Source organism: Oreochromis niloticus, linkage group LG11, assembly GCF_001858045.2.
Source record: "Oreochromis niloticus isolate F11D_XX linkage group LG11, O_niloticus_UMD_NMBU, whole genome shotgun sequence".
Classification (NCBI taxonomy): Eukaryota; Metazoa; Chordata; class Actinopteri; order Cichliformes; family Cichlidae; genus Oreochromis; species Oreochromis niloticus.
The window spans coordinates 16,888,284-16,948,802 of NC_031976.2; the positions used below are offsets into that span (position 1 = coordinate 16,888,284).

Genomic DNA, 60,519 nt, shown 5'->3' on the forward strand with positions numbered 1-60,519 from the left:
AAAAAAGCACATAAATGTCCTCAGCACAACAATATGGAACACGTGACAAGCCACAGGGTTGGGTGGAGGGTGAGGAGTAATCCGAAGCGAACACAGCAGCCGCCCTGCCCAACGCTACCATTCCAGCAAGGGCTCAGACCCGCCGTGTTCCCCAGCAGGAAACAAGCATTGAAGGCGTTTGGAAAGGGAGGGGGGATGAATGTGTGCATATCAGTGTATGTGTATGTGTGTGCGTGTCCAGAGTTCAGCTGAGACAGTGTCCTTCGCCCTGCCAGGCTAAGTAAACAGTTTTCCAGCCAACCCAGGTGGCCTTGCATAGAATGGGAAGAACAGTCTAAACCAGGGGTCCCCAATCCCAGTCCACAAGGGCCCTGCAGGTTTTAGATGTGTCCTTGATCCATCACAGCTGATTTAAATGGATAAATTACCTTCTCAACATGTCTTGAAGTTCTCCAGAGGCCTGGTAATGAAGTAATCATGTGATTCAGGTGTGTTGACCCAGGGTGAGATCTAAAACCTGCAGGGACACCGGCCCTCGAGGCCTGGGATTGGGGACCACTGGTCTAAACACAGTCCATTATCAGGGTGTTGTTGTTCAGCTCCAGCCTAGAGACCGCAGCTGGCGCCAAAGGGATATCCGCATGAAGTGATGGTGGTTTTTACTGTAGTGCGAACAACTCATATGAATTTCAAAGCTGTTCTAACAGTCCAACACTGGTCTCTCAATCTCCCGTTGGAGAGCCGTGAGCTTCTCCATGATGTTATCAACCTTATGCTCCGTGATGTTGTCATTCTTGTGCTCAAAGAGCCGATTCTGAGAACTCACGACCGCAGTGCGCTTCTCCAAGATGTGATCCAATTTGCGCTCAAAGGTGTTATTCTGAGCGAGCCCCTCCAAGATGTAATCCAGTTTGCACTCAGAGGTCTTATTCTCAGTATTCACAGCAGCCGTAAGCTTCTCCAAGATCTTATCCGTGCTGCACTCAATGAGCCCATTTTGAGAAACTCACGCCTCGTCCCATCGTTTCAATCCCAGCGGGCAGCCTTGTGGGGGTTTGAACAGCCGGTTCCGCTTCCTTAATTCTTCGATAAGCCAGGGCCAAGCCAGCTCCGATCAGCAAGAACCCTGTTATCATGGTTACGAATAGGTAGATATCTTCAGCTCTCAGGCTCACCCAAGCCCAGACTTCTCGTTGAGAAAGGGGTGTCAATTGCATTCAGGGACCAGTTGATCAAATCCATAATTCTCTTTTAGGTTTTAGAGAACAGACTGTGAGAGAGTGTTCCAGGGAAAAGTAATGCAAAAAACACGAGACAAGACAAGGACATAAGAAGCTAAGCAGGGAAGATAAGGGAGAGGAGAGGAGAAAAGTGTGACCGCCTTCGCCGAGAGCCAAACGAGAATTTGTAAAGAAAACAATTTTCACTAGCAGTCAAAAACTAATTTGTACACTTATGTCTACATTTTAATTTTATTAAATATGAACAAAATTATAGCAGAAGTGCTGCCATGAGAGAGAGTACCATTTTGTTTATTTGGTAGTTCAATGAAAGGCTTCAGTTGTCATAGGCTGGGTAAGTGGCTGCGTTTTTTTCCTTGTTTTCACTCGCAGCCCCACCTTTTGGGCAGGGCTCTCATCAACGCAGCTGGTAGGCTCACCTGATGGCAATCCAGGAATTACCAGCCAGCAGGATTTAAGGCCAGCAGCTTCATTTGCTCTCCACCGGTTTGTCTGCTAACCACCATTACTACAGGTCACTCTTGTTCATGCATTTTATGCTTTTTGTGTCTCATCTTGATTCTTTCTGTGTATCATGAACCAAGCAGCCAGGAGCACACAGGCACAAATGTAATCTTCAAAAAATGGGTTTTATTATACCCCAAAAAGGACAAGATGATTATAAAAATTAAAAATGACAAAAATAAACTTTTTTTTAAAACCAAGTGGGCCTATAAAAGAGGTTAACTTAACAAAACTCTACTCAAAAGTTACTTAACAAAATATAACTCAACAAACTGACCTGACCAAATGAGAAACAGCTCCAGTTATATAGCAAATGAATAAACCGTTATATACACCAAAGGTGAAAACTAGAGCGATAACAGCTAACCATCATTCAAGAAGAACCCGATTCTCCCTACATGATCACAATAGATGGTCCAGACCATTTTATTGGCTTCTGCATTTAAACCAGCTCCACCCTCAGCCTCCTCTTTCAGCCAAACCAGGAAGGACTGGAGCAGAGGCCAGGTAACTTAGAAAGAACAGAAATATAATTAATATAACATATACCCATATAAAATAACAAACAATGCAAAACAGAGTCTATGCCACCATTTGATGTATAGCTTAGTGTTGTCATGCATTACAGGTAAACTCAAAATATTAAATTAGTTATGATCACAGAAGCTTTAGAGCATAATGTAAAAATAAGACAAAAAGATCAAATGAATATTACCCAAGTATTTCAATTGTGTGGTTGCATGCAGCCATCACACTGTGCCTCCAGTGTCGCTACGGATCAGTCATACTCGACATTTGCTGTAAGCCTTTATGATCTGAGTTCTGGCCTTTCTGGATATTTGAATTCTGGACACACATTCGGTTTCACTCCACTCACCTGCCTGCCCTCTTGCCTCCGTCACCTTGGATCGTTGGACATTCTCAGGTCAATCATTCAGCTCCGCCCACAGCTGTCAGTGATGCTCACCCAGACGCCTGCAGCTCTCTGCCTGCCTATAAAAAGACCTACAACTGTGTGACCTGTTTTCCTCCCTCCTGTGAGTATTTTAAGCACTTGAGTTCTGTCCTGCACATACATTTCCCTGTGAAACTTTTTGTAAATAAAATCTGTGTTTTGCGTCTCAGTCTGTTCGTGTCTGCTTCTGTCTCTTTGGGTCCACGTTCTCACAGCAGCCCCCAGGCCAACTGTGACATCAGTTAGTTAAGAGTGAGAAAAAAAAAATTGCATTCACGTTTGCAGTTTTGTCTTGTTATACAATATTTGAAATTTAAAAAAACAAACAAACAAAACACTACATTTTTGGAAACGTTTGTGGGTGTTTTCTTGTTTGTTTGGTTTTTTTGTACTACTTACACTACTTACGCCTTGCAGTATTAAGCACTTTGAGGACACTATTGTTGGGATTTGGCACGATATAAATAATATTGGATTGAGTTAATGAACAGAGAACCACTTCTTTTGGCCAGAGGAGGACTGCATGCTGGGAACACAAGGATAGATTACCTTAGAACTCAGGTAAGTAAGGAACACAAGAAGCAACTAAGCTGGACCTGGTTACTACTCTAAAAGGCAGATAATCTAGCAGATAATCTAGAGGAGACTGGATGGTAGAGCTAGTCCATTTGTACTGCTGAGGATGATGAGACCCAGGTGATCTAGTCAGGGAGTGAAAAGGCCCAAACTCGACCCAAAGGGGTGGAGAGCACCTTCCCAACCCATCCTGGCTCAGAGGATGAGAAAAAACACACTTCATTGTTGGGTCATTGCTAATTGCTAAGGAGTTAGGAAAAAGGCGGATAGGGGTAAAGACCCCTACAGAGAAACCCCAACAATCAGACAGCCCTCTATGAACAAGCACTTGTGTAACAGTGGGAAGGAAAAACTCCCTTTGAACAGTAAGGAACCTCTGGCAGAATGAAGCTTGGGGAAGGGAAGGCCATTTGACATGACCAATTGGGGGTGAGTGACTGCTGCCATGCTGTTTTCAGAGAGAAACACCTATGTGAAACCTGAGCTCACACTGGATTTTCTAGCCATTAATCTGCACTTCTGTTACTGGCTGTGTGTTTCTATAAATATCATATAAAGTTATTAGATTTTTTTTAAAACTATTTTACTGCTGGGATCCTGTGTAACTCCTTTCCTCCTGTTGTCAAGGATTTGACCTTAAAGATTTCAATGACAGCAATAAAATTCACTCCAACCATTACTTATCCCAGCTGACCTGTACTCATTTTAAAAATTAATCCTAAATACTGCAGTACAACAAAGGACTTTACTAATGAACACTGATCATAATCTTTAGCTGATATAGCATTCTCCGTTCGTTATCAAAGGAAGCAGTTCAACAAGAAGTAGATTTTATTCCAGCAGTGTTGCAGTGTGGTGAATTTAACAAACTGCATTTGTTAAATTTATAAAAGCTATAAATATATTAGGAGGTTATGGCGTGGAATGGAAAATACAGCTACAATAAACATTTATATGATCTGCTCAACTTTGTTTCTCATCTTAATTGTTTGCATGAATAGTTGTTGGCTACTTCTTTACTTAGTATTTGGAAAATTGGAAAAGCTCTTATAATGGCTGCCACACAGATACTTCCAGCTCTAAGTTGGGAACCTTCCTCAGCAAAATACATAATTGGAAAGCACCCACAGACCAGTGGGAGAAGGGTGCACAATAGTACAGGTCACCTTAACATTGACAGATGTTCTGTCAACACATTACTGCTGTCACTGCTGTTATGCAGTATATTTTTAAGTGACTTTGAAAGCCATGCTGGATATTGTATTGTTTCAAGATGCAGAAGTATACCAATATATATGTGACCAATGGAGTTAGAACCTTTCATATTTATAGAAAGATAAGCAAAAATCTCACTGTACCTCTTCTTATTTGAGGCACATTGAGTGTCTCTGGGGAAATAATATATTAATAATAATAATAACAATAACAGATTACAAAAGAGATGATTCAGAATGATTTGGCTTCACTAAATGATAATATTACATAAGTTTGAAGTAAGAACAAAACTGTCAGCAATTATGTGTGTGTATAAACTCTTGATTTACAGCATAGGTGGTAAAAGTTGCAATTCTGGGCTGATTTTTACTTGACAGGACTGAGGTCTGTTTTTTGTGGAATGTTTACCACAGGGGTCGGCAACCCTAGGCAGAAGGGTTAACTGATGGCACGCACGACCATAGCTGGACTGGCCATCGGGCATACCGGGCATTTACTCGGTGGCCCGATGATTTTTTTTTTTATTGATTTTTTTTGGTGGTGGATTGGCCAGACGCTGGTCGGTGTGTATAACTCAGTTGTTTAGTGTTGGCCATGGCGTAACTTCCACAGATTCAGTAAAATTAACAAGTGGTGGAGACCAGCAGGTGGATGAGGGAAGGGGAGGCAGGAGGAGAGACCCGAGGCAGCCGCCGGTCGGAGCGTCAGGTGAACTAAACTTCAGGTAAGAAGTTATGACCTGCAGTCTATCTGGGTCAGATATAAACCAAGTTTAGGTGCAGTTTATTTTCGTTGTGCTGACTTTTTACAGTCAGTTACAACAACTCGTACTGCGTGCTAGCTAGCATGACGGAATTTATATACTGCTGGGCGGGTGCTATGATTTTATTAATAGTGAACTTTATTTTATTCATAAGGTTAGTTAGTAGAGTTGCCAACCGTTCCGTACAAACGGAATCGTCCCAATGATCAGCTGATCAGCTTTTCTCTCTTGTTTGTTTATCGCTCACTTTGCGCCAGAAAGAGGAAACCGCCGGATGTCGCACTAAACAACAGCAGCACGTTTAAGCTTGGTCAGCTGTTGTTAGAATTTATTTAATATTAATTTCTAGTATCAGCTGATGTTTGCTGGAGCCACAGCTGTAAAGCTGCTGGTCATGATATCGGTTTGTATATCTGGTGAGAGGGAAACATGCAGATGAAACCAGGAGATGTCCTTACTGAATCATCAGAGCTGAACAGGTGATGGAGAAACAGGTTTACCTTTTAGGTGACATGAATGGGTTGAAGGGAAGTTATGAACTGTTTCTGAGAGACAAATAACACCAGGATCCTTTTCTAGCTGGTAACTGTGCAGGGGCGGATCTAGCAAAGTTTTGCCAGGGGGCCAGGTAGGGCATTAACAGGGAAAGGGGGGCACAAAGAAATACTTTCTTATTCTCATTTAAAATGTCTGGCTGTTATTAAATAATTATCTGAAGCTTACAACCAAAGTTTTTATCTGACGTAAAATGAATAGAAATCATACATTTACCAACAAGACAGTGTACATCACTGTCACAACAGCATTTGTTTTCATTGAAAGGCTTTATGGCTTTAATATCTGGGGGGCCGGTCTTTAGTCAAAATGCATCCATAGACTCGAGACACAATGCATTTTTGGGACTTTCAGGTGTATGGACCAATGTTTTATTTCCTGATCAAACCAGAAATCTTTAATGAGCAGCTAGATTTGTCTCGCATTAACTGGCTGAGTTAATGCCAGTTAATGCGACATCGAAGCAGCTGGAATCCACAGCTGTACGTGTTTATGGAGCTGCATTTTCACCTGCTGGACATCACTACCTGACAAGTTTAACTGTCTTCAGAACATTGCAGAGGCCTTATTGACAGTATTTGGCTCTACATATCTGTGTGAGCAGATTTTCTCTCACATGAGTGTCCTCAGGTAGCCGTCTGAATGTTGGACACTCGGAGACCTGTGTCTCTGAGTGGGAGACCAGAGATCACATTAACATGTGTGTCTCTGTATTAACAAACATACCATATTGGCCCAGTTTATTTTTCTTATCACTGTTGTGAGGAGACCATAAATAGCATTTGTATTTTCTGTTGTACAGTTCATTTGCTGTTATGGAGTTCTTGTTATGAATAAAAAGTGTCTTTTTTTTGTTTCAAAATAGCTGATAACGATTCGCTGATAGCTGCCAACATTTGCAAATATAATTCTATAAAGTGTTTCTATATAATGTGTAACTGTTCATATAGAGCGTTATTAAATTTATTGCTAATGCAATCATATGGCACACTGACTTCTGAGGAAACTTTAAATGGCACTCGCCATCAGAAAGGTTGCCTACCCCTGGTTTACCATATAAACAGACTGCATTCATCCAAATCAACTCCTAGTAACAAATTATTAAAGTAATTTTCTGGATGGCATTTTTGAAGTATTCTTACTCCATTTGGGGGATTCCAGATAATTCTTCTAATTATCAGTATCAGGTTATGGTCAGACAATCCAGCAATCAGGTTTAAATACTTTAAATTCTCTCAGGTCTATTACTAAACACAAATCCAAAGTGTGTACTTGCCAAAGTAATAATTCCTCTAGGTCCTTTAATTACTGACATCAGATCAAATTGATCAGTTATCTTTCTTTCTAGCTATACTGTCTCTCCAGTTAATATTAAAATCATATATTATAATAATGTTTTTCTTAGAATTACATTATTTTTTAACATAGTTTCAATTAAATTCTGTTGAATTCATTTTGTTAATTTAGCACCAGATCACAACAACAGTCACTTGTAGTTGTGATCTGGATCCCCAGCAATCAGCCAGCTCAACTACCTTTGAGCAAAGATTTGGCAACAGTAGTTTGCTATTTAATGGTCAGGGACATGGATATCCCCAGACAATAGCAGGTAAATTGTACTGTTTAGCAAGCATGTTCAGGTATTCTGTTTAATAGTTTTAAGCTCCAGCCACACTTGTATAACAAAGAGCAACTATATTACATTATATATTTTGGTGTTTGCTTGTGATGAAAGCCAAGACCTGAAACACACTGGCATGGCTTAAGCCAGAAGAAAACATACTGCAAATACCAGTAAAAACTGCTGGACATAGGTTCATGTGGTCTTATAATGATGGAGCCATGGCAGTTTTTTTCCCAGTAACTTTTAATAATAATAAAAATAATGATGATAAAAATAGAAATATGCCAAATAACTTTGAACATAAATGATTATACTGAATGCTGAATAAACTCAACATGAAGAACAGGAAAAAAAAGTCTTAAATGTGTAGTGATGATTAAGATGGAGCACAGAACAAAACCAAAACGATAATAATTACAGTTTCAATTAAACAAAATACTAACGAAAGCAAGCAAATATGTCTCCTTTTGACAATATAGGTTTTGTGAAACATTTCAATATATAATACTAGAAGTTAACTTGGAATTTCATAGGGCATACATGGTGGATGGACACATTAGGTCTCTCTAAAACCTAATGAGACGTGACATTTTACTTCATTTTATGACAGTCAATACAAAGGTGATTATTAGTTCTCAAGAAAACCAACAACTGGAACGTAATGGAACAGAACGTCTAATAAAACGTGGCTTCCTCTTATCAGGATAAGAAATTGTGTGAATGACATTTTGGAAAGTCTGTAATAGGAACTCCTGTGGTTTATGCAGGTATTCCATAAACCACAGACTCAAAATCAATAAGCTTCACCATTAGCTGGGTTTGTTACAGATTTGAGACTGCAGTTTTCTGGGACATTTGTTTGTTTTTTGTTTTGTGCACTTTATGTTCAATATATGTATTTTGTTATGCCTGAAATGAACAAATAAATAAATAAATAAATAAATCAGACATAAATAAAAAGTTGACATGGGACAGTTGAAGACAAATAACTCTGTGTTTCTTTACTGTGACTGTGTTTCCTGTTAAATTTATGTTATATAATCATAGTTTCAATTGCTCTAACAAAAGAATTGACCAAATATTTTCAGGTCTGCACTGGCAGACCGTGTAGACAGGAGAGAGAGTGGAGACGGAGTAGAACTTTAACAAAAAACAAGCCTTTTACTTTTGGCTGCATAAAATACAAACTCAAAGAAAAGGGAGACATAGAATAAACTAACAAAACCAAAACTGGGATCAACTAAACACTACGTACATGGAACATGAAGGTGAGACACAAAGGGAAACTTACACTATAAATACACAGCAGGATGATCAGGGAAGACATGGCAGCTGGGGAACACACGAGGAACTAAACATAACAGGGAAGTGGAAGCAAAACTGAACACAATGAACACAGGATGAGAGAGTGTCAAAACAAAACAGGAAGCAGGACAAAAACTAAGACACGCAGGCTTTAGACTGTGACCAGGGAAGAAACAGACACGGGGACATAAGTGACTGGGGAGACAGAAAGGGAACATGGATCATGGAGACTAAAGTAACTAAACAAGAAACCTGAAACACAGGGAAGGCACAGTGACAGAAAACTACAGACTAGAAACTATAAATATAACATAAGCAGAAAACAACTAAGAGAACCAGAACAATGAATGACACCAAATCAAAGAATATTAATAAAGCCCCAAAACACACAAACATTGACATTTGACAAATATGGGACAACAAAATTACCAATCATTATCACATTCACTAAAAAAGAACTGTATGTAACGTGATGACACCTTTTCCATTCCTCTAAAATATGCTAAAGTTAATAAGTACTTCAAGTTACTGACATATACTATGTTTTTTCTTTCTTTTAAAAATTTGAATTGATGCTTTGTTATTATAGTGTAAGTACTGGTAATCAATCAAGTTTTTAGATAATTTAAGTTACAAATTAAATTAAGAATAAAGGGGTCTGGTCTTTATGGTGCTTCAATTCCCTCTTAGAGATGAGCACAGCGACCCCTTGGACTAACCCATCCTCTTTTATCAGGTTGTGCTGCATGAAAGTGGTTTCCGTGGGTCATTTTAGTGAATACATGTTGATCTCAAGAAGTGCAGAAAAGACGATGACTCCAAGACCATATATGGCTCTGATGGCTCAGAATGATGTAATTCCTTAATGGTACCTAAGTATCTTGGTATGTCAGCTAGGCAGCTTCCAACCCAGTGTCAGGTGATCTTAGTATCTGGCCTGTATAGTGTCTTGTTCCAAACTTTGGATGTGTATATATTTGTAAATACATCTCGTGGTAATGGGCACATTGCTGAGTGTACATGGGAGCCATATGCTGGTGGTGATGTCTCTTTCAAACTTAACTGCCATTCCACAAGAACCTTGGCTACAATGTAAAAAGATTAACTCTGGGATGAGGGAAACATATGCTCTTTTTGTTGCCAAAAGACACCTAAAGAAAGAGGACTAAACTCTAAGTCAGTACCATGGTAACTAGGACACTAAATGTTTATCTTTAGAATCCTACGATTCCTCATACTGCAGTAGTCTCATTGTACCCAACAGCACAGCCATAGTGTTAATCTTGGAACCCAGAAACCTTGGTTCAACCTCCCTGTCCTATATAATAGTAAATATTTTATAATAAATGTAAATATAAGAAGAGATAAATGTGAGGAGAGGAATTGAGGACATGAAATTTGATTTAGGTTATATTTAAGAATATGCCTATATAAAACTAAAGACTAAATAATTATACAAAGCTGCTGCTTTGTTAAACATAACATCATATCATGTATCTTATACAGTACATTAATAGGAGACAAGCTGTTATGCTAAATAATTACTATAAAATCTAATTATTCACATGGTGTTGTTGTAAATGAACATACAGACCAAACAGGTTATACTCACTAGATAGTGTTTAAAGTGCCACTTTCCACTTAACCAACTCATACTTGTTAAAGGTTAAAAGAACCAGTAAAATGAACCAGAAACAGAAACATATGTAATACTTATTTTGAAATTACTGACTCACTCTTTTTTTTTTCCAGGAAGTGACATTTCACAATCACTTTCAGCTCTGTAATGATGCAAACTTAATGCAAACTTAATGTATGACTTAAGAAACAAACAACATTAGCAATTTCCATTAAATTAGCATTATAAGAGCAGCAAAATGGGTATAATTATTTATTAAACCTTTTTTTATATATTTCAAACAACACAGGTCTAGAAAGATTTTCTCTGGAGTAATATTGTTTCCTTATGGTTCTTTGTGTCATTAACAACCTTACACATCAGCTTTCAAAGCTGAAATGTATTTGTGCTAACTGACTTAGTATAACTCTGAGAGCGTTTCTCCTCTTCCTGGAAGGCAGTCTCCATTGCAGCTAGAATGGATTTGCAGACTTCTTTCTTAAAATCTTTGCCCACAAACACATACAGCAGTGGATTCAGGCAGCTATTGAGAAAGGCCAAATTGGTGGCCAAAGGGATCCCAATGACACCACTTGAAGTGTCCATTTCTTTCGCCAGCACAATTAGATTCATAATGTAAATGGGAGCCCAGCACAGAAAAAATGTGATGATAATGGCAACAATGATCTTAAAGGGGCGACCTGACTTCCTTGCCAGTGTGTGGTTTCTTCTGAGATGATGGATTATTACAGCGTTACAGGAGACAATGACAGAGAATGGGACTCCAAAAAGCACAAGGAAGCGGGCGATGATAATGGGTGGATAATGAAATTGTCGCAGTATATTGGGAGATTCTGCATTATAGTCATCAGAAATAGCGTAGCTGTTTAAGCAGAGAGTTTTGTTTTCATTCTCACACGCTTGCTCTGTGTCCATGTAGCCACTAAGACTGGCGGACCTAAATCTTCACCTCCAAGTCCGTTCACATACAAGAGGAAGGGGAGTGAGTGGGTCAGCGCGCAGGGCACAGAAACTAAGCTGGCTTTGAACACACACCATTTATTTTCCTTAAAAAAGCACAGCCAGAATCACAAATACAAGTTAAAATCCCCCGAATACAATAAAAAGAGTGTTCACAACCCGCTAAAAACCCTGCCGGCAGAAATAACTATACACTAAAAAAACCAAACTAAATGAATGTTTTTTTCATATGCTAAAAACCTCCCCCCAGAGTCCTATATTCCCAGAGTCCAGCCACACGCGGGCAAATGTTGCTTAGCTGAAAGCGGAGAGGAATTTCTCTTCTGGGATGGAAACCACGCCGGCCAGAAGAACAAGGAGGGGGCTCCTGTCGCAGACCTGTCTCCTCCTGACAGCGCGTCGCTGCACAGTCCCGCCCCACTCCACACCTGAACACGGCCTCCCTCGCAGCACCGTCAGATGCTTTAACATCACTCTGGATCCTTTTCTGACATATGACATAGAACCTTGAACATTTAACTGTAACTGTAACTTCTTTCAACCCTCCTTTTGTCTGATCATTTCCTAGTAACATTTAAATTTACGATGATGGTTTACACTTCATAAGGGAATACATTTCATCAAATAGATGTCTTTCTTGGGGTCAGGTGCAGTGTGTGCTCCGCAGTGGCCAGGATGTACATCCTGGTGGACTGAACCCCAGCTACCAAGACTAACAATTGGGAAATGGAATGTCAACTATCTGGTGGGGAAGGAGCCTTAATCCCACTGAGTTGGTGTCCGAAGTTGAGAGGAACCGGTTCTATAGTCGGGCCCACTTCAACGCAGGCTTGGGCTCTGGAACCAGTCTCCTAGAGAGGGGCTGGACTCTGTCTCAGTCTGGAGTTGCCCTTAATAAGAGGCGGCAGGCTGGGGTGGTTATCCTAGTATCCGCTTGGCTTGCTGCCTATACATTGGGGTTTTTCCAAGTGGAAGAGAGCGTTTGTACCCTGCGCCTTCAGGTCTGGGAATGGATCCTGATTGTTGTCTGCGCTTATAGCCCAAATGACCCGGTTCCTAGATGGGGTGCGATTGGGAGGAACAGCTTGCAAGAACTTAACCCGTGTGGTGTTCTGTTACTGAACTTCTGTGCAAACCACAGTTTACCCATAACAAACACCATGTTTGTACATAAGGGCGTCCATAAGTGCACAAGGCACCAGGACACTCTAGGCCACAGGTTGATGATTGAGTTTGTAATCGTATCATCAGATCTGCGGCCGTATGTTCTGGACACTCAGGTGAAGAGGTGCTGAGCTGTCAACTGATAACCACCTGGTGGTGAGTTAAATCAAGTGGCTGGGGAGGATGCTGGAAAGACCTGGTATCCCTGAACATAGAGTGAGAATGCATTGGGAATGCCTGACAGAGGCCCGGTCTGCGAGCTTTTAACTCCCACCTCTGGCAGAGCTGTAAGAGCATTACGAGGGAGACGCGGGACATTGAGTCTGAATGGACCATTTTCAGATACACCCTTTCAAACACAAACAAAAGTAAATGATAACACATATGATGATGAACTTATGACGAAGTGAACTGGAAATCAGGGAGGGACAGATGCTGCTGGGGCGGGATAAACATTGCTCTGGACTTGTTTGGTGCTGCAGGCAGGCACTATCCACGTACAGAGAGAGAAAATGTGGAACTGTTGGCGATGTGTAGCATTGTTCCTGAATTTTGGAACTCACATCTACGCTTAGGTTTTTGTTTATTTGTTTAAGTGAGGAAAATTCCCAGCATCCTTAAAACTACAGACTCTCATTCCTTCAAATTGTAGAGCATTTCACAAGTGGATTATATGGACTAGGTATGTTTAAAATATATAGCATACTTGCAATAAAATTTTTGGCTTTCAAAAAAAACCTCAAAATATTTCATACATAACATAGACAATAACATGCATCTATACAATGTTTCTCAGAGCTATTGTTTTTAATCAGTCATATTTGATGTTGATTGTTAATTCAATCTTTCAAAATTTAGTGAATTTTCAGGTTTATTTCTTTTATATATTCCTCATAATTAAGCAACAAGAACAAGTACTCAGATGTCTGATATTTATTATGAAGGTATAGTTTGAAATATAATACTTTTGACTTTCCAAACACATTACGTTTTTGTACAAAGTATCAGTATCGGGTCAGTATCGCCGATACCAAACTGAATTTTACTTCAGATTTATTTAGATCGTAAAGGAAATCAGCGGTATCGCACATCACTACCACAGATACTGGAGTTTTTGCGCACCGTTAAATGCAGTTTGTCCGACCAGCACAAATCAACTATGACAGCTTATAGGTGCAGACGTCCCGGGCTTGAGCTCCAAACGGCCCATTTATGTAGGGCCCAGTCTCTGACATTTTATATTCATTTTACAGTGAAACAACTTTGAAAAAAATTCAGTGTTGGGAGTGGAAACACGAAAAATTTTAAAAAGTCAATGAAATTCACTCTGTGTGCGCACACTGCCGAGAAAAAAACATACAGAGGTGCTTTCATTTTGTTCTAATCGCTGCATAGAAATATGACTAAAAGCACAACTCTAAACCATCTGGTCACTCTAAAAAGGAAAATTGGCGGTCTGTGAAGCAACCCACATCTTTATATGCGTCGTGTATCGGGATTCTTCCCGTCCCTCTGATGCTCCAAATTCAATTATGTTCTGTCCTGTTTCAGAGAAACACCTGTATTATTAAGTTTCATAAATATGTAGGGTCTTATCTAAAATCCACGGTGAAGAAGGTCTACGGATAAGAGCCAAAGATATGACTGTGCGCTCACAGCTTTGAGCCATCCACGCACGTACATGTTAAAGCGTAAAACATAAACGAACACTCATAGCAGCAACTATCACAAACGCAAGAGACACAAAATAAGTTTTTCTTTTTCAGAATTAAATTTAACACAATTTGCAGTAAATTGCTTCTGTAAATTAGGCAAATCGCGTTTGTGTGATTCATATGCTCTTCTTCCAAAGCTCGATAGCTTTTCTTAACTTGAGTGATTGAAATTTATTTACCTCAGCAGCTCAAGATACCGGATGTCTTCATCTTCCGTCTGTTAATTAACCAATCAGTGATCCGTCTTGATGATCAGAAGCCTGCACTGCTAAGCATTATAAAGCCATTCACTTCTTACATTACCACTGACCACTGTAACTTTTGCTGGGAATCCAACTTCCTCCGGGGCAGTGTATGTTCAAGTTAAAAGGCGAATAGCTATGAAATCACCGCCCACTAATCAGTCCTCCAGAAAATAGCGCATCTATGGAAAATTCCTCTGACGTCCGTGCGCTGATGGGGTCTAAAGATTTTCTGTTTCCCTCGTGAGTACTGCTATAGTTTCTGTGTATGGTTCACTGCTACAGACATTTGCTATTGTGTTGGTGCACGTCTCATCTAAATCTCACAACTCATCAATACAAGTTGTACTTCTTTCATTCAGCACCAGAGGGGCACAAAGGATAAGTGTTCTTTACCTAAGTAGAAGTACAGATTTTACATATACTACACACATTTCTACCAGCTATTTTATGTGCAAAGTAACTGAACCTGTTTACTATATTAATATGATAAAATTAGTACATGAGAATGCAAAGTTTTTTCCACACCTAAACAAAGTGAGTACAATCAAGGGTTAAAGTGAGATTTCTCAGGAGAAGATTTGGTAAAGGAAGATCAGTTGTAGTGGCTGTGTGTAGTGAAAAAATATTATAATCACAATATTTCTTTGTGCGTTCCAATAGATTTTCTTTGTGTGTAGGCTGTGATCAGCTGACCTGCTGCTGTTGCTGTGAGATTTAATGCTCTTTGTGATTTACACTACTGAATTCAGCAAGATGTTATCCAATATTTCCTATTCTACCCAGGCTTATTCCAATAACTAGACTGACAGCATACTGTTTATACCACACAGTTTATAGATGGAATTCAGTTAATTAATCTAAGCATCATCAGCTTAATCACTGCTACACATGATGTAACATAAAATTAAACATGAATACCAAAGCCACTGTGCAGCAGCCCAACACAGTGTCTTGCTGTAAATTTACATTTTAATCCACACAAACCTGTTTATTTTGCTCAGAATTGCCACAACTGCTGAGTAGTTTCTTTGAAACTTTGAAGAGCACACAGTATACACCTCAATTTGTATTGCAAGGTGTTTCACAATATGAAAGAACAACATAACACCATATACAGATCTAATATGATTTTAAAATGAGGACTTATGTAAATGTTAAGTTTCCATTGAATCACATGTCACTGAGGAGTTCTTATCTTTCAATATAACCTCTTTTCTCCTGTCTTTCTTACATCTTTCTCCATCTTTGGGTGAAGTTATCTTGCACTTTCCTCTACCTGGGAAATGCAGCAGCTGGATCTTTGACTTGCACTATGTGACAAACTGCATAACAGTTGTTTGCTTGCTGATATTGTTAAGCTGATAAAATGTTGCATTTGAAAGTACAGGACACTTAAAAAACATTGCCCATAATGTGAGTTGGGTACATTCTGGCCATCTTCAGTGGCACAATGATATGATCTCTGCAGTGGCGTGTCCAGCGGGGTTGCCTGGGGGGGCACAGGCCACCCCCCCAACCAGACTGGCCACCCCAGGTGCCACCCCGAAAGCTAAAGCAATAAAATTCAATGAAATATCAAATGCACGATTATGTTTTCACAGTGAAGCTCAGATATCCGAGTGTAAGTGAATGCAGCATCGGCTTCTGCAGTATGAGCGTCATGTTAGCAAAGGTAGGAGAGCTAAGCACGAAAGACAGCACCGCAGAAAACAATTTTTCAGCGAAAGATTAGCTGGACTGGTCATCGGGCATATCGGGCATTTGCCCGGTGGGCGGATGACTTATTTATTTATTTTTTTGTAACGGCATGAACAATGAGAGGTGGTGGATTGGCCAGATGCTGGCCGATGTGTAAGAATATAACTCAGTTGTTTGGTGGTGGCTATGGCGGAGCTTCCACAGAGGCCAGCAGGTGGATGAGGGAAGGGGAGGCAGGAGGAGGAGAGACCCGAGGCAGCCGCCAGTCCGATTGTCAGGTGAACTGAACTTCACGTAAGAAGTTATGACCTGCAGTCTATCTGGGTCAGATATAAACCAAGTTTAGGTGTAGTTTATTTTCGTTGTGTTGACTTTTTACAGTCAGTTACAAAAACTCGTACTGCGTACTAGCTAGCATGATGGAGTTTCTATACAGCTGGGTGGGTGCTGTGATGTTAGTGATAGTGAACTTTATTTTATTCATAAGGTTAGTTAGTAGAGTTGCCAATGGCTCCTTAAAAAATGGAATGGTCCCTCATTCAGAGAAAATATTACGCGTTTCGTATTGAGGTGAGAAGAGATGCCGTTTGTCCCGTACTTTAGCTATAATGAAAAAAAGACACAAAGCTGGATTTATTCTGTGTCTTTACGCTGTCAGCTGCCTCTTCTTCTCTCATTCTCTCCCCTCCCTCTCCTGTTGCTACTTCAATCATGAAACTGATCAATGAGCAGCTGATCGGCTTTTCTCTCTTGTTTATCGCCCACTTTGTGCCAGCAAGAGGAAACCAGCGGATGTCGCGCTAAACAGCAGCGCGTTTAAGCTTGATCAGCTGTTACAGTGTGTTCACACCGAACGCGATAGGCGCGAGCGAAAACGCCCCAAACGCCCCTAATTTGACGCGTGCACATTCGCACCTCGAACGCGTGTCCAAGAAAAATCCATCGCGCGTCAAAATTGCATATTTTGACGCGCGTGAACCGGAAATGTGGGAGGGATGTGGGAGGAAGTTGTGCCAGACAGTATCTTTGCTAGACGGCAGCTGTCTAGCTAGCGTTTCTATTTACTGTGGAGAGCAGAGCAGCAGCGTTAAGGACGTCCTCGCCGTACCTGGGTCCATCAAGTCCTCCAGACGGGTGAGCAGTTTGGTGAGTTTCACCACTTGCTCCAGGAGCTGCGCCTGGATGACAGCCGATTTCAGCGATATCGCCGTCTTTCCCTCGCCCAGTTTGAGGACCTGCTGTCCCGCGTTGGTCCAAGCATCGCCCGCCTAGACACCAACTACAGGCGCTCAATCCCACCTGCAGAGCGCCTGTCCATCTGCCTGCGGTTAGTAAAAGTGTTTAATACGGTAGTCCTTTATTGATACCTGTGCTAATATGCTAAACTATCGTTTATACACTGCTAACATGGATGTGCTATGCTATCAATGAATGCCGTCGGTGTTTACTGATAGCAAACTGTGGTATGGAGACGACTGTTTATAATATTTCTAGTGATGCTTGAAAGGTCTCATCAAGTCCCGATTTAATTCAATTTATGCTGTTATCAGTGTTTGCATTGATAGCATGGCTGTGGTGTCTATCAGTGTATGCTCTCTGTGTTTGCTGATATCAAACTGGTACAAGGACCACTGTGGGTTAATCTTTGTAGTGATACTCACTCCTTATTTACACCTGGTTTAATTCTGGTATAGATGAATATTTGTATGTAATCCTCGCAGCTGTCAAACTCTATAACAGGGGTCACCAGCCTTTCTTTAAACTGAGAGGTAGATAAAATTGTGAACAGTTTGGTTCATCTTTAGTTATATGGTTCTATCTTGATAAGCTATGTCTTATCACAGATTAATTTTTCAAAAATATTAATGATTTAAGCAAGGAAAGGGCTACATGTCAACATACAACTCTTTATTTCTATTAATGTCTTACTTCATTCCTGCCTGATTTACATGTTTAGGAATTATGAGTGATTGGCTCACTGTAGTGGTAAAAGTTGCTACCAATCAAATTATGATATGGTAAAGTTAAAACAAAACACAACTGACTGTTTTATATTATATCTAATATATATTATGTAATTATCCTTATAATTAGAAAATGTTTTATGTAAGATTTATGTTTTGTAATTTAAATCTGACATCACAAAAGTATTTTGGAATTTGAATAATGTATTTTGTAACTGCAGTACACATAATACTAATTTTGAACACTTTTGTCCAGGTTCCTTGCCACCGGGGACTCCTTCAGGACCATCGCGTTCAGTTTCAGAGTCGGTGTGTCCACGGTGTGCCAGATCACCCCCCAGGTAGCGACGGCCATCTGGGACTGTCTAGTGGGCGACTTCATGGCTGTGCCTTCACCTGGAGACTGGCGGTCCATCACAGAGGGATTCCAGGAGCGCTGGAACTTCCCTCTCTGCTGTGGAGCTCTGGATGGGAAGCACGTCCAGACAAAGGCCCCCCATATATCACATAGGAGACACACACATTGATATACACTAAATATTTATTTCATTTCTTTTTTTGTGGTGCCCAAATTTATGCTCCTGCTTGATTTTGTTTAAACAATTATTGCACACTTTTTGTAAATCCAGTAAACTTCTTTTCACTTCTCAAATATCACTGTGTGTGTCTCCTGTATGATATATTTAACTGACATTTTTTATTGTAACAACTAACGATTTATACAGGAAAATAATGGCTATTAACAAGGTTGCCCAAACCTTTGCATCCCACTGTATTAGTATATTCTGTCATTAGTGTAATATGAAATAAATTCTACATGTGTCAAGTCGTGTGCCAACATTTGCTGTGTAGTAGAACTGAGACATTAGTCATTATAAAAATTTATTTGAAATAATATTAAAATTCTCACAGAGAAAAACATTAAACATAAATATATAAATATAACTATTTACAGAGAGACAGGAATAAAAAAAAAAAAAGACCCAGCTGCTCTCCAGAGCAGGAACAAGGCTGAGGAGGAAATGCTCCATTGCAGACTGGCGTGGCCTCTTCAGGGACACCAGGATGGCCAGCTCCACTGCCGATGGACCGTCCTGGGACCCGTCCCTCATCTGCCTCGGAGCTGTCCTCCTCTCTGGGCGTGTAAAACACAGCACAAAACACAAAGAAATGAGAAGGCTGCTACTAGATTTTAATTTCAACATTGAAAAAACAAAACAGGATATAATCAGATTAGTTGTAGATATTTAGTAAAGGTGATCACAAGGCAATCCCACACCGAGTAAAAAGCTATCAGTGCTTGCTGTACATACCTGTGGGTGCAGCAGCAGGAGCTCAGGGACTGGGGAGCCAGGAGAAGCAACAGGGGATGCTCTGCAGCAGAATCAGTTGGTTCTATCAAGACAATATTAACTGTTAACAGGTTGAATACAATAATCATAGAGAAAGTATATACAGTGGTCCCTGTTTTATTGCAGCAGGGGTTGTCAGAATAACTAGCCCCTCGCCACGCACTTTATACACTTTTTTCCCCACACACATGAACATTAGTCACAGTTCTCACAAGTTGATTCTCAAAGTGCAAACCTTTGTAGATTGCAAAACGTAAAAGTATTTTTATGCCGCGTTTTGTCTTCATCTGCCTGCCACTTTCGTGCGCCTTTTCCTTTTCCTCCTGGTGCAGGTGTCTATTTCCGAATGAGGGTCATAGTTATGAGTGTTTTTGTGCTGTTTTTTCTATTGGACGTGATGGTTATCAAAACCAAACATGATCAATTTGGCAAGCGCAGGAGACACGACACGGAGGAGATTTGTCAATCAGGCTGCAGAATGCAATGCTGTACGGTGCAATGAAAAATCAGCGAAAAAGCGAGGCAGTGACGGATGAGCGGGACCACTGTGTGCTGTTTATTAATAAACAATATATTCCTATATGACAACATGCATAAAACCAGAACGGTATTTGTACATCAGTGGGAAAATAGCGGGACAGTAGGCGGGCTTGCTAGCTTTAGCGCGGCTTCATCGGGTCAGTCTGAAAATTAAAAAGAAGAACAAATGAACTTACCAGGTTGCCCGATCTCCTCACTTCTGTGCCTCCAAGCTCGGTCCTTTTTATTCCTGTCCCGGTAGAAGTAGCAGCTAGCATCGTATAGTTCTGGACGATTAGCCACTGCGTTGATGAGTTTTTCCTCCATACTGAATGAAGAATGAAGGGCTTTGGTTTGATCTGCCCCTTTGACCTGGTTACAGCCACGTCACCAGGCTCCTGATTGGTTGACGCGGCGCGACTTGACGCTGGAGTTCAAATTTTTCCAACTCGAGCGGTAGAGGCGAAAGACGCGTATGCACAAAATGCAACACAAAAACTCACGCGCGTGGTTTTTTCCGCGAGTCAAACGCGCCAGACGCGCTACACTGACGCGCGTTTCAGGCGTTTTGGCGTTTTCGCGACGCAAATCTGCTTCAGAATTTTCGCCGGACGCGCAATCGCGTGTCATCAGCCTCTTTCCATTGACTTTACATGTAAACCTGACGCTCTGGCCGCCTCTATCGCGTTCGGTGTGAACGCACCGTTAGAATTTATTTAATATTAATTTCTAGTATGAGTTGATGTTTGCTGGAGCCACAGCTGTAAAAGCTGCTGGTCATGATATCGGTTTGGACATGTGGTGAGAGGGAAACATGCAGATGAAACCAGGAGATGTCCTTACTGAATCATCAGAGCTGAACAGGTGATGGAGAAACAGGTTTACCTTTTTAGGTGACATGAATGAGTTGAAGGGAAGTTATGAACTGTTTCTGAGAGACAAATAACACCAGGATCCTTTTCTATGTAGCTGACAGCTGGTAACTGTGCAGGGGCGGGTCTAGCAAAGTTTTGCCAGGGGGCCAGGTAGGGCATTAACAGGGAAAGGGGGGGACAAGGAAATACTCTTCTTATTCTCATTTAAAATATCTCGCTTTTATTAAATAATTATCTGAATGGATGAAAGTCTTTATCTGACGTAAAATGTATAGAAATCATACATATACCAAAAGGACAGTGTACATCACTGTCACAACAGCGTTTGTTTTCATTCAAAGGCTTTATGGATTTAATACCTGGTGGGCCGGTCTGTAGTCAAAATGCCCAATTTTTTGTCCCAGTCCAGCCCTGCAGGTTAATACTGACAGTGTCACCGTGCCAGCTGACTGTATTTCATCATCAGCCAGTGTTGTTCTTTATACATCAATATTACCAAAGTTTACCATAAGGCAGCATAGAAAGTATTTACTTGCTTTCAGGTTTTATTCAAATGTTAGTCTTTTCGGTTGTTTCCCCACTTTTTTCCTGTTTCAAAATCAAACACCAGTTTGTGAGAAGATTATCTTCTTTTTTTAATTGGCAGATAAAGTTTTGCATTGGCTAATTTGCCAAATGTATGTTAAAAATGTTCGTATTTTAATATTCAAAAATGTTTTTGCCCAAAACATATGTGCACTATATGTCAGTAAAAATACTATGCAAATATTGCTGTCCTTGAATGCTGAATAAACACTGACAAAGCACTGATTGTATCTCTTGTACTTTATCAACGCAGTATCTAAAAACCTTGCACCGTAGTGGTTAAAATCTCATTCTAATAAGAGTTAAAAGCGCATTTGGTTATTAGGTTTATAGGGTTACTGAATTATGGTTAACGGTTGGTAGAAATTTTTTTTAACATTATCTGCCAATCACATCTGCCACCCTTCTCCAAATCTGTGCCCCTACCTGGCCCCCCCAACAAAAATTTTCTAGACACGCCACTGGATCTCTGCACAAATGCTGTCCTCTTTATTAAGCTGTTTCTTAAGCTGTGTGAAATAATTTCAGCTGGTGGGCAGGTTGTTCACTGCCTTCTCTGCATAAATGTTTGTGTCTTCCATTAAACCTTTGTCAATGTTCTTGGCTGACTGGTGTGTGACAGTGTGTCTGCTGTTATCAGGGGAGTGTAAAATAAAGTAGCTGTTAGTGGTATGCAATTCCACAATTTTTGGTGTCAATCTGATTCCAAGTAAATAAAAGTGAGAGTGGTGTGTTATGATTTATGAGATAAGTAATTTGCCAGACTTGAACACATTTTAATAACCTCTAAATCACTGTGGTTTTTACTTTCCAGAATAAGTAGTGAACCCAATAAAATATATAATATATGATTTCCGAATATCATGATTATTTTTTAGGGCTCTATCAGTGGTGTTCACTTCTAGTGTTTTGCTCACAGGGGTTGCCCACAGCATTTGTTTGCGGTGAATTGCTTCAGACAGCTCACTGAGCTGTCTGCTTGTAAAGTTGCCTGGCTAGAGCAGCTGTGTGTGGGACTTTGCCCAGAACTGTCCTGGGGACTCAGGCTGCCATAAGAAGTGTGGGTTTGTTATTCCCTTTATGGCGGCTTTTTGTTTTTTTGTGGCAGCCTTATCTCAAACAGGCTTTATTATTTCTTTCCTAATCAGAGACATCAAGGTCATTTGGTTTGGTGGTTGTGGGCAGCTTTTTCCTGTTTTCATGTCTCATGCTAAAGAGCAATTTAAATTCAGTTTCTGTATGGTGTTCATGCTATCTTCAGAAATGAGACCCTTCCTCTGGTTTGTGTGCTCTGCTTTCTTGTTTTCCTTGTGATGTAATTAGACAACCACCTGTTTGACTGTGGGCAGCACTGTCCTGGTTTCATCTTTCATACTACATAAATAAGAAGTTTCAGTTTCAGTGTATTAGAAATTGAATTGTTGAAGACAGTTTTAGCAATATAATCATATATATCTGCAAAAAAGTATCACTTAACCTACATTGTGGCCATAAAATGTGGAAGTTACAATCCCCATCATTTTGAAAAGAAAGTCCATGTGGTCTGTTTGTCCACACCCCCACAAATGTGGCATAAATAGAAAGCCCAGGATGACCCCTTGACACTACAGCATTACTCATATAGATTGCATAAATGCTGCTTGATGTAAAGGTCTCCGACGTATGTCCCTGAGATAAGACAAAAATTTATTGCTGGGTCTTAGGAGGATAAACATATTTTTAGTGGCCAACGCGGACGGGATTGTTTACAATGCATGTACAAAAACGCCAAGTCATAAAGATACTTGCAAAACAGGTATTTTTAATTTTACATAACCCTTTAATAAATACAGCTGACTAGTCTACGAATATAAGCAAATATATTACAGATAAAAACAAACAGAAATCACTATTTGGCAGCTGAACACTTTTTGGCACAAACCCTGGTACACTTATCTATAATTGTGATTCATTTGACTCATGTAACATCCAGGGGAAACCCCAGGTTAACTTAGCAAATGAATAACCAGCTTAATGTGACTGCTTATCCTGACTGCCACTATTAGAGAAAAGGAAATATATCCCTGGTATACTAAACTCATCACAGTTGAGGGTTACAGTAACAGAGCCTAAAGAACTTAACTACTTAAGGTGCAGTAAGCTGAACATAGCTTCAACCGTCTGTTTGTTGAAAAACAAACTAGAAAAAATTTATCGTTGTCGCCGACATGTTTTGTACCTTAGGCTCATCAGAGACAATCATGTCCAGGTAAAATAATTTTCTTTAATCTACACACATGTAGGAATTACTTAGCTAGTTTCATGGATAATCTCAGTGACTGAATTATTGCCGGTCATTCGTACACATTTACTGTATTGAACGGTTTTAAATATCCAATGATTACTGGTCCAGAATGTGCCTTGTTTTTCCCAAAACTGGGATGCTCTTTGCTATTTTTGTTTTTAGATTTCTAACATGAGGCTTCCTGCAGATTTTGCGGTCTGACATCACACACAGAAATCTGTTCTCACACACCCCTTCTATAATATTTTTTCTGATTATAAATCAAACATTCAAGATATGATAGAAGTGGACACTATATAGACTTTATAACCTTAATTCTTTATTTGTAACAGGGACAATGCACTTTAATAAACATTGCTTTAAATGTACCAGATTTAGCTATGAGCCAATTTTTTATCTGAAGTTCCCAGACAGAAGAAAAGATAACAGAAATACAAGCAAAGGCTCCAGGGCATAGACCCTTATCATGATGGAGCCAAGGCAGTTTGTTTTCAGTAATCTCTAATGAAAAAAGAAAATATAAACAAACATAAATGATTATGATACTGAATGCCTGATAAACATCTAAAACAGGAAACAAAGTCAAATGTTGTTGTGATCATAAAAGATGGGATCAGATACTGAACAAAACAAAAAATATATTAATTACATTTTTAGTAAAACTAAATACTAACATATGCAAGCAAATATGCAAAATACTTTCTCTCTCTCTTTTTTTAAGATGCCTAAATTAAGACTAAAACTAAATGGCATTTTAGGCACAATTAACAATGGTGGAAGAGACTAAGGTGAGAAGAGTGCAATTGAATATAAGTTATACAGTATATAATAATACGTAAAAATAAAGAATAAATAATTATACAAAGCTGCAAATGTTAAACACAATAAAACACAACAACTATAACTCTTATGTCATATATTAACAGGGAATATGCCAGACTGCTGTTATGCTAAATAAGTAAGAAAAAATGTGAACACTCACAGGATGGTCTTACAAAGAACTCAGTGGTATTCCAGTCATAATAAATATTTGACTGAATGTGTTATCTTTATTACATAGTTAATAGTTTAAATGCCCACCTCTCTTACCTAATGTGGCATTTGTGGGACCAGTCACATGTCCAAGTGTTGTGTTACACAAAGTCGACCAGAAACAAATGTAATACTTATTTTGAAATTACTGACTCATTCTATTTTCCAGGAAGTGGCATTTTACAACCACTTTTAGTTCCATAATCGTACAAACATAGCACAAACTGCAACTGTGAGTCAAAGAGACATGAGCAACTTTTGCTACTGCCATCTAATTAACATTATAAGAACAGTTATATTTTTATACAATTCAAACAACACAGGTTTAGAAAGATTTCCTCTGGAGTAATATTTCTTTTGTTTCTTTGTTTCTTTAAGTCATTGCAACCCTTGAACATTAGCATTTAAAACTGAGTTGTATTTGTGTTTACTGACTTATTGATGAGGTCCGCCCCGAGTTCCTGAAGGCTCTGGACGTTGTAGGGCTGTCCTGGTTGACACGCCTCTACAATGTTGCGTGGAGATCAGGGGCAGTACCCCTGGATTGGCAGACCGGGGTGGTGGTCCCCATCTTTAAGAAGGGAGACCGGAGGGTGTGTTCCAACTACAGGGGGATCACACTCCTCAGCCTCCCTGGGAAAGTCTATGCCAGGGTGCTGGAAAGGAGAGTTTGTCCGCTAGTCGAACCTCGGATACAGGAGGAACAATACGGTTTTCGTCCTGGTCGCGGAACACTGGACCAGCTCTTTATCCTCTCAAGGATACTTGAGGGTGCATGGGAGTTTGCCCAACCAGTCTACATGTGTTTTGTGGACTTGGAGAAGGCATTCGACCGTGTCCCTCGGGGTGTCCTGTGGGAGGTGTTGCGGGAGTATGGGGTGTCTGGCCCATTGCTACGGGCCATTCGATCCCTATACAACCGTTGCAAGAGTTTGGTTCGCATTGCCGGCAATAAGTCGGACTCGTTCCCGGTGGGTGATGGGCTCCGCCAGGGCTGCCCTTTGTCACCGGTTCTGTTCATAATTTTTATGGACAGGATTTCTAGGTGCAGCCAAGTGGTGGAGGGCTTTCGCTTTGGTGGCCTCAGAATCTCATCTCTGCTTTTTGCGGATGATGTGGTTCTGTTGGCTTCATCAGGTGAAGGCCTCCAGCTCGCACTGGAACGGTTCGCAGCCGAGTGTGAAGCAGCGGGAATGAGGATCAGCACCTCCAAATCTGAGGCCATGGTTCTCAGCCGGAAAAGGGTGGAGTGCCCACTCTGGGTCGGGGATGAGTTCCTGCCCCAAGTGGAGGAGTTCAAGTATCTCGGGGTCTTGTTCGCGAGTGATGGGAGCCGGAGATCGATAGACGGATTGGTGCTGCGGCTGCAGTGATGCGGACGCTGCACCGGTCCGTCGTGGTGAAGAGGGAGCTGAGTGTAAAAGCGAAGCTCTCAATTTACTGGTCGATCTACGTCCCTACCCTCACCTATGGCCACGAGCTGTGGGTAGTGACCGAAAGAACGAGATCGCGGATACAAGCGGCAGAAATGAGCTTCCTCCGAAGGGTGGCTGGCCTCTCCCTTAGAGATAGGGTGAGAAGTTCGGCCATCCGGGAGGGGCTCAGAGTAGAGCCGCTGCTCCTCTACATCGAAAGGAGCCAGTTGAGGTGGTTCGGGCATCTGACAAGGATGCCTCCTGGGCGCCTCCTGGGTGAGGTGTTCCGGGCATGTCCCACCGGGAGGAGGCCCCGGGGCAGACCCAGGACACGCTGGAGAGATTATATCTCTCGGCTGGCCTGGGAACGCCTTGGTGTTCCCCCGGATAAGCTGGAGGAGGTGGCTGGGGAGAGGGAGGTCTGGGCTTCTCTGCTTAGGCTGCTGCCCCCGCGACCCGGCCTCGGATAAAGCGGATGAAGATGGATGGATGGATGGATGGACTTATTGTAAATGTGAGAGTGTTTCTTCTCCTCCTCCTGGAGGACAGTCTTGAATACATTCATAATGGATTTCCAGGCTTCTTTCTTAAAATCTTAGTCCACAAACACATGCAGCAGTGGATTCAGGCAGCTGTTGAGAAAGGCCGTATTGGTGGCCAAAGGAATGCCAATGATACAATTTGAAGTATCCGTTTTTTTTAGCTATCACAATTGGATCCATAATATGAATGGGAGCCCAGCACAGAAAAAAAAGCTGATAACAGCAATGGTCTTGAAGGAACGACTCAACTGGGTGGCCAGTGGTTCCTTTTGAGATGATTGTTTTGATTCTGACAACATAAGAGGAGACAATGATAGTGGATGGGACTGCAAAAAGCACAAGGAAGTCGGCGATGATGACAGGTGGATGATGAAATTGTCGCTGTGTATTGGGAGATTCTGCATTATAGTCATCAGAAATAGCGTAGCTGTTTAAGCAGAGAGTTTTGCTTTCATTCTCACACGCTTGCTCTGTGTCTATGATGATGGAATATGGAAAGCCGATCATAAAAACCACCCCCCAAACACCCAGAGACACAACCTTTACATACATTTTTAATCACCACCAGAATGTAGACACTAGCAAACATGTACCATCAATGCTCCCTCTAATTTTTCATGTGTCTGAGCGAACACACAAACTCCCTGAGCGGTCCCTTGGACCACTATGAGTAACAGCAGACGTGTGCACTGTGGTCACGTCAGCATCTAATCCATCCAAGTTACATGGTTTATTAAAATAATCAAATTGCAGCATTTACATTTATGTTAGACTACTTTTAATTAACTGCTTTAGCCCACTTACAATGAAAATTAAAACAAATCTTGTTTGTGACCTGCAAACCAAACATTGCAGATATTTTTATCATAACTCTGGTTTTACGTGGCCTATCAACACAATTTAAAAACTGGTATAAAGTCCACACTTTTTCCGTCAATTGTTCCGTCTGTCCTGCTCACATCTCCAATGGTTGTACACGTTGTCATTAATGTGGCTTCACTCCTCATCAGCCACGCCGCTTTGCTAGCTAAAACGCCGGTGTCGGCACATAAGGACGCTGTCATAGCCTGTCAACGACGTTGATTGGCTGCGTATATACGAATGTGATTCGCATTATTGGCTGGACTATAGGATAAGGTGGCATCGTTCTAATCCCATACAGGAGCAGCCAGTCACTTACTGACTAACACTGCAAAAAAGAATTGTTAAAGTTTTAATTTTAATTTCAATTCAGGTTAGATCTTTTTTTGTGCGCAACGCAGATTTTCTGTGCACAGAGACCGTGCCAGCAGTGCGCAATTGCGCACGTGCGCAGCTTAGAGGGAACATTGGTCTCCATCATTTTCTTGAGGCCTGCAGTTTATGTAAGATATAATATAAGATATAACAATATAAGACAAACAGTATGAATGTAGTGTAGTTATACTCAATTAATTACCCCCAAATCACTACTTGATGTCAAATACTGTTGAAGTTACGAAGAAAATGAATTTTGTCGACATGAGCCCCCAGTGCTAAAACAACACGAATAGTGATCCAGATTAAGGCACTAAACTATGCCAAATTACAGTAGTAATGAGTAGTAATGCCCCAAAAATAAATAACTAAAAGTGAATAAGAGCAGCAATAATGTCAAGTTATGAGGTTAATTAAACATGTAAAATGTTCAAAGTTATTGCAAATGTATCTAAAGGCAAATTATAATACAAATACGGGGAGTTACTACTGATAGGTTTATAGCTTAACCCTATTCGCTGGAACATTGAAGGCAATGTAATTACACAGCAAGCAAGACACGAGTAGGCAACATTCTTTATGTTTCACGTGCACGGGAGAGAACTGGACAGGCGCCGTTCCTTCGCTTGACCCCAGTTGCTCTCGTCCGCTCCCCCGTAACACTGCTCTTTTATTGTGGTTACATGAATATGCATAGGTTCATTAACATATGACATCTTACATAGGTATGCATGTGAACAAAGAATATCCTGTGTGTGTTTGTGTGTGTGTGTATGTATGTGTGTGTGTGTGTGTGTGTGTGTGTGTGGCCCCATATATGACTTCCCTAAACCTGCTGGACTTCCAGGCCAGCAGTTCATCTAAACAAAAGGCACTTAGACTAAAACAGATATAGATACGTTTATCCTACCATAAAACAGTAAGACAAGGTACGACCTCTCCCATGCTCCCAGAGTGTGGGTGTGAAAGCCAGAACACTCTGGAATGCACACAATGCTGTTGTAGACTATTAAGGATCAAACCTCCTATCACTACACAATCGATTATACACCTCTAAGCATATATGGTTAAATATTCCTAAGCATAAATGACAATCAACATTACAAAAACCTAACAACTACAAAGTGAATTAATATATTCAAGGTTCATTTTATTCCATTTATATTTATGTTTATTTGACTAGATTTGATCTTAATCTGAATAAATGTCTCTGAGAATATGCATTTGTATTCGCTTTCAGGTGCAACTGTGTGGCTGAACACAAAACTGTGCTGAAAACAAAACTTTCCAAAACACATGTTTCATGAATCTTATGTATTTGTTTGTGCTGTGTGTTTATTTATTTACACAGGATAATTACATGTCATCTTATAAACACTGTATTCTCTTAATTCACCCTCTATTTCACTTGTTTGCCTACTTTTAATAAATAGCTTTGGCATAAAAAGTGTACCAAAAATAATTATGCTTATAAATGACAGATGATTTAACCACTTCCTGTCTAGTCAACACAAAAGAGAAACAAAGCGCATTTTGTCTGATTTTCTTAATTTAGTTATTAGAAATTGCAACTCATTCATGTTTGGCGGTGCAATGACGTTTTAGTATGGAAACTGGTTGATCTTATAATAATCAGTATTTTCTGTTACTTGTTTTTTGATCGTGATAAGCTGCTGTCATTAAATGTTTCTTATTAGATGTTGGATTAATTGATACACATATGAGGATTTATTTATAGATATACAGTACAATAAAAAATTATTTTGAGCCCACATGTGGTGATTACAGGATGTATAAGTGGAGAAACAGTTAAGTCCAAATACACTCTCAAAATTTAAATGATGGTATGAAAGAATGATCATCATTGTCATCTTTTATTGATGCCACCATAGCTGAGAAGAAGTGAAAAAGTTGAAAAAATGTATATATATTATATTCTTTACATAGACATAGAAGCTTTTACAAAGAGTTCATTTTGTTAAAATTTTAGAAGAATATTATACAAAGCAGATGAGAGTAAGAATATAATAATGATGAAATATAGTGAAAAGGAATTTTACAATTCCTTTGCATTTCAAAAACAAGCAGCCTGAATGCACAGCTGTGAATCAAAGATACCAACAGCAAGTCTGCATAGTGCAACTGCATCAGTTACATATCTGAATCATACTTAAGGTAGTAAAATGCCCATAAGCAATTTGACATATGCTTTACAGCTTAATTATTTGGTGTCTTATACCTCAGTATTCAAATCTGAACTCTTGGCTCTGACTGGTGTCCACTGACTTTGTGTAAGTGTGACTGCGTGTCTCCTCTTCCTGGAAGGCACTCTCCAGCACATTCAGGATGGATTTGCGGACTTTATGTTTAAAATCTTGGCCCATGAACACATACAGCAGTGGATTCAAGCAGCTGTTGAGAAAGGCCAGACTGGTGGCTATTGGCATCCCAATTGGAATGATACCTTTTAATATTTTACTTGAATATTCTGGCATGTGACTTGCCATCTCAATTAGACTCATGATGTGAAAGGGAGCCCAGCACAGAAAGAAAGTGATGATAATGGCAGCAATGATCTTAAAGGGGCGACTTGACTGATTGGCCAGTGTGCGGTTTCTTCTGAGACGATGAATTATGACAGCATAACACGAGACAATGACAGTGAAGGGCACAACAAATCCTAGGAGGAAGCGTGTGATAATCATGGCCTGATAACGAAATTGCCATAACTGTGTCACAGATGGTGTTTCATAGTCATCAGAAAGAGCATAGTTGTCGAAGCAGAAGATTTTGTCAGAGTCTTTTTCAGTGTCCCTGAAGATGAAGTATGGAGCACTGAGAATCAAAGCCACCACCCAAACACACAGACTCACATAGGATGCCTTGCGTACATTTCGGTGGTTCTGAGCACAGACGGGCCACACCACAGACACACATCTGTCCACACTGATCACCACCAGAATGTAGACACTGGCAAACATGTTCAGAAAGCTGATGGTGGTGTTCAGCTTGCACATGAAGTTGCCAAAATGCCAGTGGAAATCCAAAGCTGTGTAAGTCACACTCAGGGGCAAAAATGCAGTGAAGAGGAAGTCAGCCACAGCAAGGTTGAGGTACCAAACTGTGTTAACAGTTTTCTTCATTTTGAAGCCGGTCACCCAGATAACCACTCCATTCCCGAGCACACCGAGGACAAAGGCCAGGGAATAAATTATAAGAGACATGATGTTGAGCCCACCATTACTGCCACTATTCTCAGAGCCATTTCCATCAGGTGCAGCAGTTGTATTGATTGGATTGAAAGAGTTAGTGGCCATCTCCCTCACTGACTTTAGACCTGCAAAGAAAAAAAATAAGTAAAAGGTTCAGCTCCCAGTCAAAGTTAATAGGAAACTGAAACTGAAGCTATGGTGACATTCAGTCTAAGACAGTGTGTCAACATAGCTCCCAGACAATTAGACAAACATGAAAGGGCATTATCTTAAAATTTGAAATCCTCAAAAAAGCACACTTTTTCTGTAATCAAGTGTTGTAAGTAAAGTTGTAAAGTGTGATTTAGTTTTTCTTCTTCTATCTCCTGCACCCTTTAACCCTCTGGGGTCCATATAATTGGCCATTTTTAACTACTTTTGATGTTTCCTCTACATTTCACCTTTAAAAACTATTTACTTTGTCTTGTTTGGTATCATCCTTTACAGCACAATCTCACGTGTCTGAATTTACAGTTATGTTTTCATTTTGACATACTGTATTAACACAATTGATCTAAAATCAGACAAAAAACACAAAATCCAAGTAGAAAAAGTTATATATTTTTTACTGTAACAACCACAATCATGTTTAATGAATCATATTTCATAACTTTCAATGCAAATATAAATTGTCAATTTTAAAATCATATGCACAAGTTTTGCAAACAACAACGTTATTTGCACCCATTTACCTTTTACCCCCTAACCCTTAATAACCATTTCAAACTATTTACATCAGCGGTCCCCAACCTTTTTTGCGCCACGGACCGGTTTATGCCCGACAATATTTTCACGGACCGGCAATAAGGTGTCGCGGATAAATACAACAAAATAAAACTAGTGCCGGTACCGAAAAAAAGAAGATTTATTCATAACACACGTGAAAAGACCCAGGAAAACCGAGTTAACGATAAAAACGATAACAAACTAACGCTGAAAACCATACATTTCACACCTGAGCCTCGACTCTCGCGGCCCGGTACCAAACGACTCACGGACCGGTACTGCTCCGAGGCCCGGGGGTTGGGGACCACTGATTTACATAACAATCAGGTGTTCTGCATTCAATAAGATGTCACACAAATTACTTGTGCCACACCAAATATTTCTGTTCACTATAAAGGAGAACATCACAGCCTGATACCTGCAGGTCTGACAGCAGGAGATGTATCACTCCTGCTTTCTGCCTGGAGACAGCAGTCGCCTCATTGTTCTGACACACAACACAAAACTATCCACAACACTTCACACTAACTGCACAAGACAAGACATTAACTACACACTCCAAACACGCTAAACGTCACAAATCTCTCACATCTCATAACTCTCTCTCTCTTTTTCTGCTGTCTTTCCTTCTATCTCTCTCCTGCTCTCTCTCCGTCACTCCTAAACAACCAAATGTCATGTTGCCATATCATTTTTGGTTGGTCGACATGGTGCATTTTTCCACCAACACGAAAGGGCTGTTTTTTGTTTAGTTTTTTGTATTTTTTGGTCATAAGCAGAGAGTGCTTGCTAGCGCTGTCCTTAGACAGTAAACGTGACGAAACTATTCAGGAAAAAACACGCATATATATTGTTTATCATGACTTTGTTTTTGCGTGGCCTTTCAAAATAATTTAAAAACTGGTATATATCACCTTGTTGCTTTGTCATCTTGAATTGGTCGTGTGATTGGCTTACCACCACTACTTTATTCTTCTCAGTCAAACAGCAGCACTCATTCGATTGTTTTGCCCCCTAGCAACAGGTGTTGTGCCAAAAAGTGATCGTCTTTAAAGTGATTTGTTTTTTTCCCCCATCTTACACTTCCTTTGTCCAATATATATCCATTATCCCTCACATGTCACATGTCAAAATCATCACAGTCTTGCCTCTAATGTTCACCTGAGGTGTTCCTCTGAAGTACTCATTTCTAATTTATGTACTCAAAATGGTATTGTTTTTGCCACCCCATCTGAATCCTATGTCACTCACATGCCACGCTAACAAAATTTCTCTAGATTTCCCTGCTACTCTGTGAATACCGTCACCTCTTCAGGTTCTCTTCCACCTGCTCGGTCCTCTCACTAAAGAACACAATGTCATCATAGTCATCATCATAGTCCACAAAGACTCCTTGCTGACCTCATCTGTCAACCTAATGCTACAAACAAGAAGAGGTTACTTGTAAGGCATTACTGTAATCCGATTACTTTTTTCAGGTAATGAGTAAAGTAAGGGATTACTATTGCAAAAACGGTAATTAGGTTACCGTTACTTTCCCGTAGAAACGCTGCATTACTGCGTTACTAAAACCTTGAGTTTTTTGCCAGAATGTCTCATGACAGTGACCTAAGCGAGTGCAACGTCGTGACAACAGCTGTGTGCAGATCAACAATGGATAATATATGGAGTGCGGGAGAGAGTATGAGCGTGCAGCGTTTAAAGCATGGAAGTACTGACCTTACTTTGAGTTTGATTCCATAAAAAGTGACAAAAACATTAGTGTCCGTTGTGCGTGGGAAGAAAACTTCTTTTTACAGCGAAAAACCCCTAAACTTCCAAGCAAGCACCGAGTGCGCTATGACATAATGTGAAATTCACAGAGACACTTGCGGATTCTTCCACTGACCGCTGTGGCACACCTGCACCAGGGTAAACCTCCGCCTACCCCACTCCTGCTTTACAGGTGAAAATAGAGCAACAGGACCGCTAGTCTTTGATTTTACTTATTTTCTGCTGTGTTTTACTTGCATCTATTTGAAAGACTGAGTGTAAACACAAAAAAAATATTTTATTTTATCTGCTGGAATGTGCAGAAAATAGGTTTAAATGTTAAACAAATTTCTTCCAGTCAGAGAATGCTGCATATAATTTAATTTTTGCTTGATGCATAAAGTTAAAAGATTAAAACTAATAAAACAAGTTTTAAAAAGAGACTTTTCCATTTGATTACATTTTGTATGATGGATTATGCAGAAAAAGTAGAATTGGGCTGAAAGATCTATCGCTTTATCACCTATTCAGGTTGTAAATCGTGTTTTTAAAAAGTAACTAAGTAATTAATTACTTAAAAATAAGTAATCAGTAAAGTAACAGGATTACTTTTTGGGGGAAGTAATCAGTAATTAGTTACTGATTACTGTTTTCAAGTAACTTGACCAACACTGGTCCTCATACATGTCCAGCACTACCATCACATACTCCTCTTCCGCTCCCGTATGAATTCTGACCTTCTTTATACTTTGCATCTACATTCTCAAGGCAAACATTACATCTGCAGTGCTCTTTCTTGGCATGAAGCCATAATGCTGCTCATTGATCATCACCTCCCTTCTTAACCTGACTTCAGCAACTCTTTCACATATCCTCATGGCATGGCAACAACTTTATCCCTTTATAGTTTAGATACAGCTTTGCACATCACCCTTGTTCTTGAAAACTAGCACTAGTCCTGTGAAATAACACTAAATTTGTGTTTTTACATCATGTGACAGTTTAAAAAAATGAATTTCCTGTTTTTTCTTTGCACGTATACATATTTAGAGAAATATTCCTGGGAAATCTTTCATGCTTGGTGAAAAATGAAGTAAATACCTTGTGAAGCTGTCTTGTTGGCTGTTGATGAATCCTCTGCAGAAGAATGTCTGATCCAACTCTGACAGCTTAGCTGAGACTTGTGTGGGGTGTATGTCACTGCTGATAAACATGCAAAACCACAGGAAGTTTTGTAAAAGTTAAAACATGAGAGAGCATTCTATGATGGTTGGCAGCGTGAGGGTTTGCAATGCCCTCACACAAATTGCTAAATTTGGACTGCAACATATTGCATCAAGAATACAGTATTATCTTTCTGAAAGCAAAAGACATGTAACATTAGAACATATATATTCTTGTGAGAGGGCCAAAGCGTTACACAGCTGATAGCTGGCTGTTTTGCTATTTAACACCATTATCTTTCTGTTGCAACCTTGGGTTTGGTAAGTATCAAGTCATGAAATATTCTGAGGAAAACCAACCTGTTTCCATAATCAGTAGCATATAATATAATTCAGTAAATAAAAGCAAAATAATCACTTTCCAACTTATTGTCCCTATGCCTTGGGTGTTTATTTTGTTTTTGTTTTTATTTGCAAGAAACATAAAAAACACTTTATGTTCATGATTAGTGATTGTTTTCTTCAGGTTTATAGAAAAATACCTGATGTATCTGCACATAAGTGCACATAAGTGCACATAAGTGCATATCTGCACATAAGTGCAGATACACATAAGCACATAAGTGCAGATACATCAGATACTAAGTATGTTATTTAGTAATTTAGCAAAGCTCTTTTTTGTGGATGAATTTACTGCAGATTAATGAAACAGTTTATGGATGATATGTCACCCCTTATGAAGAACTAGATCTACAGGAAGTTTGCACAACATTTAAAATGAGAATCTTTCTATTTCTTTTCAGTGACGCAGTATGGGGCTCTTATCAGCATCCGGCTTTGCAATCTTGATAAACTACTTCTTAAGCTGAAAGCCAACTGTCCTTTTCTTGTGTCTGCACAATATTTTCACGAAAAAACAAAAAACAAACTCCTTGTGGAAATGTAACCAATGAGTCAACTTCTCAAGGAATAGCAGTTGAAACAGTATCTGTAACAACGTAACAACAGAGGACAATTTATTTAGGGTCCGACAGCAGTTAACCATCTGTGTCCAGAATCTCATACCTTTTTTCTGGACTGTACATTCTTAACAGCTTCAGATCATCATCATCATCATCATCATCATCAACATCATCAGCCTTCTTACATCTGCCCTGCATTTGGGATTTAAAGGAAACTTAAATCACTCTAATAATTACCAAAATTTGACCCTTTGAGCGAGTATGGTGAAATCTGATTTTCTGTTCCTTTTAACTTATGATCAGAATTGAAATGGAGAATTTTTTTACAACACTTCTACTGATGTTGTATTACAACTCATTACAACGCATTTCTGCTTAACCCTGAAACATGTGCATATGTTCTTTAAGTCATTGAGTCCTTTCCCAGTCCATGAAAAACAAAACTATAATGTCTTCATGGCAAGAGAATGTCACTAAATACTCCTTGAAATAAAAATGTAGAAGCTAACCAGCAAACTTAAAAAAAAAATGTGTATCTATATAGAGTGCTATATGAAATGTGTCTGTGAGTACTTTGAGCCAAACACTCAGTGGTCCAGAAGAAGATGGAGCAGCTGCTGCTCGCCCTCCGACATGATAGCAGGATGGCATTACACTGCTCGTCTTGAAGACCCAAAAGGAAAGTCTCCTCACTAGCAGGAGGTTTAATAATAGTGACATTAAGGCTACCAGGTGTAAAAGTTACCCTGTTGGCTCACACAAGCTCTGCCAAAGCTCCAGACCACATGAGCTCATAGCCCATGAAACAGTTATAAATTGACAATATAATAATAGTTTAAGGTAAAGGTAGAGCATATTTTTTGGAACTGAATGTAACTGCAGCTTCATGACAACATGACACAGTTATACAAACCATATTAATAATAATAATGATAATAATAATGATAATAATACTGATAATGAAGCGCACTCACTGGACTATTCTCTTTTAAGGGAATAGTATTTCATTTGGTATATAAAGTAAGTAATAAATAATAGGTATTGAATTTTGCTTCGAATCTGTGTAAGAAAAACATTCATTGATTCTAATCAACAAAAATTACTCCCCTGCCACCTACAGCTCAATTTGAGGTATATTGTATTGATATCCCTGGAGCTACAAAGGAGTTGATTCTATGTGAGTTTGCAGTTTAACTTTGAGTGGGACATTTACATGATAATCCATCCATCCATTTTCTTAACCAGTTCTCAATCAGTGGACAAAGAAAGAAATGAAGAAAGATTATGTTTTTTCTATAAATCATGAAGGTCGGGGTTAGGATTCAGAGCTAGAGTTAAGTCATCGCTGATGTTGACTTAGATGTCAGAGGGTTGACCTTTGCCTTTCTCCGTTTTATTAACTGAATAAGTCTTTGACACCTGATTTCTATGAGACTCAGACCAAAAGTGCGTTTCTTTATGATGCATAAAGCAACTAAACTAATTTTAAAAAGATGGAAGAGTGAAGAAAAAAGAGGAAAATATGTAAATGATACTAGTAGTAACTGACTTTTATTGTATAAAATAGCTTATCAGACTCCACTTATTTACCAGCTGCCTGACTTCTTGACCAGAATACACTTACAGTGACAAAAAGATGGGGATTTACTGGTTGATTTGTACCCAAGCATGTTGCTGCAGTTACATCATTAAAAGCTGCAAATCAGCCTGTCTGTGCTCATGTCTTCTTCTCAAGACTGCTGCACTATATCAGTAAAACTAAAGCGTAAAGACTCCTTCTGCTGGTTAGATATATACAGTGCAATGAAAAAAGCATTCGCCAACTTTCTGATTTCTTAGCTTCTAGCTTATTTGTAATACTTAAATGTTTCAGATCAGCAAACAAATTTCAACAGTAGACAAAGATAACCTGAATAAATACAAAAAGTAGTTTTTAAATAATGCTATCATCTGTTAAGGGAGAAAAGCAATTCAATCCTACATGATATACATAACTTTACCTTACTTAACCTGAGATATCTTGAACAGGTTGTTTGTGCCCCAAAAAATCTCCAGTGTTGCCAAATTCAAACATTTCTACAAAGAGGAGTGTTCCAAAATTAACTCACAGTGATGTGAAAGACACATTGGCAGGCTCGGGGACAACAGTATATTTGACCTAAACCCAGTCATTCTCAGTTCTGTTACACAAATCTACCCATAATTATGAGAATTATGCTAAAAGTAAACTATACCAGTTTTGTGTCATGCAAGGCATTAGTTTGAATGCTAATGTGAAATTGATTGATTTTACAAAAGTATTTAAAATACAGCGGGATGCAAAAGTTTGGGCAACCTTGTTAATAGTCATTATTTCCCTGTATAAATCGTTGGTTGTTACAACAAAAAATGTCAGTTAAATATATCATATAGGAGTCACACACAGTGATATTTGAGAAGTGAAATGAAGTTTATTGGATTTACAGAAAGTGTGCAATAATTGTTTAAACAAAATCAGGCAGGTGCATAAATTTGGGCACTGTTGTCATTTTATTGATTCTAAAACCTTTAGAACTAATTATTGGAACTCAAATTGGCTTGGTAAGCTCAGTGACCCCTGACCTACTACACAGGTGAATCCAATAATGAGAAAGAGTATTTAAGGGGGTCAACTGTAGGTTTCCCCCCTCTTTTAATTTTCTCTGAAGAGTAGCAACATGTGGGTCTCAAAACAACTCTCAAATGACCTGAAGACAAAGATTGTTCACCATCATGGTTTAGGGGAAGGATACAGAAAGGTGTCTCAGAGATTTAAGCTGTCTGTTTCCACAGTTAGGAACATAGTGAGAAAATGGAAGACCACAGGCTCAGTTCAAGTTAAGGCTCGAAGTGGCAGACCAAGAAAAATCTCGGATAGACAGAAGCGACGAATGCACTGTAAAATCTAATATTGTGTTTAATTAAAAATATTAAATAGGCTGAACTCAATTTTTATCAATTTGTTATTAGAACTCAATTTAAATAAGTTACCAGTACTTTTTATGCAAAAACGCTGATAAACTCCATTTATTTGAGTTGTCTTAACTTACAAAAACTAAGTAAGCCGGAAGTTTTGCTTCTCAGTGCGGAAGGATGAAAGATGTGTTTTGAAAATGCCACGTGACTACCGTCCTCCTCCCTCTCGGATCAGTCCGCATGTTCGCGGTGCATTTTTTATGGAATATGTTGCGCAAACCTGGAGAAGCGTCAGCTCAAGATATTATTGTTGTCATTGCTGTGGATCTTTCTGATACACTGACTTGGTGAGTAAATGTTTACTCTTATTCAAACTGATTTGTGGCTTCTCTTAGTTTAGCACCAGGTTTAAAATCTTGCTAGCTAGTTAGCGTTAGCCTAGCGTTGCTGCTGCCGCTGGGCTCATGTTACTTAAAAATTAACACCACAGCCTTAAAAACCTTAAATAAAACTATGTGGTGAAATTTTCTGTTGATTGTTTGAAATAAATAAGTGAGATAAGAGCCCAGACAAAATTCTTCGGGAGGTGCAGCCGTTAGGGGTGGGGTAGGTGTGGGATGTGGGGGGTGGATAACAGAGCTCTCCGAAAACGTGGAAGCACTTTTGCAAATATGTGATATTTTGATAAATTAAGTAGATATTTGAGCATTACATAGCTACATTCTCGCCTGAAAATATCTTAAAAGGTTATTTTGTGACCCAGAAAGGGTAGTCTGGGGAAAAGGAGGATCGCATTTGTCGGCCACGGTTGTCGGAGCCTGTGCGTACTTGTAAGCGCGGCAATGGCGGAGGAGCGCCGCTGAAAAACTTATTACTTTTTCTGGGTCACAAAATAAACTTTTAAGATATTTTCAGGCGAGAATGTAGCTGTGTAAATTTCAAATATCTGCTCGATTTATCAAGACATCACATATTTGCAAAAATGCTCCGACGTTTTCGGAGACGTCTATTTTTTTTTCTTTCATGCTTTGTGGCAGCTTTAGAACATCTGTGGCATCTATTAATGTCAAATCTAGCCTTTATTTAACAACATAAGCAAACTCTATGTTACAATGATTGCACAGCCATTAAGGATCAAATCAATGTTCTGTTTTTTCTCCCTCTGTTTGCTTCTTACTGTCTTTGAGGCTCGGGACCAGCACTCCTGCTGTTGGACAGAAAGACATCAGTAAGTATTTTGGTTTTCCAATATATTAGCAACTGTCAGTGACATTTATATTAATCAGGCTGAACTTTAATCATACTTTAGATCAGCCTGTTTTACTTATTGTTTTATTTGTGCTTTGGTTTGGGGAAGTTGTTTCTTTACTGATCTTTTCCTGTCTTCTGTTATTAGACTTGAGATATGACTGCACTATGCTGTTGCTGGTGAGCACAGTTAATTCTGCAAGACATGCTGTGTAAGTAAACAAACAACAACAGTTTGGTCTGCATTTCTTGAAAGATCACATCCCCCAAACTTAGTTTAGAGGGTCTACACTGTATATAGTGAAGTCTGCAAGTTTTCTAACAGCAAAATTTGTTTTGTGCCCAAAATCATTTTGCACATCATTAGAATGAAAGTTATTGGCCATGTTTGCATAGCCCTTTTTAAAATGATGCTTTCATGACATTATTGTATGCTGGGTGGTGGTCACTATGCAGACTGACAATTGGGACATTGAATGTCACCCCTCTGGTGGGGAGGGAGCCTGAGATTGTCTAAATTGGAGTCTGTTCTATACCAAATGCAGAAAAAAATGTTTTAAGAAAGCAATTAAGTTCATGTTCCAAAATATATGATTGTTTGCTCGCAGGACAACAGGAGAGATGAGTCCTCCGTCACAGATGGTGTGGTCAGTGAAGATGGTCGCCTGCAGGTTCAAGCTCATTGCATCTCCAACCCACATCCACTGCCACTGTACTTAAGGGAAGTTAAAGACTTTCTTCTGCACCTACATTTGGATCACCTCGATCCATGACAGTCATTCAGGCAGTAATGCCTGGACTGGAAACAAGCATCCTTAAAGTAATACAACATTGCAGCTCATGTGTTGGAATGGAAAACAAATGTGTTGTTTAAATTAGAGACTGCACTTGTGACAGAACAACAAATATTTTATTTTGATTATATAAGTAATGTAAGTACAAAACAAACTGTGGTAGGCCTAAACTTATTTTCAGAATAATTACATCTGAGACTTTGTTTCATTGTAAGATTATAACAGTGATGGCAATATAATTGTTTGTTGTTCAGCAGAACATGTCCAGTATGTTGGCTGTTATACTTTGTTGTGTTTGAAAATAAAAGTTGGGCTCATTTTAACATCATTACAAAAAGTGTTGTTAATTATTTTTAATCATATTCAGGTTACCACAAATTGTTTTTTCATTTAGTTGAACTTAACATGTTTGTCAGTAGGTAAACAATTAGTATTGTACAGTCAGAAATATCAAGTTATTGTTAATACTGCAGACTTGCAATGTATAAGTTGTCCTAACAGTCATCTTAAGTAAGCTTTACTTAGTTTTTTTGAGGCAACGAGTTTCCATAATTTTTTTGAGTTCTGGGAACTAACAAGGCTGTACAGTGTACTCAAAATGAGTAAGTTGCCCTAACTTGGTCATCTTATGTAAACTTGATCCAATTTTTTTGAGTTCTGGGAACAAATGAGCTTGTACAGAGTACTCAAAGTAAATAAGTTGACCTAACTTAGTCATTTTTAGCTAAGCTTTACTCAATTTTTTTGAGGCAACGAGTTTCCATAATTTTTTTGAGTTCTGGGAACTAATTAGATTTTACAGTGTGGTGAGAACAGTCAGAGTCAACCCACAGACCAGCACCAAAGACCTACAACGTCATCTTGCAGCAGATGGAGTCACTGTGCATCGTTCAACCATTCGGCGCACTTTACACAAGGAGATGCTGTATGCGAGAGTGATGCAGAGGAAGCCTTTTCTCCACACACAGCACAAACAGAGCCGCTTGAAATATGCTAAAGCACATTTAGACAAGCCAGCTTCATTCTGGAATAAGGTGCTGTGGACTGTTGAAACTAAAATTGAGTTATTTGGGCATAACAAGGGGCGTTATGCATGGAGGAAAAAGAACACAGCATTCCAAGAAAAACACCTGCTACCTACAGTGAGTGGGGCTGTGTGACCAGTGCAGGGACTGGGAATCTTGTCAAAGTTGAGGCACACATGGATTCCACTCAGTATCAGCAGATTCTGGAGACCAATATCCAGGAATCAGTGACAAAGCTGAAGCTGTGCCGGGGCTGGATCTTTCAACAAGACAACGACCCGAAACACTGCTCAAAATCCACTAAGGCATTCATGCAGAGGAACAAGTACAATGTTCTGGAATGGCCATCTCAGTCCCCAGACCTGAATATTGTTGAAAATCTGTGGTGTGAGTTAAAGAGAGCTGTCCATGCCCAGAGGCCATCAAACCTGAATGAACTAGAGATGTTTTGTGAAGACAAAAGGTCCAAAATACCTTCAGCCACAATCCAGACTCTCATTGGAACTTACAGGAAGTGTTTAGAGGCTGTAATTTTTGCAAAAGGTGGATCTACTAAATATTGATTTCATTTCTTTTTTTGTGGTGCCCAAATTTATGCACCTGCCTGATTTTGTTTAACCAATTATTGCACACTTTCTGTAAATCCAATAAACTTCATTTCACTTCTCAAATATCACTGTGTGTGTCTCCTATATGATATATTTAACTGACATTTTTCATTGTAACAACCAACGATTTATACAGGAAAATCATGACTATTAACAAGGTTGCCCGAACTTTTGCATCCCACTGTATATAACTGTAGCAAGAGGTGATAAAAGCAATCTTTTCAATATCATCCCTTCAATGTGACTCCAGCTGCCCACTGTCATTGGACTTGTTAAAGTGGACAAACAAGTGATTAATTCACATATTTACATGATTTTAGACATGTGCTTTTGTTGGTTGTATACATTTACAACCCTTATTGTAACTGTTCCTTTACAATAACTCACCCACAGTCGTTAAATATACATTAAATTCTCTAAATTGTTCTTTTTGATCTTCACTTTGCTAACATGTGTTTCCATGTTCCTCGAGTGTCACCCAGCTCACTCATCAGGAATCTACCAATTCCCGTTTACACACTCATCATGCTTCATGACAAAGCACCTACCTGCTGTGCACAACCTCCCAAGCACCATTCCTTTTAGTCAATCCCTCCCTGCTCTTTCACCTGCTCAGCCTGCACTCCTCTTCTCCTCAATCCAGGTACTGCTCCTCATTCACCTCCAAAGACTTTTAAAATGAAAAAGACAACAATAAAGATGATGACTTCTAATGGAAAGTTCTAATCTGTCAGTTATGTTCTTGTTCTTAACTTCAATAAGAGTAAAACAATCAATAATCTCAATGATCTAATATAGACCTGGGAATAAAGATATGTTGACTCTCAGCCAGTTTATTAATCATTTTACAGAATGGAAGAAGGCTGGGATTTCTCATTTCTGTTTCTCATTTTTCCTCTGTCTCTTAAGACCTGAAAATTATTTCATTTTGGCATCTTACAGGATGTCAAAATTCATCTAGAAGACAGAGCAGGCTTCATGGAGGAGCTATGATAAACGATGCACATGTGTATCCTATGTAAGTGATTTTATCTTACTGTTTTTTCAGGACTCTGAATTTGGAGTTTTTTTTGTATTCATATGTTTTAGTTACTTAAGATTACCAATTATTCATCTAAATTTCTGTCATGAATTACTGTGTTGCAGGAATTACTATACAAAAACAATACAAAAGCAGGAGCCAGGAACTAACAATCCAGGAAGGATCAGAGAAAACACAGCTTTGAGGTAGAATGTGACAAAGAACAAAGGGAGGCTTAGACAATAAAGAAGATTTTATTTTATTTTATTTTTTTTAGTTTTAGTTTTATTTACTTAATTATTTATTCTTTTTAAATATATTTTTGTTATTATTTATTTTATTATTATTTTTTATTTATCCTTTGTGATCCCTGGTTTGTTAAAGGTTTATATTCACTTCATGTGTTCTTTAGTGTGTTTAGGTTTGCTCCTAGTTCTCAGTTGGTTTAGAGTTTAGCTCTTTTCCCGGTGTTTCATCCTCTGTAAGGTCCATTAACATGTCTGCAGTTTCCCTATTTAGTTCTGTCACTTCCTTTTTTATTTTGGAGGTTGTGTTCCTTTTTCATTGTCTTAAATTTTGCTTCCTTTCTCTGGTCTGTTATTCTCTATTCTGTTCTATTTGTTATCTTCACTGCTGTAATCACCCTTTTGAGTATATATAGTTATTGTCTTCTCCTTTGTCTTTTTCAGAGTGTCAGTTCATTTTCCCCTCTTATTTCCCAGCTCCAGCTCTCCCTTGCCTAGTATTAGTTCTCAGTTTAGGTGCAGTTTCTTTTTTTCCTTTAGTTCTTTTTTTGTACTTTGGTCATCAGCCAGTTTTTTGTTTACTCCATCTACCTGTGAGTCAAAGTCAAAAATCTCAAATAATCTCAAACAGCTTTATTAAACATGACAGTGAATTAGATGACCTCCACAGTCACCAGATCGCTCCAACAGAGCACCTTTGGGTTTTACATAATGGATGTGCAACCAACAAATGTGTAGCAACTGTGTGATGCAATCACGTCAATGTCCTCCTGAGAAACAGCCTATTCATTTATGTCCTATTTGAGCTACCCTGTTAAGGCCTGATCTACTAAATAGAGGACATCCTGGGCTTCCCATTGATAGCTTGTGTGGTTTGGGTGGCTTCTCTTAGCTCCAAAGAGGAAGGAAGTCTTAGGAAAAAAGTTCAATGATTAGATTCTTTTTTCCTCGGTTCAGGAGGATATGGATCAAAATTTCTGAGAAATATTTCCAATGTTTATCCACTGCCTGACAACTTCACTGTAACACATGAAAGAGGGGAAAAAGATTGGAGCCTACTGACGCCTTTAATTGTGCAAAGTGGTCTAAGGCAGTAATCACTCGATTAAAAGCTATAAATCAGTCAGCATGAGCTTATCTTTATCTTTCAACACTGCTGCGATACTTCTCATCAAAGGTATAGCAAAAATAATGTTATTTTAATAACTATTGTGTTTCTCAGTATCACAAATCATCCTTTAAATATTCAGTAGAGGGAAATAAGTTGTTTTCTGCATTCATATTTTGATAATGAAATGAGATATAGGTCGACATTATCAGTGGGAAAGCATTAAAGCCAAAAATGTTTTATTGATGCAAATAATGTTGACAGAAATATTCACAATAGTAATACAATACTTATAAACATTTAAAGACATGTAGATTTGGCCATTTGGGATAAGAAAAATTAAAAAATACATTAGTTTCTTATAGCGGAATCAAGATTTTATAATGTTGACGACATGCATAGCAAACCCATAACATTTTTACTGATTGGCTGATTATTCATTTGATAGATCTGAGGACTATCAACAAGGCTGATAACTGTTCCTTCTAGTTTAGTTGTTGAGGTAAACCTCCAAAAGGCTGATTTTATCTCTGAAATTTTAAAAAATGTAGATTTGTAGAGTCTTTTTGGTTACAATCAGGATTAATTAATATTTGAAGAATTATAACAATACTTATGGAGGCCACAGACATTAACCTCTCACGTCCTATCAGCTTTCCAGTGGTTCTATAGTCCATTAGATCTGTTGTTCATTATACTCAAATCTGTCAAATGAGAATTTGATTACAGGGTTACACATTTTACACATTTTACTTTCATATGTACCTAAAGGTGCCATTTGTTTTCAATATTGTGAGCCAGTTTTGTCATTTACAATCATAATTGTTATCAGTTAGTCCAGCAGTTCAACACTTTTATTTCAAACTCCAGCATTAATGCTGGGCAGAATCAGTTTTATAGATTCATTTAATTTAAATTCTGTTTTATTTATATAGTGACAAATCATCACAAGGGTCACCTCTAGGTGCTTATTTACAGGGTAAAATAACAGGATAATGTATTGTCTAGCAAGAAGCACAGTCTTTATTACTGTCAGTGATCAGTAAAACCAGAAGTTAAGGCCTATTCTTCAACTGATAATGCACTTTTAATCTGGATTCTTTTGTGTCTTATGCAGAGAGGAAGAAATTTACATGTGGAGTGTGAATGAAAGATGTTTCCTTCCTACAGATTGGTATTGCTTGTGTTGCATGCATTCAGCTGCAAACAAAACACCAATTCTGAAACTAGTTTCTCTTCTCCAAAAATGTGCAAATTATTTATACCCTGAGTCTGAGAAAGTGTGACAGCAAAACTAATAAAACACCACAGCTACCACAGATGGATAAACCGAACTCAGATTGTGAACACCTTAGAAGTAACAATTTTAACCATCCTCAATGCTTTAACACATGAATGAATTACAAGCTTATTGTACAATATCACTAAAACAAAGTCTAGGAGGCTGTAGCTGAGAAACTCTCTGCTGTCACAACGACAAAGTGAAGATAAAGAGGAAATCCTCCTACAGCTGACAGATGAACTCTTTTGATTAAGAGAACTTTTGATTAAAAGTTGTTTAAAACATGATTTTTTATACAGTTATTTCTACGCAGTACAGTTGGTTCATGTCTTTAACAGCCTTATAACTCAGCATCAGAAAATGACTTCTCTTTGCTGCGAGTGGTGATCATTGAGTTTGTATATGTGTATGAGCGAGAAATCTCTTCCTGGAAGGCACTCTCCAGCACATTCAGGATGGATTTGCGGACTTTATCCTTAAAATCTTGGCCCATGAACACATACAGAAGTGGATTCAGGCAGCTGTTGAGAAAGGCCAGACTGGTGGCTATTGGCGACCCAATGATGATGATATCATCTAATATCTCACTTGAATATTCTGGCATGGAATTTGCCATCTCAATTAGACCCATGATGTGAAAGGGAGACCAGCACAGAAAGAAAGTGATGATAATGGCAGTGATGATCTTAAAGGGGCGACTTGACTGATTGGCCAGTGTGCGGTTTCTTCTGAGACTATGGATTATGACAGCATAACACGAGACAATCACAGTAAAGGGCACAACAAATCCCAGTAGGAAGCGCGTGAAAATCATGGCCTGATGACGAAACAACTCAGTCTCATCGTATCTGTCTTCATCATCAGAAAGAGCAAAGTTGTTGAAGCAGTTGATGATATCCTTATTGTGGTACGATGGCCTGACGTCCCTGAAGATGAAGTATGGTGCACTGAGAATCAAAGCCACCACCCAAACACACAGACTCACGTAGGATGCTCTGTGTACATTTCGGTGGTTCTGAGCCCAGACGGGCCACACCACTGACACACATCTGTCCACACTGATCACCACCAGAATGTAGACACTGGCAAACATGTTCAGAAAGCTGATGGTGGTGTTCATCTTGCACATGAACTTGCCAAAAGGCCAGTGGAAATCCAAAGCTGTGTAAGTCACACTCAGGGGCAAAAATGCAGTGAAGAGGAAGTCAGCCACAGCAAGGTTGAGGAACCAAACTGTGTTAACAGTTTTCTTCATCTTGAACCCAGTCACCCAGATAACCACTCCATTCCCGAGCACACCGAGGACAAAAGCCAGGAAGTACACAACGATAGACATGGTGTTCAGAGAATATCTCAACTCAGCATACTGGTAAACAGGTGCAGTGGTTGTGTTGAAGTGATGAAAAGATCTAGTGGTCATCTCCATCACTGCTTTGGACCTGCAGTGGTATCACAAAAAAGAATATAAATGCATTATGTAAAACTCATCTTTCATTTTTTCTTTCTGTTATAACTAATTGCATTGAATGATACTCAGTTATTTTTTAAATTGCTACTTAATGTCTAGTTAGTTGTAAATAAATCTTAAACACTAACTGCTTCAATTAAACACTGACTGCATTTGACAGTGAAGGGTCATTTGTTAAATTGATTAATCTAAATTGCCCATAGGTGTGAAAGCAGGAGTGAATGTGAGTGCGAGTAGTTGTCTTTCTCTGTGTGTTTGCCCTGTGACAGATTGGCGACCTGTCCAGGGTGTACCCCGCCTCTCTCCCTATGACAGCTGGGATAGGCTCCAGTGCCAAAGGATAAGCGGAAGCGAATGGATGGATGGGTGGATGGATGGGTCACTTGTAAGTCAGATAGCTCAGATATAATCAAGGCTATGAAAGCGGCACATATGAAAAAATTTGTAGTTGGCTGTTGTGGTATAGATTATTTCTTGATAGAAGACCATGAACAGTGACTAATTCATTTACAGATTTAGAAAATGAATTAGTTCTAGACTTCAGTAGTAATGAGTTAAGTAAAAGGAAGAAATAAAGAGTGAAGATAATAAATTTATGAGAATATATAAAAAACAACAGCAAAGTTATCAGAAAGATAATTTTTAATATATAAAATGAAAACTACTGTACACTCCACACAGAATGTCATTTTTTTTTGTCTTGGTTGAAAAAAAGAATATTATTTCATGTGCATTGTGTGCATAATAAATGTTGTATTTATAAATCATATGTGTATATTCGCTGATTATATGTTATATCAAGGAAGACTTTCTGATTTTTAAATGATTACTTGGCATAGTGGCAAGGCAAGGCAAGTTTATTTATATAGCACAATTCAACAACAAGGTGATTCAAAGTGCTTTACAGAGACATTAAAAAATAAAAACAAATAAAAAGCATGATTTAAAATGGGGGAAAAAAGGAACAGTAGATAAAATCAGTAGTCAAAATGTAAGTTTTGAAATTTAAGCTTAAAAGTAAAACAGTGTGGATTTGAGTTTTGAATGAGCTGTAGTTGTCTGACTGATTTTTTTAGGTAAACCTGTGAAGATGCTGTTACAGTAATCAAGCCTACTAAAGATGGCAGGTAGTGTTTTTTTTTATGACATATATACACTAGGATAGCATATTAAATGGTGTCACTATGTTAAGTAGGGGAGACCGGGGATAGTTGTAACGTGGGTCAGTTGTAACACTTCCAATTTCTCCAATCAGGGCTAAGTTTCAAATGATGTGACTCATCCTGTGCATGTCCAATTCAGTTCTGCTATCACATGTGAAAAATCAGCACATTTTGTCAAACAAAGACAATTTAACATGAAAAAAAGTAATTTGTATGCCAAAAAGTAAGTTTTTCTACTTTGTTTCAATTTCTAATAGCATTATCTGCTTTGCAGTTAAACTCATCAAACTTAAATTATGTTATTTGTATGTCTATGGGGATATATTCTGTGTAGGTCTTTAGTGCTAATGTTTTAGCCGTTGGCTGTAATGTTAGCTAGTTCATGGCTATAGGAGTCTGGGTCAGTTGTAACAGCAACAGTCTGGGTTAGTTGTAACAATAATGCAGATGTTACAACTTACCACACTATTACTTTAACTTATATTAAACAAGTTGGGGCAACGACATCAGCAGAGAGAGGTTCACTGGTCACCTTTGTATATGCGGTTAATGCCATTGGCAACACAATTCCTCCACTGTTTGTGTTCCCACACATACATTATGCAGACCACTGTGTCAGAGATGGACCAGTAGGAAGTATTGGTAGTGGAAATAAATCAGGATGGGTGCAAGAAACAGATTTCCTCATCTTTCTGAAGCACTTTGCAAACCACACCAAGGTAAACCATGATAAAAAGTAATGGAATTGCAATGCTGGTGCACAACTATATTTTTTCAGCTTCATTGTTATGTTCAAAATTGGTGCAAGAGTTGTAGGTTATAATGCCCACTGAGCCAATGAGGCCAAACTCAAGGAAGACCAACCAAAATTAATGAAATATTCAGTTGAATAAAATTCCCTAATTTGTCTTTTTGGGGGGTTGGAATATGTTCAAAAGCTAGATTTCTGCATTCTGTCACACACACACACATAGCTACATAAATGGCTCTAAGTGCATTCATGTGTTGAATAAACAAAGATTACATGTTAATGTTTTGTTAGTACCCTTATTTCATTGTGTTACATTTCACCCCAGGATATGTTACAACTAACCCAGACTATGGGGTTAATTGTAACATTTCACTCTTTGTGTTTGAGACCATACCATGCAATGGGTAATTGTGCTGCAGAGAAAATAGCTGCACTATTTAATAGCAGAGACATGTAAATACTTTGCATTACATTTTGAATCCACTAACTGAAAAGAGCTCCAATTTACAGACAGAAATGTCAAAAATGTTACAACTATCCCCGGTCTCCCCTATTTGACCAATAAGCTCAAGTTGTGTTGGACCTATATACACAGGTTAACTGTTGTCTACATTTATATCATATGTTAACTCTTGATGCACAGCTGTTGTTTTGGAGACTAGTAATTCACATAAAGAGGTAGTTTAGATAGTTTTATGTTTGGTTTTGATAGGTTCATGACTTATACTTCTAAAAAGAGGACGATTTGTTGTTACTTTATTATTCCTATTAACATATACGAAATAAAACACTGAGTCAATCAAAATTAAGGGACATGACTGGAATACAACTATAACTGAAAGTGACTAATGATGTTATCAGTCTGTGAGAGGTGTAGGAAAATGAGGTCATGGACATTTTGTATTTCTTTGTCTGCCATGATGTATCACTCATGAAGCAGCATCTATAACTGTCAGTTTTGTTGCTTTGTGTTGACTGACAACCCTGAGAAGTCAGCACTCAGTTAGCTAAAAGAATTAAGAATCACAGGGTGACTTTTTAAATAAAGAGTAATTAGTGTCACCCTCTGTACTTTAATGTGAATATGTGCTAAATATGGCATTTATAGCCAGTTACATACGTCATATTTTAACAGTGTTGTTGGGTGAGGTTTCAGACAGATTCAGAAGAAGCTGAGCAATGTTGGGATTCAGAGATTCTTTTATTGCTATCATATAATCTGCCTTATGATGAATGTATTAATAACATGTTTTAGAGTATTATTTTAACAGTAATATTGTTTACAGGGTTCATATTGCATTGAATATGTTTGTCATCACATTGACCTTTCTATTTACAGGTGTAGTTATGATCATTTTATACACATTGCATATCTGTGCTTGTTTAGAGTTGATGTTCTATCCAAGAGGGTTTTAAGCTTCACTGGTGAGAGTGTCCAGGTGATACATGTTGAGGGAAGATGAGAACATAGCAGGTTAATTGCATGCATGCTTACAATACACATAAATCTAGTAGCAGGCCTGAGCGAAGGCCCAAGTGTCTTCTGCTTCTTATTTGAGACTTGCTGTAATTCTGTCTATTTAGAGATTGAGGACAAGGGTCCATTATTAGCCCTTAGAGGCCCTGAAGCTTGAAGTTATTACCTTAAAAGGAAGGTGTTATCAAAAAGAGAAGTTATATGTCTGTTTATAGTTATTAGAGATGTACAAGATGTACCCTTGTCTGTAAACAATGACTGTACACAATGTATTTTTGATCTGTATTTGACGTGTATGTGGGGGTGTGATCCTCTATGCTATAAAACCAGAACCCAGTGTATTTTTGTCAGAGCAAAACAGGCCATATGCTGATGGTTGTTCTCCGTTGTCAATAAACTCATCGTTTGATTGCACTTTTCTGGAGCCTCCGTCGTTTGTTGTCTGGTCTGCAGTTGATCGATCTCGCTTCAGCAATTTGATTTCACTAAGTCAAAAACCAAATTGTGTGAAGTTGCCTATCCATTATGTCTGACAGAGTGAAACCAAAATAAAAAGAGGATAATGAAGAATCTCTGGCACTCAATAGAAGTATGTCCCTGTTTGGACCATATTATAGAAGTTGGTGTGTGTATGTGTTCATTTATATTCGCATGCAGGTTGCTACATATAAATTCAATACTACTGGTCACATATGTTTCATTTGTGAAAACTTCAAACTCTTTGACTCAGAGGGTTTTAAATTCCATATGCAGTAAATAGCTGTTTTTATATGAAAAATAGTAATTTCACCAAATTTTACATTATTACAATACATTGGTCATTAAAAGTCATAGTTACACACAAGAAGGCTTATTTCACCAACCTGACCACTGAGTCTACCACTTATATCACTAAATGTAACAATTAGTGGGTCATTTGCTTTGATCAGTGTAGTTAATTTAGTCATTCTCTTGTATTTAATCTATTTAAATGTGTTTTTTCCTCTTTTAATGAGAATTACATTGGAATTATGTTAAAACTCACCATCTTCACAAAAGCGGTGCTCTTTCTTAAAGAAAACAGTGTAGCTTATATACTTAACCTTAACAAATTAGTTGAGTTTATTATTGACAATGTTACAGCAGCAAAATAATAAATATTATTTACCTTTAGTAAAGCTCTGTTGTTGGTTGTTGATGAATCCACTCCAGAAGAGTCACTGATCAAACTTTGACACATTAATATAAAGGAGGTATGTTCAACCCATTCTGAGAAAAAAAACCCTGCTGGATTTGGCTTTCAGAAAAAGTCTGAAACCAAAATGAGATCATCTGTGTTTTCGAGTGGCTACCGTATGGGTTTTCTGTCAGCATCCTGTTTTGTAATCTAAACGAAGTCTCTTTATTAGCCGTGAAAGACGGCTGTAGTGAAACAAGTTTGAAAAAACACCTTGTGTGTCTTCAAAAAGTAACATGTGACTAAAACATCAACAGCATCAAGGTTGGATTCTTGTGGAAACATAACGTGAGGATTGAAGCTAAACTGATTTTTAAAAAAGAGATTTATTGAAAGAAACCTTTGCAAACAGATCAAAACCAGATTTGGACAAATGAGAAGGATTTCCCGTAATAATGTCAGTTTGCTTTTGTTTTTAATGCAACATTTCTAAAAATGCTCTATGATCTCACAGGATGACGTTCATCCTTCACACTCTGCTTCACCAGAAGTGGCTTTCACAACCACAGTTACTTTTAACATTATATTTAAGCCTGTGAGTTCTGAGCCATCATTGTTGAGGAATCTAACCCTACGTGGAGTTTTGCTTTTTCTAAATTGTTGCGTTGTCAGCAGAGAATGTAACGATTCCTACTAACATGCATCAAAAATGACATTTTCTCCAAAACATAAAGGTTATGGTTAGGGTTTAGGGTCATCGCCGATGCTGACTCATATATCTTTATATCTCTAAAGCAAAACAATGTGGTGGCGCGAATCAGGGACACACACAGACCTACATAGGATGCTTTGCGTACATTTCAGTGGTTCTGAGCCACATCACAGACACACATCTGTCCACACTGATCACCACCAGAATGTAGACACTGGCTACATGTTCAGAAAGCTGATGGTGGTGTTCAGCTTGCACATGAAGTTGCCAAAAGGCCAGTGGAAACCTGAAGCTATGTATGTCACACTCAGGGACAAGAAGTATTAATAACATGGAAGAGATAGTAAATGGCTTTAATGAATTCTTCGTAAACATAGGGCCAAAACTGGCAGAAGAAATAAAGGTTGATGGAATAGAAAGGGACACTGGGGAAAATATTGAAAGGAATAGTAGCTCAATGTTTTTAAGAGCAGTGGAAGAGAAAGAGATTTATGACATAGTTAGAGGACTTAAGAACAAAACCAGTACAGACTGGAATGATATTGATATGGTAACAGTAAAGACAGTTATTGATGGGATTGTAAAACCATTAAAATACATATTCAACTTGTCGTTTCAAAAAGGGGTTTTTCCACAAAAAATGAAAGTTGCTAAAGTTATTCCCATTTACAAAACCGGTGAAAGGCATCATTTTACAAACTATAGACCAGTGTCAATACTCTCCCAGTTCTCTAAGATACTGGAAAAACTTTTCATAAAAAGATTTGACAGTTTTGTGGAAAAATATGAATTACTGACAGATAGTCAGTATGGGTTCAGAAGTAACAGATCAACAGCTTTAGCACTGATAGATTTAATGGAAAAGATAACGGAATGTATGGATAATAAGAGGTATGCACTCGGCATTTTCTTAGATTTAAAGAAGGCGTTTGATACTGTTAATCATGAAATTTTATTAAAAAAAACTGGAAAAGTATGGGTTTAGGGGAGTGGTTTTGGAATGGTTTAAAAGCTATGTAGGGAATAGGCAACAATATGTACAAATAAATGAATATAAATCTAATCTGATGGATATAGCTTGTGGAGTACCTCAAGGTTCAGTATTGGGTCCAAAAATGTTTATTATGTACTTAAATGATATTTGCAGAGTATCGGAGATTTTAAAGTTTGTAATATTTGCTGATGACACAAATATACTGTGTTCAGGGGTGGAATTGCCACAGGTTTTGGAGATGATCACACAGGAATTAACAATATTAAAGAAGTGGTTTGATATAAATAAATTATCATTGAATCTAGATAAAACCAAATTTATGTTGTTTGGAAAACAAAAGAAAAACATCAAAATAGAAATATGTGTTGACAATGTATATTTAGAAAGAGTAAATGAAATAAAATTTCTTGGTGTGATCATTGACCACAAGCTCTGCTGGAAGCCACACATTACTTATGTTCGGGGGAAAATGGCACGGGGCATTGCCGTCCTGGGGAAAGCAAAGCATATGTTGGATCAGAAAGCACTGCACATATTATACTGTGCTTTACTACTGCCATATATGAGCTACTGTGTAGAGGTTTGGGGAAACACATACAAAGGTAATACACAAACAATAACTATAATACAGAAAAGGGCCATTAGATTAATAAATAATGTGGGGTACAGGGACCATACAAATGCACTCTTTGTCAAAATGCAAGCTATTAAATTCAAAGACTTGGTGGAGTTTAAAACAGCGCAAATAATGTATAAAGTAAGAAATAAATTGCTTCCAAAAGAAATCTGTAAATTGTTCATAGAAAGAGAAGGTGGGTATAACTTAAGAGGGAAATGGAATTTAAAAATACAAAGTGCTAGAACAACTTTAAGAACTATGTCTCTCTCAATTGCAGGAGTTAAATTATGGAACAGTCTAACAGAAGAAATAAAAGAAAGTAAAAACGTAAGCCAGTTTAAAGTAAAATATAAAAAACAAATTTTAAATAAGTATAAGAATGAAGAAAACGGGGTTAACCCAGGACGGTAATGTTGCTGGTAATGGTATTGTGGTTCTTGGTTGTTGTTTTTTTTTTTGGGTTTGTTTGTTTTTCCATAACTTATGAATATGCAAATATACACATTCTGTATTTTTCATATAAAAGAAACTATACTGTGGTGGGGCTTGCTAATTTCTTTTTTTGATTTATGTATGTTTTGTTTTGTTTTGCTGTACTTTTGTTTCATATGTTGTTTGTTTAATTTAAGACTAAAAGAAAATTAAAAGAATGAGAGGTAAAACTTGAGGGGGTAGTATTAGGAATTGGTGGGGTTCCTCTGGTGTGGTGTCACGGGGTCTGCTTCTGTTTTCAGCACAGGTAGGCGGGGTGGTGTGTCACGGGATGCTGACACACCGGCGGTACATCAGACGTCATTTGATGGAGCGTTATTTAGGAGCAGCGCGACAGACGTCTGGTGTCGGAGTATTGCCACCTCCCCGAGTGCTGGATCTACCACCCGCTTACCTGTCAGCTGTTTGTGAAGCCGCATTTCCGGGATTTCTATGGAGAGAGATCTCAGCATTTCTTCTACTTCCCGGGAATCCTCGCCCGAGTCTGTACCGCCAGTGTGACAAATCCACCCTGTGTGTGCGGGTTACCCCTTTCCCTCAGAATGCGTGTCAGCTCCCTTCTCCGGTTTCCCTCTGTTTATTTGTCGGTGTACATATTCCATCCCGTGTAAATAAGTTGGACACTGTAAATAAAAAGCACTTCCTGCATTTTCTGCGTTTCTGTGTGTTCTGCCATAGAGTCCGCTTACTTAGCATAACAGGTAGGGACAAATAAGTAATTACTTCTGCCTACTCCTTTTCAAACAAATAATGAAATGATATTTGGAAATGATTGTGAAGGCACATGTTTGAAATAAAAATGAACTGAACTGAACTGAACTGAAATGCTACAAAGACGAAGTCGGCCACAGCAAGGTTGAGGAACCAAACTGTGTTAACAGTTTTCTTCATCTTGAACCCAGTCACCCAGATAATCACTCTATTCCTGAGCATACAGATAAAGGACAGGGAATAGAGTATGAGAGACATTGTGTTGAGGCATTGTGTTGTGTATCAGCCCAATGTCATTGCCAGTATCAGGTGCAGTAGTTGTGCCGATTAGATCAAAGGAGTCAGTGGTCGTCTCCATCACTGTCTTAAGAATGACATAAAGAAACAACAAAATTAAATCATTTTGTAATGTCTGTTTTCCAAAGCGCTTCTTTCAGATGTGCATGCACACTATCAGTCAAAAGTTTGGACACACCTTCTCATTTAAAAGTTTGTTTCTTTATTTTTTGTACTTTCTACATTTTAGATACATAGTGGGGACATCAATTACATGATGCAAGATATATGGAATTATGTAGCAACGAAAAAATGGATAAATAACTTTAAATATGTTGCATTTTTTAGATTCCTGAAAGTAGCCACCCTTTGCTTTGTTGACAGTGCTGCAGTCTGATTGGGGCCATTGTCTTAAGGTCATTGCCTTGTTGAAAAATAAATGATAGTCCAACTAAACGCAAACCAGATGTCATTGCAGAATGCTGTGGTAGCCATGCTGGTTCATTGTACCTTCAATTTTGAATAAATCCAGATGAGAGGGTGAATTTTAAGACTTAAGTTGTTGAACAAGCTTATTTGACTGAAAAGAAACAAGATCCCTTTTTTAATCCACTCGGACTAAGAGTAAAATCGAAACTAAAGTTGTATAATGAAATACTCAAATAATCAAATTAAATAATCACTAATGAAAAGATTTTTTGACAGAAAAGCACTGAGATTTAAGACATGCAGAATGTAAGCTGATTGGCTCACACAAGGCAAGCAAGAAAATCATTTGATTTGAGCAATGATGTCAGCTCTGAGTTTTATCATGTGAGAAAGTGGAAATAATGTAAAGAATAGACAAGCAGGCATACAGCAAGATAGGTGAATAGAATTTCTCTTTATTGAACTTAACCATAAGCTTGATTTTGGTGTTTTGTGTATACACAGTGTCTGCACTGTGTATAGTGCTGGCGGAGCGCTGCTGACGTCGACTGAGAAAATTGTCAGGCGGTGGAAGGAATACTTCGAGGACCTCCTTAATCCCACTGACACGTCTTCCGAGGAGGAAGCAGAGTCTGGGGATGAGGGGAATGACCCGCCAATTTCCGGGGGCGAGGTCACTGAGGCAGTTAAACAACTCCTTGGTGGCAGAGCCCCTGGTGTTGATGAGGTCCGCCCCGAGTTCCTGAAGGCTCTGGACGTTGTAGGGCTGTCCTGGTTGACACGCCTCTACAATGTTGCGTGGAGATCAGGGGCAGTACCCCTGGACTGGCAGACCGGGGTGGTGGTCCCCATCTTTAAGAGGGGAGACCGGAGGGTGTGTTCCAACTACAGGGGGATCACACTCCTCAGCCTCCCTGGGAAAGTCTATGCCAGGGTGCTGGAAAGGAGAGTTCGTCCGCTAGTCGAACCTCGGATACAGGAGGAACAATGCGGTTTTCGTCCTGGTCGCGGAACACTGGACCAGCTCTTTATCCTCTCAAGGATACTCGAGGGTGCATGGGAGTTTGCCCAACCAGTCTACATGTGTTTTGTGGACTTGGAGAAGGCATTCGACCGTGTCCCTCGGGGTGTCCTGTGGGAGGTGTTGCGGGAGTATGGGGTGTCTGGCCCATTGCTACGGGCCATTCGATCCCTATACAACCGTTGCAAGAGTTTGGTTCGCATTGCCGGCAATAAGTCGGACTCGTTCCCGGTGGGTGATGGGCTCCGCCAGGGCTGCCCTTTGTCACCGGTTCTGTTCATAATTTTTATGGACAGGATTTCTAGGTGCAGCCAAGTGGTGGAGGGCTTTCGCTTCGGTGGCCTCAGAATCTCATCTCTGCTTTTTGCGGATGATGTGGTTCTGTTGGCTTCATCAGGTGATGGCCTCCAGCTCGCACTGGAACGGTTCGCAGCCGAGTGTGAAGCAGCGGGAATGAGGATCAGCACCTCCAAATCTGAGGCCATGGTTCTCAGCCGGAAAAGGGTGGAGTGCCCACTCCGGGTCGGGGATGAGTTCCTGCCCCAAGTGGAGGAGTTCAAGTATCTCGGGGTCTTGTTCGCGAGTGATGGGAGAAGGGAGCCGGAGATCATCAGACGGATTGGTGCTGCGGCTGCAGTGATGCGGACGCTGCACCGGTCCGTCGTGGTGAAGAGGGAGCTGAGTGTAAAAGCGAAGCTCTCAATTTACCGGTCGATCTACGTCCCTACCCTCACCTATGGCCACGAGCTGTGGGTAGTGACCGAAAGAACGAGATCGCGGATACAAGCGGCAGAAATGAGCTTCCTCCGAAGGGTGGCTGGCCTCTCCCTTAGAGATAGGGTGAGAAGTTCGGCCATCCGGGAGGGGCTCAGAGTAGAGCCGCTGCTCCTCTACATCGAAAGGAGCCAGTTGAGGTGGTTCGGGCATCTGACAAGGATGCCTCCTGGGCGCCTCCTGGGTGAGGTGTTCCGGGCATGTCCCACCGGGAGGAGGCCCCGGGGCAGACCCCGGACACGCAGGAGAGATTATATCTCTCGGCTGGCCTGGGAACGCCTTGGTGTTCCCCCGGATAAGCTGGAGGAGGTGGCTGGGGAGAGGGAGGTCTGGGCTTCTCTGCTTAGGCTGCTGCCCCCGCGACCCGGCCTCGGATAAAGCGGATGAAGATGGATGGATGGATGGATGGATGGATGTTTTTTGTTTTTGAGGTTGCAGACAGATAGACAACATCAGTCACGGTCTTAAAAACGAAACATATATTGACCAAACGGTTTATAGAAGCTACAAATATGCCAGGAACCTTACTATGAATTACTTTAAGTCACTATCCTCATAAGAGCAACACTCTCTCCTAAATGAATTGGGCCAACCTACTTAATTATAATGATGCCAGTGACAACATATTCCAGAAATTAATGGCCAGGCCTGAGGCTTGGGGACGCCATGAGCAGCTGCACTGTGGATATTGAGCTTCTCACAGGCAGATTGCAAAATGTGCGCAGCAACAAAGACTGTTGAGCAGATAGTCCAGTTCATATGCACACTTGAAAAAACTTCCTCTTTCAAAGTTCTGCACAATAAAATACCAACGTCACTAAAATAAAAACGAACCACATATAATGCAAATGTTCTTTGAAACTTATTTAACACACTGTACTCCTTTTAAATGGAATTCCAAATTTTTTCTAAATATTATAAATGTTATTAATTACATTTTAAAATATATTACCCCCACCCAAAAAAACCAAACACAACAACAACAACAAAAACAACAACAACAACAACAACAACAACAACCACCAGCACCACCATGTATTCCTATAAAAAAAGAACTTATTTTCAAATAAAATGCTTTAGAGTATTTATTTATTAGTGTTTGATGTTTCTTTATTTTCTTTCTTTCTTTTTTTGCATTTAGACACAGACATAACAACAGAACTGCCTTTAACCACCAAAGAATTAAGAGAAGTTGTAATTCTGACAGCTTTAATTTGAAATATGTTACAAAGTCATTGTCCTTACAAAAGCAACACTTTCTGTTAAATACAATGGTTTAACTTATATAATCTTAATAAATAAGCCTACGTTATTATTTAGATCAGAGTTATGTCAGCATGATTTCACAATTCAATCCAAGATCAAAATAGGAAATTATCAAAGAAATATTACATAACTTTAGTAAAGCTCCGTTGTTGGTGTGGATGAAGCCACTTTTGAAGAATCCTGGAACAAAGTATGACAGGTTTATATAAGTCAAGCTAAACTGTATAAAAACAAAAAACAAAAGGAAAGGAGAAATATGAGAGCAAAATAAAAGTCAATGTACCCATCACAAGCTAAAATTTAAAAATAAATAAATAAATAAAAAAGCAGAATTTCACTGCAAGCAAAAGACAGGGGAACAGTGTGGGGCTGCTAACATCCTGTTTTGCAATCTTGCTCGTATAACTTCGACAGTTAGCTGTCTCTGTAAAGTTACAAAATCAATTTGAGGAAACCCACAACCAATAAGTCATAATAACATAGAGTAGAACATATTATTTAGCTTGTTCCATCTGTTCCTGATGTTTCTGCTATGAAGAGCATCCACATCAGATTTTAACCGACCAAATATATATATATATATATATATATATAAATATTATATATATATATATAAACTTGAACTCTGGGTCAAAGATGCAAGTAGCAGTTATTTATATTTCCTATCACCTTAAATCTTCACTCAAAGACAAGTATCTCTGACAGTGTATATACAGATGTATTATATATAAGAGACAAACATTGTTCTTTTAATATGTTGGCATTACTAAATTTGGCTCAATGCTTACATACATGTGTAAAAAGAAAATGTACGAGCTGTGATAACTGTTTCTGATAGAATGAAGATCAGACTGATATATGAAATATTCCTTTATTGGGTGATAAAATCAGACCATGTCATAACTGCTTTAAGTCATACAGAATAGATATCAGAGCCTTAAACAGGCTGACTTCTGCTAAATGGGTCAAACTGGGCAGAAAGTATACAAACACATAACATCCTTATAGAATATGATGTAACACTATAGATCAACTTAGCTCAGAATATATAAAGCATAGAAACAATTACAGCAATATGATGCAACAAACACAGCAGTGCTACTAATCCAAAATACTCAAAGCTTCATA

The 60,519-nt window shown here is 39.0% G+C and overlaps 2 protein-coding genes and 1 long non-coding RNA gene across 3 annotated transcripts; 1 reads left to right on the forward strand and 2 right to left on the reverse strand.

Annotated features, from left to right (window-relative positions):
- Positions 1-28,983: 28,983 nt before the first annotated feature.
- LOC100709210 (chemokine-like receptor 1) lies at positions 28,984-43,076 on the reverse strand. The gene is made up of 3 exons (XM_005463442.4): positions 42,975-43,076; positions 34,794-34,895; positions 28,984-31,300 (listed from the first exon to the last, which is right to left on the reverse strand). The coding sequence occupies exons 1-3, from the start codon at positions 43,000-43,002 to the stop codon at positions 30,204-30,206; spliced, it is 1,227 nt and encodes a 408-aa protein (XP_005463499.2). The 5' UTR covers positions 43,003-43,076; the 3' UTR covers positions 28,984-30,203.
- Positions 42,958-44,750, forward strand: LOC112848159 (uncharacterized). Its single transcript, XR_003222113.1, has 3 exons — positions 42,958-43,069; positions 43,369-43,444; positions 43,573-44,750. It is a non-coding gene; the product is annotated as an uncharacterized LOC112848159 (long non-coding RNA).
- Positions 44,751-45,022: 272 nt separating this feature from the next.
- On the reverse strand, positions 45,023-52,213 carry LOC100708939 (chemokine-like receptor 1). The gene is made up of 2 exons (XM_003458429.4): positions 52,089-52,213; positions 45,023-47,521 (listed from the first exon to the last, which is right to left on the reverse strand). Exon 2 carries the CDS (start codon positions 47,506-47,508, stop codon positions 46,423-46,425), a length of 1,086 nt encoding a protein of 361 aa, XP_003458477.1. The 5' UTR covers positions 47,509-47,521; positions 52,089-52,213; the 3' UTR covers positions 45,023-46,422.
- Between the last annotated feature and the right edge of the window lie 8,306 nt (positions 52,214-60,519).

Coding starts and splice junctions, on each gene's coding strand:
- LOC100708939 (XM_003458429.4), bottom strand. CDS start 47,508: ATGGAGATGACCACTAGATCTTTTCATCACTTCAACACAACCACTGCA.
- LOC100709210 (XM_005463442.4), bottom strand. CDS start 43,002: ATGGTGCTTGGGAGGTTGTGCACAGCAG. Junction 34,896..42,974: donor TGGGAGGTTGTGCACAGCAG/GTAGGTGCTTTG, acceptor CATGTTTATCAG/CAGTGACATACACCCCACAC. Junction 31,301..34,793: donor CAACAAGACAGCTTCACAAG/GTATTTACTTCA, acceptor TTTTCTTTGCAG/GTCTAAAGTCAGTGAGGGAG.